The 65,784-nt window shown below is 57.7% G+C and overlaps 8 protein-coding genes across 8 annotated transcripts; 6 read left to right on the top strand and 2 right to left on the bottom strand.

Moving 5' to 3' along the window:
• Window positions 1-11,931: 11,931 nt before the first annotated feature.
• TTC9C (tetratricopeptide repeat domain 9C) lies at window positions 11,932-14,527 on the top strand. The gene is made up of 4 exons (XM_065408064.1): window positions 11,932-12,036; window positions 12,585-12,840; window positions 13,235-13,417; window positions 13,984-14,527. The coding sequence occupies exons 1-4, from the start codon at window positions 12,025-12,027 to the stop codon at window positions 14,076-14,078; spliced, it is 546 nt and encodes a 181-aa protein (XP_065264136.1). The 5' UTR covers window positions 11,932-12,024; the 3' UTR covers window positions 14,079-14,527.
• Window positions 14,528-18,443: 3,916 nt separating this feature from the next.
• Window positions 18,444-29,152, bottom strand: LOC135881932 (dapper homolog 2-like). The gene is made up of 4 exons (XM_065408690.1): window positions 28,964-29,152; window positions 22,269-22,566; window positions 21,758-22,009; window positions 18,444-20,332 (listed from the first exon to the last, which is right to left on the bottom strand). Exons 1-4 carry the CDS (start codon window positions 29,150-29,152, stop codon window positions 19,020-19,022), a joined length of 2,052 nt encoding a protein of 683 aa, XP_065264762.1. The 3' UTR covers window positions 18,444-19,019.
• A 1,678-nt stretch (window positions 29,153-30,830) lies between these two features.
• LOC135881358 (microtubule-associated proteins 1A/1B light chain 3C-like) lies at window positions 30,831-33,137 on the top strand. The gene is made up of 4 exons (XM_065407999.1): window positions 30,831-30,891; window positions 31,301-31,356; window positions 31,596-31,702; window positions 32,177-33,137. Exons 1-4 carry the CDS (start codon window positions 30,831-30,833, stop codon window positions 32,337-32,339), a joined length of 387 nt encoding a protein of 128 aa, XP_065264071.1. The 3' UTR covers window positions 32,340-33,137.
• Window positions 33,138-34,676: 1,539 nt separating this feature from the next.
• Window positions 34,677-38,586, bottom strand: ZBTB3 (zinc finger and BTB domain containing 3). Its single transcript, XM_065407951.1, has 2 exons — window positions 38,559-38,586; window positions 34,677-37,527 (listed from the first exon to the last, which is right to left on the bottom strand). The coding sequence occupies exon 2, from the start codon at window positions 37,473-37,475 to the stop codon at window positions 36,078-36,080; it is 1,398 nt and encodes a 465-aa protein (XP_065264023.1). The 5' UTR covers window positions 37,476-37,527; window positions 38,559-38,586; the 3' UTR covers window positions 34,677-36,077.
• Window positions 38,587-39,504: 918 nt separating this feature from the next.
• LOC135881567 (ral guanine nucleotide dissociation stimulator-like) lies at window positions 39,505-43,324 on the top strand. The gene is made up of 4 exons (XM_065408228.1): window positions 39,505-39,594; window positions 42,577-42,909; window positions 43,160-43,258; window positions 43,319-43,324. Exons 1-4 carry the CDS (start codon window positions 39,514-39,516, stop codon window positions 43,322-43,324), a joined length of 519 nt encoding a protein of 172 aa, XP_065264300.1. The 5' UTR covers window positions 39,505-39,513.
• A 1,064-nt stretch (window positions 43,325-44,388) lies between these two features.
• On the top strand, window positions 44,389-49,421 carry LOC135881365 (5'-3' exonuclease PLD3-like). The gene is made up of 10 exons (XM_065408006.1): window positions 44,389-44,483; window positions 45,022-45,212; window positions 45,468-45,651; window positions 45,755-45,869; window positions 46,050-46,177; window positions 46,543-46,743; window positions 47,035-47,174; window positions 47,668-47,833; window positions 48,511-48,610; window positions 48,891-49,421. The coding sequence occupies exons 1-10, from the start codon at window positions 44,415-44,417 to the stop codon at window positions 49,082-49,084; spliced, it is 1,488 nt and encodes a 495-aa protein (XP_065264078.1). The 5' UTR covers window positions 44,389-44,414; the 3' UTR covers window positions 49,085-49,421.
• A 1,765-nt stretch (window positions 49,422-51,186) lies between these two features.
• POLR2G (RNA polymerase II subunit G) lies at window positions 51,187-55,037 on the top strand. Its single transcript, XM_065407936.1, has 8 exons — window positions 51,187-51,312; window positions 51,907-52,016; window positions 52,385-52,544; window positions 53,515-53,565; window positions 53,664-53,729; window positions 54,003-54,074; window positions 54,483-54,516; window positions 54,817-55,037. The coding sequence occupies exons 1-8, from the start codon at window positions 51,301-51,303 to the stop codon at window positions 54,828-54,830; spliced, it is 519 nt and encodes a 172-aa protein (XP_065264008.1). The 5' UTR covers window positions 51,187-51,300; the 3' UTR covers window positions 54,831-55,037.
• A 2,314-nt stretch (window positions 55,038-57,351) lies between these two features.
• On the top strand, window positions 57,352-64,795 carry EEF1G (eukaryotic translation elongation factor 1 gamma). The gene is made up of 10 exons (XM_065407140.1): window positions 57,352-57,425; window positions 58,593-58,751; window positions 59,467-59,530; window positions 60,014-60,156; window positions 61,453-61,596; window positions 61,898-62,027; window positions 62,516-62,702; window positions 63,647-63,819; window positions 63,927-64,051; window positions 64,470-64,795. The coding sequence occupies exons 1-10, from the start codon at window positions 57,411-57,413 to the stop codon at window positions 64,626-64,628; spliced, it is 1,299 nt and encodes a 432-aa protein (XP_065263212.1). The 5' UTR covers window positions 57,352-57,410; the 3' UTR covers window positions 64,629-64,795.
• Window positions 64,796-65,784: the final 989 nt, after the last annotated feature.

Here is a 65,784-nt window from a genome sequence, read left to right as displayed (position 1 = left end):
CGATTTATCCGGGATCGTTATATCGCGTCTCGTTAAGACGCGATATATCGATCCCCGAACGCGCTCACCGTTGACTCCGGAACTCCACCAGAGCGAGCGGCGGTAGCGCAGTCGACGGGGGAGCTGCAGCCGTCGATCCCGCGCCGTGTGGACCCCAAGTAATTCGATCCAAGATACTTCAACTTCAGCTATGCTATTCACATAGCTGAAGTTGCGTATCTTAGATCGATTCCCCCCCGCAGTGTAGACCAGCCCTTAGATACAACCGAATTTGGTCCAACCCCTCAGACAGAGACAAACACCTACAAGATCTCTATCAAGCATATTAACATATTACTTCATTTAACAAGGAGAACTGTCATAGAAAATTCTATTTTAGTGCAACACAGCTGAGTTCATGTCATGGCAGATCCTTCACTTCTGAAATGTTCTGATTGTTGAGTTCTGATTATGATCTTGTCTGGGGTAGCACCTGGAGGCCTAGCTGCTGAACAGACTTACACTTTAGATTGCGAGCTCTTTGGGGTAGGGACTGTCTCTTTGTTCTGTGTTTGCAGTGCCTAGTACAATGGGATCCTGGTCCACAGAAGCCCTGAGCGTGGTGGCGGGGAGATTGGGGGAGCCTGGTATGGGAGAAGGTGGACACAAAGTCCCTGACATGGGGGGAAAGGTTGGAATGGGAGGAATAGGGGCACACAGAGAACCCCTTACATGAGAGGGAAAATGGGGGACCCTGCTATGGGAGGAGGGGGGTATGGAGAGCATGCAGAACCCTTGGCAGGGGGGAAAATGGATGAGTTGCACAGGGTTCTTGCAATTGAGGGATATACAAAGGTGTCACAAAGGGAGCTTGTGAGGGAATGGAGGGGTGCAAGAAGCCCCTGGTGTGTACAATGAACTTGGCCTACGCAACTACAGATGGGGTGACCCCCGGTACATAATAGGGTAACATAGAGACTGTCCCTGCCTCCCGGAGTTTACAATCTAAACGAACCCTTGGCTGCTGAACTGTAATGTTGAATTAATAACATTAGTCCAGTGTTTCTCAAACTTCATTGCACTGCGACCCCCCCCTTCTGACAACAAAACTACTACATGCCTCGATGCCCTGTGTTACTCTAGAATCAGGGACAGCATTAGGGGGTGGCAAGCAGGGCAATTGCCTAGGGCCGCATGAAGCTAAGTTTCTCGGGCTTCAGCTTCAGCCCCAGGCAGCAGGGCTTGGGCTTGGGCTTTCTGCCCTGAGCCCCAGCAAGTCTAACGCCGGCCCTGGTGACCCCAATTAAAACAAACTCACGACCTATTTTGGGGTCGTGACCCACAGTTTGAGAACTGCTGCACTAGTCTTTTCAGGAAGCTTGTAAATTCCTCAAACACACCCTTTGGGCTTCTTCACCTCCCAGCATACGTAGCAATGGCCACACTGGGTCTGTTTAGTTCACTGTGCTGTCTCCAGCAGAGCTCAGTAGCTTTAGAGAAAGGTGTAAAAATCCCACGGATGACTGTGTAGTAAAAAGCACAGGAGAGTGATATCTTTCTAGTACCTCTCACTTTGACCTGGCCTATACTTAAAACTTATATTGGGTAGAGCTATGTCTGTCAGGATGTGAACAGCCCCCAGCCAAGCTGACACAGCTATGCTGACAAACCCCCTGGTATAGGTGCAGCTATGTTGAGAACAGAGGGCTTCTGCTGGCATAGCTAACATCATTGGGGTGAGGGTCCTACTACACCAATGGAAAAACTCCTTCTGTCAGTCTAGGCTGCATCCACACTGGCATAGCTATCCCAACATAAGCTCTGTAGTGTTGACTAGCCTTCTGTCACGGAGTAAGGGGGGACTCAGGGCCCTGCACCCCAGGCTTCCTGCGATTCACCATGACTCTCAGCCAGCCAGTAAAGCAGAAGGTTTATTTAGACGACGGGAATACAGTCCGAGACAGGTCTTGCAGGCACAGACAACAGGATACCCCTCAGTTAGGTCCATCTTGGGGTCCTCGGGCACCCCAGGCCCCCTCCAGAGGTCAGAGCCCTCCCTGCCTCCAGCCACCTCACCAGCCAGCTTCCCAGCCTCCCCTTCAGCGACCCCTCCCACAGCCTTTGTTCAGTTTCCCGGGCAAAGGTGTCACCTCGCCCCAGCCCCCTCCTGGGTTCTCATGTTACAGGCTCAGGTATTTCCCTTCAGTCATTCTCCCATCCCCCAACGCAGACCATCCCAGCCACACTCCCCTGTCAGCATTCACAGACCGCAGTAAGAACAGTCCCAGTTCGTCACATCTCCCCCCTTCGAGACCGAACTGAGCGGGGTCACTTTAGCCAGTGACCCGGGGAAGTTCGAACCTACCCCTGTTCCCATGGATGCCCCCGCATCCCTCCCATTCCTTGGTGAGAATTACACCAGGCCCCTCCAGTTTCACGCCCCCCCTTAGGTCGGGGGTGCTCGAGGGCATTTGCAGTTCGCATGTGGGAAGGTTTATGCGGCCTGTGCCCTTTTCCCACCCCAATACCCCTGGGGTTCCAACTGGGCTGGGGTCTTCTCCCAGCGCTCCAGTCTGGAGGTCTGTGCTTCGGGCTCTCTTGGTTCAGAGCCCCCCTTTTAACCTTGGCAACCCTCTGGAAAGGCTCATCTATGCTGGGCAAGGGTCCTAAAGCCGTTTTCCCCTTGCCCCGGGCCTTCCTCCCCCTCTGACAGGGGTCACAGGATCGGCAGTACTGCCTGACAGTAACAAAGACCCCAGGCCAGTAAAAGCTCCGTAGCAGCCTTTGCTGGGTACGCCAGGTTTCCTGGTGCCCTGAGAGGGGAATGTCATGGGCCCGGTACAGCAGCTGGCGGCGATACTTCTGGGGTACCACCAGCTGCCTCCTGATCCCCCCTGACTCCATTTTCCCTGGGGGAGCCCATTCTCAGTACAGGAACCCCTTCTCCCACAGGAACCTTTTCCGGCCACCTCTCCCCATGGTCTGTACCGCACCGAGGTCGGCCAGGTCCCTTATCTTCCGCAAGGAGGGATCTTTTTGCACCTCGGCCTGGAACTCAGCAGCTGGGACAGGGATGGCCACCTGTTCTCTCTCGCCGGCTGGGTCTGAAGCCGCAGCCTCCCTGAGCCGTGTCCCTGGGCGTTCCCTCCCCACCAGGTTAGGGTCCTGCGCCTCGGGCAAGGCACCCTCCCGAAGGCCAGGGCGCAGTGCCCCTCGCCAGCTCTGACTGCGGGTCACAACCAGTGCACTTGGTGGGCTGCTTGACCAGTCCTCCAGGTCCCCCCCCATCAACACCTCAGTGGGCAAATACGGGTGTACCCCCACATCCTTGGGGCCCTCCTTGGCCCCCCACTTCAGGTGTACCCTCGCCACGGGCACTTTGACTGGTGTCCTGCCCACCCCCGTCAGGGTCAGGTAGGTGTTGGGCACCACCTGATCTGCGGCCATCACCTCGGGCCGGGCCAACGTCACCTCTGCGCCCGTATCCCAGTATCCATCGACCTTCCTCCCATCCACCTCCAGGGGAACGAGGTACTCTTTCCGGAGGGACCGCCCCGCGCCCACCGTATAAACCAAAAACCCTGAGTCTGGAGCATCCCGCCCCGCAGAGGAGCTGGCCTGGAGCTCTCCTCCCTCCTTAGCAGGTGGTACTCTGCCAGCCCCCCTTCCCTGGGAGTGCTGCCTCTCGCCCGGCTGGGTCTCTACCCAGTCAACCCTCTGTGGGTTTGGTCTGCTCAGTCTGTCCCTGAGCCTGGGGCACTGGGCCCGTATGTGACCTCTTTGGTCACAGTGATAGCAGACCATGTCCCAGGGGTCCCCTCGAGTGGGTTGGATGGACCTGACGCTGGATCTTCCCCTTTGGTGGGGTTTCTCCGTATTTTCCCGCTGGGATGGCCCATGGTGACTCTCGCTCTGCGTTGTGGTGGGACTGTTCCTTTGGGACTCCTCCCTGCCAGCCCCTGACCGGCTCTTCACAAACTCATCGGCCAGCCGGCCTGCATGTCGCGGGTTCTCTGGCTTTTTGTCCACCAACCACAGCCTCAGGTCAGATGGGCACCGCTCATACAGTTGCTCCAGTACCAGCAGTTTAACCAGGTCCTCCTTTGTCTGGGCCCCAGCAGCCCACTTGCTGGCGTATCCTTCCATGCGGACGGCTAGTTGCAGATATGAGATCTCCGGGGTTTTATCCTGACTCCGGAACCTTTCCCGGTACATCTCAGAAGTCAGCCCAAACTCACGTAGCAGGGCCTTTTTGAATAGTTCATAGTCCCCTTTTTCCGCCTCTTCCAGTTGGCGGTACAAGGCCAAGGCTTTGGGGTCCAGTAAGGGGGTGAGAACCCGGAGTTTGTCTGCAGGATCAACCTGGTGCAGCTCGCAGGCCGTCTCAAAGGCGTCCAGGAAGTCATCCATGTCCTCCCCCTCCTTACGTGGGGCCAGGATGCACTTATCAAAGCTTCGTGCAGTCCTGGGTCCCCCCTCACTCACCGCAGCCAGGGGCTCGCGGCCCTTCAGCCTCGCCAGTTCCAGTTCATGATGCCTCAGCCTCTCTCTCTCTTCATGCTGCCTTTGTCTCTCATTCTCCTCCCGTTCATGCTGCCTCAGTTTCTCTTTCTCCTCCTGTTCATGCTGCCTCAGTTTCTCTTTCTCCTCCCGTTCATGCTGTCTCTGTCTCTCTTCATGCTGTCTCTGGTGTTCACGATCCTCCAGCTCTCTCAGTTTTAGCTCTATCTCCCATTCCAGCCCATTCCGCTCCACGGATGCTGCGCGTGGCCGGGAGGATCCCCTGCTGGCCGGCGAGCGTTGCCGGGAGGATCCCCTGCTGGCCGGGGGGGTCCCTGCGCCCTCGGTATTTGCTGGGCTCCTCCCCACCCTTCCCCTAGGCGTAGGCAGGAGGGGTCTCGGGAAGCCCTCAGCAGCCGGCTGACCACTCCCAGATGGGACAGACACTGGGGCCTGCGCTGCATCTGCCAGGCTGCTTCCCTCAGAGACAGGGATCAGTTTATTCGCGCGATCTCCCTTCTCCAGCTGGGCAATGAGCTGTTCTTTGGTGAGCTTCCCAATGCGCACCCCCATCTGCTTGCACAGCTCCACCAGGTCGCTCTTAAGCCGCTTGGCATACATCTTCCTGCTGGCCACTCACAGGCCTGTGTGCCCACCGCTCCCCACAGTTTCCAGGGAGACCCCTAGTGTGCCAGCCCTTCTCGAGGTCACCACCTCTCTGCCAGGGTCGAGCTGCAGACTCCTCCGCCCCTGGGACCACTCGCTGCGATCCCCCGGGGGACCCTGTTACTGCAAAAGTCCTTCTCGCTGGTCACACACTCCCAGGGGTGATAACCGTCTCTCTCTGACTCCTCAGCACGCCTGGTCCCCGTCAATCCCCCTTCGTTTTACTGCTCCCCAGTCACTTACTGCAGGAAGCGCCGTCCACGGGGTGCAGTAGATCCCGCCGCTGCCACCAGTTGTCACGGAGTAAGGGGGGACTCAGGGCCCTGCACCCCCGGCTTCCTGCGATTCACCATGACTCTCAGCCAGCCAGTAAAGCAGAAGGTTTATTTAGACGACGGGAATACAGTCCGAGACAGGTCTTGCAGGCACAGACAACAGGATACCCCTCAGTTAGGTCCATCTTGGGGTCCTCGGGCACCCCAGGCCCCCTCCAGAGGTCAGAGCCCTCCCTGCCTCCAGCCACCTCACCAGCCAGCTTCCCAGCCTCCCCTTCAGCGACCCCTCCCACAGCCTTTGTTCAGTTTCCCGGGCAAAGGTGTCACCTCGCCCCAGCCCCCTCCTGGGTTCTCATGTTACAGGCTCAGGTATTTCCCTTCAGTCATTCTCCCATCCCCCAACGCAGACCATCCCAGCCACACTCCCCTGTCAGCATTCACAGACCGCAGTAAGAACAGTCCCAGTTCGTCACACCTTCATGTCTGCTCTCTGTCCCGAAATAAGAGACTTTGGGCATGGCTACACTTGCATGTTAGAGCGCATTAAAGCAGCCCCGTGCGCTCTAACTCACGATGCATCCACACTGGCAAGGCATGTAGAGCGCTCTGACTCCGCAGCTAGAGCGCTCCTGGTAATTCACTTTGGTGAGTGGAATAACGTTTGATGTGCTCCTGCTGGAGCGCCGCAGCGCCAGTGTGGATGCCCTGGTCTGTTAATGCGCTCTGATCAGCCTCCAGAAGTGTCCCACAATGCCTGTTCTAGCCACTCTGTTAATCACTTTGAACTCTACTGCCCTGCCCTCAGGTGACCAACCGTCAAACCTGCCCTTTAAATTCTCTGGGAATTTTGAAAATCCCCTTCCTGTTTGCACAGCCAGACGTGGAGTGCCCTCAGCGAATCTTTCCAGGTGACCATGCCTCCACGCGCCAGGCGATCCCCAGTATGGAGCAATGGTTAGGTGCTGGACCTCATCAGTGTTTGGGGGGAGGAAGCTGTCCAGTCCCACCTGCACTCCAGCCGTAGGAATTACTATACCTTCAGGCAGATATCAAGGGACATGATGGAAAGGGGCCATGACCGGGACGCACTGCAGTGCAGGGTTAAAGTGAAGGAGCTGTGGAATGCCTACTGCAAAGCCCGCGAGGCAAACCACCACTCCTCCAGTGCTGCCCCCCGACCTGCCGTTTCTACAAAGAGCAGGACACGATACTGGGGGTGACCCCACCTCCATTCTGAGTACTACCATGGACACTTCAAAGCCCAGTTCAACAAGGGAAGAGGAGGAGGAGGAAAGCAGCAGCGAGGGTGCTGAGGAGGAGGAAGACACCTAGGGATGCCAGCATCCCTAGATACATGCAGCCAGGAGTTGTTCTCAAGCCAGCAGGAAGGTAGCCAGTCGCGGCGGCCAGTGCTTGGGGAAGGACAAACACCAGAGGAGGTGCCCGGTAAGCGGCTTTTATTTTGGGAAGGAAGTTATTCAGTGCGGGCTCTTGGGGTTAGGAGGGTTAAGGCTGCATGCATGCCTAGATGCGGAATAGGGCATTGATGTGCTCTCTCACATCGCGGTAATCGGCCTCAGTGATCTCTTCAAAGGTCTCATCCAGAACTTGGGCAATGTGCTTGTGCAGGTTACTTGGGAGAGCCACTGTGGTCCTTGTCCAGTCAGGCTAACATGTCCGCACCACTGTGCCGTGAGGGGAGGGGGGGACCATTGCTGCACACAGGTAAGCTGCATATGGGCCAGGGCGGAAGCCGCATTGTAGTAGAAGACCCTCCCTTGCTTCCCAGGTCACCCTCAGCAGCGATATATCTTCCAGGATGAACTCCTGTGGAAAATGTGGGGACAGTGTTCAATATAGGGGCCCCCTGCAGCTGTTGGCTCTCCCCAAGGCACAGAAACCCAGAGGACAGTACGGCCGTGAAACAATCAGTCCTCCTTGACCCTGTGCTTACTCACCATTTTGGGGCTCCCATGGGTTATGTCTGCTTGCTTTGCAATGGGCAAATGATGCTATTGTGTAGACTGTGCTTGCCCTTAAGTATGGGGGAATCATTGCTCTGTCTGGTGTGAACAATGCTGCCTCTGTTAAGTGTTGCATTTTGCTTTTACAGATGCAACCTTGAGATCTCAGCCGTCCATGTTATCACCGGCCGAAAGACTCCAAAGAATTAGGAAGAGGCCACGTAGAAGCAAAGAAGACATGCTGCATGAAGTAATGCAGCAGTCCCTTAACGAGAATCTAAAAGCGCAGGAGTGGAGGGAGAGTGCAAGGAGGATCCACCAGCAGAATGAGGAGCACCAGCACAAAAGCGCGGAGCTCCGGCAGCAAAACACGGATCGGCTGATAAGCATCATGGCGCGCCAAGCAGACTCAATCCAGGCGCTCGTAGCCATGCAGGCGGAGCACTACCGCGCCCCCCCCCCCCCCGCAGCCCTTGTCCCAAAACTCTTTCCCTTGTGCCCTCATGTCACCTCCAACCCCCTTTCCCCAACATCCAGGTTCTTATCGCCACCAGCTGCCTCTAACGCCTGTAGCTTCACCACCCAGCCCTGAAAACTACGACCCTTACCCTCTGCACTCAACCCCCATCACCATGCAGTATAGCCATCCTGAAGTGCAGCACTCATTGCACAGCATTCCAGACAGAAAGGCTGAGTATGATAACAGGGCATATGCAAATCTGTGATTGTACCATTCCCCACCCCACCCCCTTGCCCTTTCTGTTTCCCAAGCAGTTGTGTTTCTTTTCAATAAATGCATTTTATTTTCAATAAATGGATTTTTTGGCTTGAAAACATTCTTTATTATTGCATAAAGTAAAATATACCTTAGCCCAGGAAAGCAACAGGCACTGCAAGTCAGCATAGCGAACACAGATGCCTACTAACATTGGAACCACTGCACTTCACTCCCTTGCAGGGCACCAAACATTACATCAAATTGCTCCCTCAAGGCATCCCTAATCCTAGCAGCCCTGCGCTGGGCCCCTCTAATAATCCTGCTCTCTGGCTGTTCAAATTCAGCCTCCAGGTGTTGACCCTCCGAGTTCCATGCCTGAGTGAATCTTTCACCCTTCCCTTCACAAATGTTATGGAGGGTACAGCACACGGATATAACCGCGGGGATGCTGTTATCAGCCAGGTCCAGCTTCCCATACAGAGAGCGCCAGCGGCCTTTAAATGGCCAAAAGCACACGCCGCAGTCATTCTGCATCGGCTCAGCCTGTTGTTGAACCGCTCCTTGCTGCTGTCAAGGCTCCTTGTGTAGGGTTTCATGAGCCACAGCATTAACGGGTAAGCGGGGTCTCCTAGGATCACAATGGGCATTTCAACTTCCCCTACAATGATCTTCTGGTCTGGGAAAAAAGTCCCAGCTTGCAGCTTCCTGAACAGGCCAGTGTTCCGAATGATGCGTGCGTCATGTACCTTTCCAGGCCAGCCTGTGTTAATGTCAATGAAATGCCCACAGTGATCCACAAGCACCTGGAGAACCATAGAAAAATACCCCTTCCGATTAATGTACTCGGAGGCTAGGTGGGCTGGTGCCAGAATTGGAATATGCATCCCATCTATCGCCCCTCCACAGTTAGGGAAACCCATTTGTGCAAAGCCAGCAACAATGTCATGCACGTTACCCAGAGTCAAAGCTCTTCTGAGCAGGATGCGATTAATGGCCCTGCAAACTTGCATCAACATGATTCCAACGGTCGACTTTCCCACTGCAAACTGGTTAGCGACCGATCGATAGCTGTCTAGAGTTGCCAGCTTCCAGATTGCAATAGCCACCCGCTTCTCCACAGTCAGGGCAGCTCTCAATCTTGTGTCCTTGTGCCGCAGGATGAGGGCGGGCTCCTCACACAGTTCCATGAAAGTGGCTTTTCTCATCCGAAAGTTCTGCAGCCACTGCTCGTCATCCCAGACTTGCAGGACGATGTGATCCCACCACTCAGTGCTTGTTTCCCGAGCCCAAAAGCGGCGTTCCAGGGTGGTAAGCCTGTCGGTGAATGCCACAAGCAATCTCGTGTTGTATGCATTACTCGAGTCTATATCATCGTCGGAGTCCTCACTGTCAGTTTGGATCTTCAGGAGTAGCTCGACTGCCAAACGTGAAGTGCTGGCGAGACTAGTCAGCATATTCCTCAGCAGTTCGGGCTCCATTCCCGCAGACCGAAAGGGAAGACAGAGCGTGCAGTACAAACAGGGCTGGCTCCAGATTTTTTGTTGCCCCAAGCAAAAAAAAAAAAAAAAAGGGGGCCAGAGTGCCGCCGCTGAAGCAAAAAAAAAAAGGGATTGCCGGCCCTTGAAAAGCGCCACCCCTTGAAAAGTGCCGGCCCAAGCACATGCTTGGAACGCTGGTGCCTAAAGCCGGCACTGAGTACAAAAAACGTTGAAAGATGGTGCCAAATGTGGATGGAAGCACAGGGATTGCTGGGATGCGAACCGATGCATCACGGGGCATTGGGACAGGACCCAGAATGCCCCGCCCTCTTCCCACAAGTCACAGCACCAGAATGGGAAGAGGTGCTCTGTGGGATAGCTGCCCATAATGCACTGCTCCCAATGCCGCTGCAAGTGCCGCAAATGTGACCACGCTTGCAGCTGTCAGTGTGGACAGACTGCAGCGCTTTCCCTACTGCGCTCTCTGAAGACTGGTTTAACTCAAAGCGCTCTACATCTGCAAGTGTAGCCATGCCCTTTATCTCCTTTTTGGATGTTGATCCTAATAAAACCACCTATGCTCTTATTCATACAAGTATATCTTTCTTACAATAATACTTAGCACTTTTCATCAGTATTCCTCAAAGCACATTTCAAAGGAGATCAGTATCACTATCCCCATTTTACAGCTACGGGAACTGAGGCACAGAGAAGGAAAGTGGCTTACCCAAGGTAACCCACACCGGCCAGTGGGAGAGCCAGGAATAAAACCCAGGTTGCTCAAGTCCCAGGCAAGTGCTCTATCCACTAGGCCACATCACTAATATAATGTAGCATGGAGTTCCTTAGGTTAACTATACATTGCATTTAAAAAAAAAATCTCCCTTTGTATCATTTATAAATGTGTTGCCTTTTAATTTCATGAGGCAACTCCCTGTCTTTGGATCACACACAAAGGTAAAATAATCTTATCTGTGCCATTAATTACTGTATATACCTCTAGCAGTTCACTTCGGGCTTGTCTTCACCCTTTAGTGAAGACGCTAGTACGCTGATGGGAGAAGTGGGCATAGTTAATCCACCTCCCTGAGAGGCAGTAGCTATGTCGAAGGGGGAAGCTTTCCCGTTGATGTAGAGCTGTCTACACCAGGGGTTAGGATGGTATGGATTATTCACATACCCCTGAGCGACATAATTATACTGATATAGGTCTGTAGTGTAGACCTGGCCTTCTTATTCGTCTCCTCTCTAAACGTCCCTACAGAAATTTCTCCACATCCCTAATAATTACTGTTTTATTTCCATTCTCTGGACATTTTCTGTTTCTGCTCTCTTTAGGGATGGGGATGATCAGAAATGAGCACACTATTCCAGAGAAGTTCCTGCCAGTCATTACAATACAGTGTTATTCTCTATTTATGTAGATTTACAAAGATCTCTGTATGGACAATCCCTTAGGTGGAGTCAGTATACCATAGAAGAGAAGACAGCTGTTCCTGCCTCCACACATCAACTAACAGAAGTTTTGCCCCCAAAACGGAGAATGCCAGAGATTCCATGAAGCCTACTAGGGACTTTGCTACTGCTATTGATTTTACCTGGAAGGTGCTCAGATACCAGGGTGATGGGCAGCTGTATAAAACAGACAGATGGCTGGATAGAGAGACAGATATGTATGGGGATGGAGCATAGATCATTTAATCCAAAACTTCTCCAACCCACAGCCTTCCCCAAACACCTGGGGGTGGAAACGGTCTTTGTTGCATCCTCAGAAGGTCACTCCGTGCCGGTGGAGGGGGACCAGGGGCAGGGAAGAGCACTCTAAGTTGAGGCGCCCTGCCAGCAGCCCCCCCGCCAGTCCGTAGTCAAGGGGCCCCAGTCCGAGCGCCTCCCCCTACAACTCGGCCAGAGATCCCAGAACACCCTCCTTGGAGGTTGGCAGTAGGGGGTACACCCAGAGTCACAGCCCTTCTGCACGCTCCCCGCTGGGATGAGGTGCCTGCTGGTGGCACAGGAGTCCCGCAGCCCTTGCACCAGTGGAGTCGCTCCTGGCATTTGCGGCGGCGGCTCCTGCAGGCAAAGGCTGCGGTCTGCCCGACTCCCCACCGCGGGATGTGAGCGCCCCCGAGCGGCTGAGGCCTGACAGCGTCACAGCGCAGGAGCGGGAGAGACTGGGGGGGCCTCGCCCCAGCACGCCCAAGGCAGCCCCCGGCCATGGCACCAGCCAGCCCCGCCCAGCTCTTGGGGCAGAGGAGGCTGCTGCCAGGGGCCTGGCTCCCCGGCCCTGCGCGGCGCCCAGTCACATGGTGTCTGATCTCCCTGCCCAGCGCGGCCGGTCGCGCTTCCTGGGCCGGGCAGGAAGCAGCATGGAGCTCGGCCGCGGCTGCTGAGCGAGGCGGCATCGGATCGGCCTCTGCGCCCGGGGCCCCGGAGCGGCTGCCCAGATGGCTGCGCAGGTACCAGCCGCAGCGCGGCCCTTGCCCCGAGACAGGACGCGGAGCCCCGCAGCCCTTCCATAGCTCCGTGCCCCATGTGGTGCTGCGCCCCCCAAACGGCGCAGCTCCATGCACCCCCCTCGAGCACCGAGCCCCTTCTCCAACAGCCCCCTTCTATTACACTGAGCCCTACACCATGCACCCTCCCTATAGCTCTGAGCCCCATAGCCCCATGCATCCCCCTAGCTGGCAGCAAACCCTGTGCCCTCCCTATAGAGCAGAGTCCTGCACTGGGGAGGAGAGAAGAGGAGAGGGCCCCTCCCCATAGAGCTGAGCCCTACTTATTACCTGTGATCATTAAACACCCCAGGGTGCTGGACACTTGGCCCTGCTTTCCTGGGGGACCCTGGCCCACACACACCTCCTCTGTGCGGTGTACGGTTCTAGCTGCTCCCCCTCCCCAGAGCCAGGTACATGGAGAGGACGTGGTATTTGGGCAGGTGAGTCAGTTTGGGAAGACCCGATGTCTCCTGGGAAGAGTCTGTTTGCAGCTGCACCTCTCTGTGCAGGGCTCTTCAGGGGAGGCCATGGACCAGCGGCTCCAGCAGGCCCAGAGGTTCAAAGAGGACGGGAACCGGTGCTACAAGGAGGGGTGCTTCAGGGATGCCGTGAGCCGCTACCACCGGGCACTGCTGCAGTTGCGAGGGCTGGACCCCAGTGTACCCTCTCCCCTGCAGGCCTTCGGGCGCGAGCAGCCGCCAGTGACACCTGAACAGGAGAGGGCACTGCACGGCACCCAGACCGACTGCTACAACAACCTGGCTGGTGAGGGGTGGGGGGTGGCTGCTTTCTTGTGACATCACCACTGTGTCCCCCAGGGGTGTCCCAGCTCCCCAGTGACATCGCAGTGCACCCTCCCCCTTTGTGACACCCTGCTGTGCACCCTCCCCCACCATGCCCTGCTTGTGGGCTCCTTCATCCTCTGGTTGGCACTGCCACCACCCCACCCCCCGCCCTCCATGGGCTATTCGGCCCCCTGGGTGCCACATCCACCGCCATCTCCCTCCACCCCATGAGCCACTTGAGCCCTGGATCTGCCACCACCATTTCCATCTGTGCGTGCCAGTCTTGTGATAGTGATGCCACTGTGCTGTTACAGCAGTGACCCTCCCTGCCCCCTTGCCCCATCTCACTGGTGCTGTTCCTCCCACCCCCCCAGCCTGCTTGCTCCACATGGAGCCAGTGAACTACGAGCGGGTGAAGGAGTACAGTCTCAAGGTGTTGGAGAGGCAGCCTGAGAACCCCAAGGCCCTGTACCGCGCTGGCGTGGCCGCCTACCACCTGCGGGACTATGACCAGGCCCGGCACTATCTCATGGCGGCCTCATGCAGCCAGCCCCGAGGTGAGAGCTGGGGCAGGGTCGCTCATGGAGTGGGGGGACTGGGAGGGTCACCCTTGATTGGGAAGAATCAGGGCCCTTTCTCCACACAGCAGGGGAGCTGTCCTGCTGCACCCCATCCCGAGGGTGACCCCAAGCCGAAGGGCAGTGGGGGCAGGGGCAGCAGGACAGCTGCCCAGCTACAACAGCACTGGTGGCAGACACCTCTCGGGGGTAGGCAGCAGGAACATTTCTTGGGGGCAGGGGACAGCTGTCGTCTGCAGTAGCATTGGCAGCAGGTAAACGTCTGGGCGTGAGGAGAGCGTAGTGGTGATATATCTGTGGGTGGGCAGGGAGGACACCTCTGGGGCAGGGAGCAGCTCTTCAGCTGCACGGGCATTAGCAGCAGGTGCCTGGCTTTGTGCTGGCGGAGCATGCTGGGGTAGGGAGTACTGGGAGTTCGATCAGGGCACAGGAGGAGGCTGGCTTAACACTTCAACTTGTGGGAACAGGGCGTAAGGGGAGGGGATGAGTTTGGGCATTCAGCTCACGCCTTGGCCTGTCCTGTCTCTCTCCTCTGCTCCATGGAGACGCCAACGTCAAGCGGTACCTGCAGCTGACTGAGTCCCAGCTCAGCACCTACCACCAGAAGGAGAAGCAGCTCTACATGGGGATGTTCAGCTAGCGAAATCAAGGCTCCCCCCACCAGATACCACCAGGGCCACATGGATGCACCCCCCTTTCCTGGACAGAACTCCAGGGCCACGTGGATGCACCCCCCTTTCCTGGACAGACTGCCAGGCCACAGGGACACCCCCACTGACATAACACCAGGGTAACGGGGATATGTCTGGCTTTCCATTGATGGCATAGGACCCATGAGATCACTTGGGACCTGGATTGCTAGAGAGGAAACCCCAGGCTGGTGGCTAGGACCTGCTTGGACTGCTCCCCTTTCTCTTGTCTGAGGAGCAGTGTCCTCTCTGTTGCTCCCAAGGGCCTGGGCATTCCCAGAGTCACAACTGCACAGGCTCAACCACCCCATGGTTGTGGGGCCACAGACAGGGAACGTGGGCTGGATCATTAGCTCTGTCACCCTGCTGGCCCTCTTCATAAAGTGACCTGTCTCCCTGCACTGTGTGTGTGTCTGTCCCTTCCCTGCCTGGGCTCTCCTTCAGAGGGAGCACTTGGGGAGCAGGGGGCTGTTTCAGGGAAGTTAACCCCCTGCTCTGCTGCTATTGGTCTCATTTCCATAGTGATCGTAGCTGGGTCATTTCTATCCTAAGGCGTCTGAGCTGAGCCTGGCATCCAGAGCCACATGACCTCACCCCACCTGGGACCCTGGCCCCCTCTGGCCCTTACAAACAAGTAATTTCCACTTTCCTCACCCTGTCTGCAACCAGCTGCCTGCAGCACTGGGGCTCATGCAGTGACTGCATGCTTTACGCTGGGCCTCACCTGCACACTGCAGAGGGGCCTGGATTAGACTGGGACTGTGCAGGGAGGTGGCTTATCCCATTGACAGGGCACACGCTGCACTGGTGCCTGCACTATGCCCCCCACTGCAGAGGTGCATCATACCCCTTCCCACGCTATGCTCCCCTGAGGCCCCAACGACAGCTGTTCAGATAGAAATGAGGGGTGGGGACAGCCAGGGCCGGCTCCAGGCACCAGCATTCCAAGCAGGTGCTTGGGGCGGCAATCTGCAAGGGGCGGCAGTCCGTGTGTTTTTGCCGCCCCAAGCAGCGCGCCGAATTGCCGCCGCAGACGTCGGGGGCAGTCCGTGTGCCGTTAGGGCGGCAGGCACGTTTCCGTGGCGGCGGCAACAATTTGGCGGCAGCTTCTATGTTCAGCTGCCTGCGGCAGCAATTCGGCGGCTTCTGTCTTCCGGCTGAAGACAGAAGCTGTCGCCGAATTGCCGCCGGTGCATTGTGCTGCCCTAACGGCACACTGACTGCCCCCACGCTGCTTGGGGTGGCAAAAACAGTAGAGCCGGCCCTGGGGGCAGCTGCATTTCAGGTTCTGACATTTTGGCTGCTCATATCAGAGCTGGGCCTGGAGCCCACACTGTCTGGCTCATTCCAAGCAGCCAGGTGGGAGATCTGCTCTGGGGGGCTCATAGGGTGACCAGACAGCAAGTGTGAAAAATCGGGATGGGGGTGGGGGGGTAATAGGAGCCTATATAAGAAAAAGACCCAAAAATCGGGACTGTCCCTATAAAATCGGGACATCTGGTCACCCTAGGGGCTCCCAAGGGCTCTGTTTTGTCAGGTCCTGCAACAAGCCTGACTCCTCCTCCCCTACCCCTCCCATCCTAGCAAACATCCTTCATTCCTGCCATCCACACGCCCTGGCTCCTCCCTGCTGCTTAAGCAAACAGCTCCCCCCAGGCTGCCGACAGCTGGGAAATGGAACTGTTGATTCTTCTCAGCTCCCCCCTTGCTCTTGTCCCTCCTCTCCCTGCAATGTGCAAACACCAAGTCACCAGCAAACTGCTGGTGCTGCCCCAGCTTCTCAGCCCCAGGGCCCAGGCTAAAGAGTACTAAGGTGAGGCCAGTGCATGGCGTTGCTCCATCCCAGAGGGTGAACCCCAACCACCTCTGTCCTGAGAGCTGGGCTTAGCCTCCTGCACTAGCGTGCCTGGTGCAGCAGCCCCTCCGCCTGGCCTGCTGGAGTCAGCCCCAGAGGGCGGAGGGGCAGGAGGGAAGAGCCAGGGATCCACTCCAGGTAGGAAGTGCAGGTTTCTCAGGTGACAAGCTGATCCAACCCAGCCAGGAGCAGGGACCTGCTCCACCACCCCTCGTATTGGCATCTGCCCCAGGGAGATAAGAGCACAGGGGTGTGAGGCTGTGACTGGGGTCATGGCCAGGTAACGTGAAGCCAGGGCCCCGGGCTCCCAGGGGCTAGATAAGGCTGTAGGATTGCCTGACAACGATCGCTAGGGCCTACAGGAAGATTGTTTTGTTTTGTTTTAAACAAGGCCAGGATCGGGGGCTGGGGCAGGAGTAGGAACAAGGGCTGGGGCGGGAGAGGGGACAAGAGCAGGGGCTGGGGTGGGAACGGGGGCAGAATGGGTCCAAGGTCCCTGGCAGCCAAGCTACGGGGGTACGGCCCCTCTTGATCAGGGTTTGGGGCCAAGGGGGCCTGTCTGCACAGAGGGCGACACCAGTGAAGACTGGTTCACTTGAACAGCTGCAGAGCTCCATGTGGACACTCCAGTTTCAGTGCAGCTGAAGCAGATTAGGAGCTGCCAAGAGCACTCCACCCAGGGTCTTGCTGCACTTTAATTCAACCAGTTTGTATGTAGCCAAGGCCTCTGCATTGTAGGTCAGCCATTGCACAGCCCAGTCCCTACATTCACTGTGCTCAGTCTGCCCTGGCCAAATCCAAGCCTGGGACATTCCTAGTTCCCTTCCTGAGCAGGTAAGCGACTCTCCTGCCCTTGCTGGCTGTGCCACTGTGAAGCAGGTGCCATGGCTCATGCCAGGGCCAAGTTCTCTCCCTTCTCTGTGTGGTGTCGTGCAGAACAGGGCAAGGCTCATGCAGGAGAAATAAACAACTGACTGGAGAAGTGGATGCCTCTTTCCAGCACCCTGCAGCCCCATGAAATGGGGGCAAAGGTATTGCAGCTGTAGCAGAGCCCGGCAGGTCATTACACAATCTCAGAAAGGCCACGCTCCTCTCCTCTATACGCCCAACAAGCTGCCTAGCTGTGGCCTTGGGGAGACTGATCCCAGAATCCTGCATCCAGTTTTGTGATGCACATTTTAAGCAGGGCCTTGGCCAGCATGCAGGGAAGAGCCACAGACTATTTGAGGGCGAGAAAAGTGCCTAACCCAGAGAAACTGACGGCGCTCGCTCTGTTTAGTAAAGAGACAGGTGACTTGATTAAGGGCCACATTTTTTCCTAGGGAGGGTGATTTACCATTGGAACAACTCCCAAGTAGGGGGTAGATTCCCCCATCTCCTGAGGTTTCCAGACTCTCAGGCAGCCTGTCTGGAAGATGCTTTAGTCAAGAGGTATTGGATTCAATGCAGTGAACTGCTCTAGTTGGTGCCTCATGCCTGATGATCCAGTTGCCTGCTGTGGCCTTAAACAGTCTGTGACTCTACCTCATGCAGTAATGGGGCCAACCCTTTACTATCCCCCTTGCTTATTCCCTTTTCTCCAAGAGCAACAGCCAACCCCTCCCCAAGCAGGGGATGTGCAGGTGAGAGGTTCAGGGAGGGCAGCACTACTGTTGGTGGGTCTTTCTCCTCTCCCTCCTAGGCTCAGAATTAATGCACAAGCCAACAGGGCACCAGCAGGAGTGATGAAGCAAGGGCCAGGAAGGCCAAGCTACGGGGTGCAAGGAGCCCGTGAGAAAGCAGTGGAAGGTCTCTCTTGTGCAGGCCAGCCCCTGGGCCCACACACCTGGTAAACTCCATGTGATGCACAGGCTGAGGCTACTGAATTTCACCTAGAGAAGCACCTTACAGCTGGGGTTTCCTCCCAGCTCCAGGGACAAGTGCTGGGCTCTGAGGGGGAGTTATTAGCATGGAGGCAGCTGGCATGGGGTTAATACAAGCAGCATCTGACAAGCAGCAGCAGCATGAAATAGAGCAGGGAGTCCAGTTCACAGCCCCCCACTGCCATTCCACAGGTGCTGCCTGGACTTATTCTAAATGCTGCCCTTAGGGTAAGTCCTCCCAACAACAGCAAGGATCTTATCCTCTCTCCCCGGTAAGCTGGGGGCATTAAGGTAGGGAGTGCACAGGGATTTTGCCAACAGCCAACTGGGTTGCACCCCCAGCTAAGGCTAAGACCACAGCAGCTAACGAAATGCAGGGCTTGGCTGTAACAGCCAGGGAAGGGTTGCATGTGAGCACCCATGCTCATAAAACAGCCTATGCATGGAGAGAGAGAGAGAGCACCTGCTGCCTTCTTGGCTAGCATTTAACACTGGAGTGGGGCGCTGCCCTTCCCAAGCCAGCAGACACCCCCCCGGTTCTAAAACACCCTCCAAATCCTTCACATTCATTTTTTATTTTTTTTTTTCACTTAGAATTGACACCAGCAATGAGGCTCCTTGGTGCAGCCAGAGCCAGGCAGCTCCACCTACACAGAGCGCCTGCCTGCTGCAGCTGGGCAGACAACAGCACCCAGACACACCTAGGTTATGGGAGACGCAGGGGCCTATGGTACCTGTTGAACATTTGATTTCAAGCCCACACTAGGGGCCCAGATACAGTCCCTAGAGCCCAGTGGGACCCCTGCCCCGTCCCACCCTTAGAAGTTGGGGGGCTATTTCAAGCTTCCTGCCTCTCAGGGAGAAGGCTGTTCTGGCCTGTCCATACTGTAGGGAGAGGGTGCCCCTGTGCCAGCCTTGTCACTGCAACTCTGCCAGCATTGGGCAGGGGCTGCTTCTAAATCCCCTCCCCAACTTGTCGGCAATCAGGGTGGGTGAAGCACCAGGCCCTGCCAATTCCAGTCGGCTGTCTACCACAGAGAAGAGACATGAAGAGGGGACGGTGAAGACTCTGTGGGGAGGAGGCAGTCCCAGTAAATAGGGTCCCCCCCCAAAGGATGGGGCTAGCTGGGGGTTTTGCCACATGGCTTTTGGGAGCAGGCTGCAGCTAGAGGAGGTCACTTGGAGACTCCACTGGCCTTGGGAGCCAGAGGCCTGAAGGAACGGCTCACCATCCTCTTCAGCTCCTTGAAGGAGCGGGTCCTGTGTAGTTTGAAGCTGGCCATGGCCAGGTTGCTGGAATCCAGTGTGGCAGAGGCATGGAGTGGGCGGGCCCCAGGTTGGCCCAATTGCCGCAGTCGCCAATCCCCATTCAGGCTGACAGCATCCACCTCACTGAGGCTGGAGGCACTGCTGCCCTCAGCCCGCTGTGGCTGCAGCTCCAGCTGGCTGCAATCAGGGAAGCAGGAGTCTGTGGAGAAGGCCAGCTGGCGGCTTGGTGGGGGGAAGGGCTCGGCTTTCGGCCTCCCCAGGGCCTGGCTGGAGATCTCCAGGACGGATGCCCATTTGTGTCTGCCCGGGGGCTCCAGGCAGCGCTGGGAGCTGCAGCGATACACAGGCCTCGGCGTGCGGACGTTCACCTCTGAGCTGCAGCGGCTCCCGCCCTCTGCCCGGAGAGCCGGCCTGCGCCGGAGGCTGATCCTGCGAAGCAGCTCCCGCGGGCTGAGCCAGCTGCGCTCCGCACCCTCGCCTGCCTTCACCAACTCCCGCGAGGCATGCTTGCCCTTGTACAGCCGCTCCCGCTCAGTGCCAAGGGCCTTCCTGGAGGAGGCCTTGACCCTGACCACATGGGGATGACAGGACGAGGCCTCAGCCCAGCCGGCTCCCTCTGGCTGCTCCCGGCACAGCGAGAGCTGCTCCAGGAGCAACCCCATTGAACGCTCGCTGGACCCCACAGAGGAGGCGGTGGAGCCCCGGCCCCCTGGGCCGTCCAGGGCCTGGGAGCTGTCGGGCCCCTCTGGAGAGCGGAGGTGGGAGCAGGTAGAAATGCGCCTGCGGATTTTCCAGCCGGGGAGCGGCCCAGCTCCCAGCGGGGAGCCACAGACCGATGACATGGACTGGCTCTTCTGGTGCCCTGCCAGGTAGCCAGGCTCTGTGCGGCTAGCCGCCGACCGACACCTGTACCTCAGCACCAGCTTGGCGATGTAACGGTCCAGCTGGACCTGGCGCTGCTCCTCTGAGGGGTCTGTCCCACTCTGGGGAGAGCCCTCCTGCACAGTGGGGATGGTTGCCCGCTCGCTGAGGTCCTCCTGGGATGGGCCTCGGGACAGGCCGCTGGTAAAGAGTGGGCTCTGCAAGGCCACGGCATGCAGCGGGCTGGGGTAGTGGTAGATCTCGCTGGTGCTGCGGGACACCAGGTCGCACTTGTACTGCAGGAGCTGAGGGAAGGCTGGAGAGAGCTCACCCAGGCTCAGCAGGAACTCCAGGTCCCCTGTGGAGAGAGTAGAGAGCAGGCACCCTGGATCAGAGACAGGCTCTGGCCTGGCAGGGAACACCAGGTGCCTGGGCCAATATTCCCTGCATGACATGGGGCTTGGCTGTACCAAACTGGACCCAGTATCTGAGCTGGACACAGCTTGGCTTAGTGGTGACCTAGGGGTGACCACGGGCACTGGCAGGGATCCCGGGGCAACAATGCGGGTTGAGAGGAGAGCTAGGAGAACAAGTCGAGGGCTGAAAACCTGCCTCGAGACCAGGGCCTTGTCCCCACTAGGAGGGGTCAGCTGGTACAGATATACAGGCATAGCTACCCCAGCAGTCCCTCCTAGTGGAGGTGCAGCTTAGACCAGTTTCCCCAGCAAAATCAGTTCCCCCAGCAAGAGGCCTTTTTAGCTGGTATAACTGTGTCTACACTATGGCTTTTGCCAGCACAGCTCTGTCAGGGAGAAGGGTGAAAAAAAATCATCCTTCACTCAACATAGCTGTGCCAGCAAAAGCCCAAGCATAGCTGCAGTTTTGCCACCCAAAAAGGCCTTTTGCCAGTAGAGCTGTGTGCGCTCGGTGGGGCTGGAATAAACTACGCTGGCACAAGAGCCGTTTTGCTGGTGTAGTACACAGGGACAGCCTATGGGGATAGCTACACCGGCAACGACAGACCTGGCCTTGGACCAGATGGAAAGCACATTGTTAAAAGGGAGAGTGATTAGCCATTGAACAGACCCAGGGAGATGGTTGATTCCCCATCACGAGGTAGAGTGGGACATGGGGTGGGGGCTGTAAATTAAGCCCAGGATTCTAAGGCCTTGTTCACTGTAGCCACACTGGTGTAGTGAAAGCATAGAGCATCCCTTCCACAGTGGGGATGTGGTTACACTGACCTGGTTTAGCTGTTCCTGGAATAAACTCTCCTGGGGTACGGCACCTTTATGCTGGTATAACTGCAGCCGCACTGGGGCGAACTACACTTGTTAGGGGGTGGGGTTTTACACCGCTGAGGCCTTCTAGTGCAGACCAGGCCTTGTAGGCATGCTCTAGCTCAGCCATGAGTGGCAAGCTACATACAGGAGTCCCTGGGCCAGGCTGTCCAGCACTTTCCTGGTCTTGAGATCTGTGACAACTCAGCGCAATGCTCCTGGAGTATCTGTGAGGCAGTGGGGAGCAGGCAGGCCCCACCCCTGCCTGGGATGCAGAAAATCAGAGAACGGGCGGTATGGGACAGTCCTGCACTGACCCTGCCATGGGTCTGAGGGCATCAATGGCACCTGGCAGGGTGTCCAGAGCCCCTGTGGGAATGGGGAAGTTAGAATCAGTCAGCTCCCCCCGCCAGGTTCAGGGTCATGCTCCCACCTTGTTACTCCCAGGATCCTACTGGCTGGCAGCAGGGCTCCGCACCCTGAGCTGGCCGTTTCCTTCTTACCTGTTGAGACTGGTCTCCTGGCAGCAGCATGGGGGCTGCTGGGAGCATTGGGTGCCATTACCCGCTGCAGCCGGAGGTCGAGAAGCCGGACGGTGGCCTCGTCAGTGGAGCGTGGCCGTGAACAGCCACTGTCCCGTAGGCCTGGGAGGTGGGAGAGGGAACCGACGCTGCAGTGCGAGCCTCCCGGGCACTCGCTGTGCATGGACGTGGAGGAGTCGGACAGGGAGCCCATCTCGCTGGTCTCGTAGAACCCTGGGGCAAGAGGAGAGGTTCATTGCAGGGGACCGGTTGTCCTTATCTCTCCCCCCGCCAGCCCTGAACAGGATGGGTCTCTCCTCCGGCCGAGTCCCCCACTAACAAGTCCCAGGGACTCTGGGTTGTGGAGGATGATCCTGACAGGATACATGGCCCAGCTCGAAGCCTCTGCTCGCATCACACTCTACCCAGGTTGAGCAGGCCCTGGTGCCTTGTCGCTCCTGGTTGCCAGGGCCCAAATCCCGGCTGGACATACCTGAGCTGGGCCTGGAGTCGGCCTCTGAGATCTCTGGTGCAGTGAAGCTAAGCTCTGTCTGTGCCCTGGGCCTCTTGGGGAGCAGCAGCTGCTCGCTGGAGCCGGCGGTTCTCAAGGCCAGGCTCGTCGCTGGCGTTCTGCTGTCCCTGTTCCCGGCTTGGCGTCCCACGTCGATGCTCTCGGAGGAACAGTAGGAGACACATGGCTTCTCAGGGATGCCCAGCAGGTCCTCAGACTTGCTCCGGTCCAGCTTAGCTGGGGGCAGCGGTTCCTTAGCCCCCAGACTGCCCCATCCCTGCTGTGGAAGAAGCATGAACAGGGTTAGTCAGAGAGATGCCAGCAGCCACCAAACCCACCAGCCACTCGGGGCCCTGGCATCCAGGGCCAGCCCCAGCCCTGTGTCTCTGCAAGGAGCTTGGCAGAGCACATCCCCAACTACGACTGGGCCTCCTCCATGGCACTGGGCATTGCACAGGCCCCCAACTCTACCCCAGACTTCCTCCTCCCGGCCTGCTGGGCACTGAATAGACCCCGCTACCTGAGCAAGATCAGGGCCCCCATCACACAGAGAACCCTCCCCCATTGAGGGGGCTCCCTTCAATCACTGTTCTGGGCACCACAGAGACTCCCGGAACCCTTCCGAGATCAGCCCCGCCCCCATCACTGCAGAGGACCCTTCCTCCCCCCTGAAGAGCAGGCCCCTTTCTCCCCTTTGTGCTGGCACTGCACTCCAGTAAGCTCTGGTCCACACAGGGAGTTGCACAGGTTGAACTAAGGCGTTGAGGTACCGATCAGTGCTGCAGGCATGGCCTCCCATTGATTCAAACCTGGCTCAGCATGGTGTCACTGCTGAAGGCACATTTACAGGAGCAGGCTGAAGGGACAGAACCAGTTTCCTGCGTCTGCACACACGTGCGGTGCCGGTTTAGCCCTATCGGGTTTTAAACCAATTCTAAGCTGCAGCTTGTGTGGCATGTCAAGGCTCCAGTGCCCCAATGAGCCAGAAGCCTGGCCCTGCCCCAAAGAGCAGCTGCCCAAGTGAGAAGGGAGCCCACTGCTGAGTGAGCTCTGCAAAGCTACTGTTGGTGCTTCCCAGGCTCAGAGCACCCTGCCCATTAGCCCCCACAGCTCCCAGAGGTGTCAGGCAGCATCAGCCTCCCTTACGGTGACAGGCAGAGACAGAACCTGCCCCAGGTGGCACAGACCAAGCAGCAGTGCTGAGAAGGGAACCCAGGAGTCCTGCACACAGCCACGTGCTCAACCCACTAGGCAAGGCTTCCTCCACCTATGCAGCTGTTCCCTCCTGCAGCAGCTTTAGACACATCCCTAGCTGGGAAACAGCCCGGAGGCACCTCCAATGGATGGGAGGCTAAGGGAGGGCAAGCTGCTCCCAATCTCCCCCCAGGTGTGGGGGTGGCGTACAGCTTGGCCACTGCACCCCCAGCACAGCGTGTCTTAGCTCTCTCCCCGCTGGACAGGACTTGGCAGGCAGGGGCCTCCCTGCCCACCCCAGGAACTGGGAAGCAGCAGCAGCCACAGCCAGGTGAGGAGTTCAGGAGGCCAAGGGATGATGCACCTTGACCCCAGGCTGGTGATTAGAAGTACTGATAAGATCACAACCTTCCCCAGCTCCCTGCACTTTACCTCAACCTCCCATCCATCCCCCTTCCTCCATGGGCGGGGGAGGAGGCTGGCCCTGTCATTCTTACCCCAGAGATGTTTGCAGATCTGTATCCTGGCTGACGTGGAGCTGGGGGGCCCTGTGGCTTCCCCCCAAGAGGAGGGGCTGGCTCAGGTTTTATTGGACTCTGGGGTTCAAGAGGGTAAAAAAAACAGTGAGGCAATATTGTGGTGGTGGGCAAATCACAGTGGAAAACAGGTGCTGCTCCCTCCAACCCACCCCAGCCTATGGCCCCAGATACACCCAGGCCTTGCCCTATGGCCCCCAGCACCAGCTAGGGTGACCTGTTCCATTAGGGAGCATGCTCCATAGCATCATCCCTACTGTCCCACATGCCTGGCCTCTCCTGCAGGGGCAGCGGATGGGACTTCCCCCAAGTCCCACTAACAGCCAGGCTAGGGAAGCCTGTGAGGAAGAGGGGGGAGGGCCCCAGAGCCAAGCTGGCGGCAGGAGTGAAACATGAGCCCAGAGGCCCCTTTCTGCCTTTCAGCTCAGCTCCATCCCTCCCAGGCCGGGCAGCTGTTGCCTTTGTGTGAGCCCTCCCCCGCCTCCATCTTACCTACTGAAGCAGAGAGACACATGCTCCACACAGGCAGAGCGGAGGGGGCATGTACAAGATTTCAAGGTTCGGGGGGAGGGGTGTGCAGGCAGGGGCTTGCTGGGGTGCCCAGGGTGTGCATGGAGGGTCCACACGTGCACCATTCACCTTGGAGAACAGCCAGACCACACTGATATTTCTACCACCTGCCCCTGACTCAATGCCTCCACCCAACCCATTTGGTTATTCAAAGCCTCTGCTGGCCTTAAGCCAGGCTGGTCCTGAAAGCCAGGTCTGGCCTCACTGCTGTCCCTGGGAGGGGGCAGGTCGCTGACTCCCAGCTATTCAGATATCCTCTTCCCCCCAGTACAGGCACAGCTGTGTGCATTACTATGCATGAGCAGGCATGCATCAGCCAGGCTGCCCTGGGGCAGCTCTCCCCTATTTCCCCTCCCCCTGCATGCCAGGTGTGCAGGGCAGGGATGGAGGGAGGAGCCTGCTGCCTGTCCCAGGGTTAGTTTACTCTGGAGCTGGCTAGTTGACGTTTCCCCCGTTTCTAATTAGGAGAAGACTCCGGTTCCGACAGAGAAGCTGGCACTGCCCACGCCAGCGCAGAGCTGAGCTGGGAGGATAGCCAGGCAGGAAGCAAGTGAGCACTGTAAACAACAGGTGGTTTGTTTCCTCTAATACACACAGGGCCTGGCCAGCCAACGCCCACCTCCCTGCAAGCCAAATCCACAGAGACCAACCTGCCAAGGCCAGGTCAGCAGCCTAGGCCTGAATCCCCCTCCCTGCAGCTCAGCTCCCAGCCTCAGGACAAACAGAGTCAGAAGAGATGCCAAGAATTCCCCTGAAGCCCCATAAGGCTCCAACTCCCCCGTCCTGGGGCTTTGACTGTACAAACGAGGGCACATCCATTCCAGACAAAGCAGGCTGAGAAACGCAAACAGCCCAGCCCCAGTACGGCAGAGCACACACCACCCCTTAGTTAGGTCCTGTGGCACAGGGCAGATGAGGGAGGCACAAAACACTGCCTCCTATATGATAAGAGACAAGATGGGTGAGGTAATATCTTCTATTGAACCAACTTCCACTGGGGAGAGATACAAGCTTTCAAGCTACACTGAGCTCTTCCTCAGGTCTGGGAAATGTATTCAGGTCTGGTCTGCATTACAGTTAGGTTGAGGCAAGGCAGCTTATGTCAACCTAACTATAGAAGTGTCTATACTTAAATTTCACTCCTGCCAATGTAACTGCCCCGCTATGCTGAATTAAAAACTCCACCTCCACGAGCGGCGTAGAATCACGGTCGATGTAGTCAGTCGCGCAGTGTCAGTGTAGACATTGTGCTGCTCATGTCGACTGTTACTGGCTTTCAGGAGCTGCCCCACGCTGACAGTATAATCGATACAAGCGCTCCTGGGGAGAACATGCACCACAGACACAAAGCGCAAAGCATAGACCAGGGGTCGGCAACCTTTGAGAAGTGGCGTGCCAAGTCTTCAGTAATTTAAGGTTTCCCGTGCCAAAATAAATTTTACATTTACAGGGGCTCCTGACAGAACCCCAGACTGGCAGTGGGCTGAACGGGGCCGGTGGCAGGGACCCCGGCTGGCAGGGGCCGGCGGACGGAACCCCAAACTGGCAGTGGGCTGAACAGCTCAGCGCGCTGCCGGTCTCGGGTTCCGTCTGCGACCCGCACTGCCGGTCTGGGGTTTTGTCCGCAGGCCCCTGCCAGCTGGGGTCCCGGCCGCCGGCCCCACTCAGCTGCTGCCGGCCCAGGGTTCTGTCCATCCAGGCCAGCAGCGGGCTGAAGGGGCCGGCAGCCGGAACCCCAGACCGGCAGCAGGCTGAGCGGCTCAGCCTGCTGCCAGTCTGGGGTTCTGTCCGCCAGCTCCTGGCAGCCGGGGTCCTGGCCCCGCTCAGCCTACTGCTGGCTGGGGTTCCGTTCACCCAGGCCGGCAACTGGCTGAGCGGGGCCGGCGGCCGGAACCCGAGACAGGCTGAGTGGCTCAGCCAGCTGACGGTCTGGAGTTCCGGCCACCGGCTCCTGCCAGCTGGGGTCCTGGCCATCAGCCCCGCTCAGCCCACTGCCAGCTTGAGTTTCCGTTCACCCAGGCCGGCAGCGGGATGAGCGGGGCCGGCAGCCAGGACCCCAGACCGGCAGCGCAGGCGGCAGACGGAACCCCAGGCCGGCAGAGCGCTGAGCCGCTCAGCCCGCTGCCGGCCCAGGGTTCCGTCCATTCAGGCCAGCAGCGAGTTGAGCTGGGCTGGGACCCCGGCTGGCAAGGGGCCGGCGGCCAGAACCCTACACCAGCAGCTGGCTTTGTGGGGCCGGCAGACGGAACCCAAGACCGGCGGCGGGCTGAGCGGCTCAGCCAGCTGACGGTCTGGAGTTCCGGCCACCGGCTCCTGCTAGCGGGGTCCTGGTCGTCAGCCCCGCTCAGCCCACTGCCAGCCTAGGATTCCGTTCACCCAGGCAGGCAGGGGGCTGAGCGGGGCCGGTGGCCGGGACCCCGGCTGGCAGCAGCGTGCCAGTAAAAATCGGCTCATGTGCCGCCTTTGGCACACGTGCCGTAGGTTGCCGACCCCTGGCATAGACACACACAAGCGAAGTAATTACTTGTGGTAGCTCTGTAATTCTGTAGTGTAGACATGGCCTCAGAGTGTCACCGTTAAATACAAGAATGAACAGATTGTTTAGCATAAGTCATTAACAGGCCACTTCACCTTGAATGGTGCCTTGAAATATGTAACTACTTACGCTAAACAATCTGTTCCACCTTGTACTTAGTGACACTCTGAGTATGTTTCCCAGACCTGAAGAAGAGCTTGTCTCTCTCACCAAGAGAAGCTGGTCCAATAAAAGATATTACCTCCCCCACCTTGTCTCTCTAATATCCTAGGACCAATATGACTACAACACTGCATACATCCTATATGACGAGACAGTCTAAGAGGGATCATGGATTCTCTTTTCCTTCCTCTCCTAAGCTGTTGAGCAGCATTGCAATGTGCTGTTCGATAAGCTGCCCCAGCCCACACCAGACGTGGCTGCATTCAAGCAGTGGCTAAAGAGAATTTATAAGAAACAACTCACAAAACAGGCTGTCCAGCATCAGGCTATGAACCTACCAACTCCTCCACATGCCAGAGAGCTGCTACACAAACTTTATCCACAAAAAGGAGGAAGTGGAATTGGGAGGGGTGAAAATACAAACCAGAATTAGAAGACAGGTAGAGACTTCAGTCTAAGGAAAGTTGGAAGAGACTGGGGCTGTTTAGTTCAGATAAGGAACATCAGAGAGTTACACAAAATAGTAACTGGCATAGAGAAGGCAGACTGGGGACTCCATTCACCCTCAAAGTTGATGCAGGAACAAAGAGACATTGAGTGAAATTAAAGAGGCAATACATTTAACACCAAAGAAAGGAAACAAGCACTGAATTAGTCTGTGGAACTCACTGCCACAAGATATGACTGGGGACAAGAGCCTAGCAGGATTCACAAAAGGGCTGGACACATCTGTGGATAATGGGAACATGTCCAGGTATGTCAGACAGGAGAAGAGGCTATAAGGGATGCAGACTCCTCAGCCTCAGGGCACAACCCAGCCCCTAAGGGAGCAGGGGGTTCCTCATGGGCAGGACATAGTCCTCCACACTGGAGTTTCTTGTGCCTTCCCTTAAGCCATCTGAGCCACTCCCAGAGGCAGGGCATAGGGCTGGAGAGGCACAGCTTGGGTCCGGGCTGGCAGCCCCCAGGGCTGTTCCACAGACTGAAAGTTGTTGCATTTGGGGAGCTTTCCTGGCTTGCTTGCTGCAAAAAGAATTTTTTTCTCCAACTGGGGCACACACTATCCAAGGGCAGAGTCCTGGGATGCCAGCCTGCTCAAAGCCCTTGAGCCCTCCAGCTCCCCCACTTGTATCCTGGCCCCCCAGAACTCCCCTGGACCCTAACCCTGCAACCAACCTCCCCATGGTCACAGCAACCATTGCCCCTTCCCTTCCAGCATACACCTTTGCCCTCTCACTCATGCCCCAGCCTACATATCGCACCCCCAGTCCTGCACCATCACACCTCCAATCACACCATAGTTACACCAACCATAGCTTCCCCCCCGCACTCCTACTCCAGCTCCCATGTTCCTCCCCCACACCCCACTCCTAACCCAGAGCCATCCCCATCCCCTCAGCTTTCCATATCCCAGTACCCCACACACCCTCCCTGTGCCCCCATCCCATACACCTAGCTCAAGTTCCCCTACTTGTACCGCAGCTACCCATGCTCCACTCCCTTGGCCCCCTGTACTCTCCCCCCCCTCTCATAATCAGCCCCTCCCGCTAAATCACAGAGTTTAAGGCCAGATCATGTAATCTCCTGTATATCACAGGCCACCAGCACCACCCCACCCCGCATACTAAACCCAACAATCCCTTCCCTGGCCCATGCATTCCCCCACCCTCCGCTCTCACCTGTCGCTGCCCCCCTGGGACAGCCCCCGCCGGCTCCCCGATGCCCAGGGCGCTCTCCACGGTTCCCTTCTGCGTCTCTCTCAGCAGCCCCAGCTCCAGGATCCCGGCCAGGCTGGCCTGAAGCCGCTCCCCGATCCGCACTCGGTCGCTCCCGGACCAGAGGGAGGGCGGCACAGCTCTGCGGGCCATGAGGACCGCCGGGGCAAGCGGCACCGATCAGCGGGGTGGGGGTGGGGGCTCGCACCGGGGAATGGGCTGGGGAGGTACATACACCGGGGATAGGAAAAAAATAGAACTGGGGGCAGTGTATGCACCAGGGGCAGGATCGACTGGGCAAGGAAGGAGGTGCAGCAACCAGGACTCACCGGGTACAGCAGCTGCAGAGGGAAGTGTGCACCGCAAGCAGGAGCAGGATGCCGGGAGGGGGGTAAATTGCACGCACGGGACAGGATGGGTGGGAGAGTAAATTACATCCACCGGCAGCAGGGATGCTGGTAAGGCGCATGCACCGTGAGCAGGCTGGGGGACGATAAGTTGCATGCACCATGGGGGAGCTGGACGCACAGAGACAACCCCCAGAAGCCGCCACCGGCTCCTCTTGCCAGGGACTTTCAGCACACACACAGCAGCTCAAACAAAGGGGCTGGTTTTGAAAGAGTCACGTGGGGGCGGGGCCAAAGGCCCCGGGCTCCTGATTGGGTCCGACCCGGGCAAAACATTTCGTAGAACGAAGTTAGGATCAGAGGGGGAGTAGACGGTAAATCCTGTATCCCCTCGGGGGCCCCCCCCGTGCACCAGGGGGCCAAAAACCCATTAGACCCTCCCTCAAATGCACTATGGGGCAAATACCCCCAGACACACCCCGAGGGGTGAAATAACCCCACTGCACCCCCCAGAATACAGCGTAGGGGGCACAGGCCCCCATTACCCCATGGGAGGGTGAAATGTCATCCAAATCCTGCGAGGGGCCAATGTCCCCAAATCCTTCCCCCAGTGAGGGGCAGATTCTCCCCCAAATATAGCCGCAGCTCCCTTGGGGACAGGTCACTTCCCCATGCCCCGGACCAGCGACACCTCCCATAGCAGCCCCGGGCCCGGCCCCGACCTTGGCCGGGGGGTGGGCCTTGGGAGTGACTGTGAGTCCGTGCCTCGGCTTGTTCGTCCATTCTCGCTCCCCCTCTTCCACCCCGGGGCCCAGCCATGTGGGCTCCTGCTTGCGGATCTTAACGGAGCCAGGCAAAGGGATTCAATAACCATGCGGCCGAATTCCCCTCTAGCCGCTGGACGTGCATGGGGTGTCGGAGGTGGGGGCACCACAGGGGGCAGGGGCAACTAATACACCTCCCTCTCTATCGCCCATCCATGGGTGGCGGGGACAATTAACAGATCCCCCTCTATCCCCATCATAGGGGACAATTAACTGACCCCTCTACCATAGAGAGCAGGGGTAATTAACAGACTCCTCTCTACCCCCCCCCCCATCCATGTGGGGCATGAGCAATTAACAAGACCCCTCGGCCCCTCTGTTCCCCCATCATAGAGGACTGGGGCAATTAACAGATAACCGCTTCCATCCCCATCATGGGGGGGGGGTACGGTTAACAGACTCCCTCTTCTCTGAGCAGAAGCAAAATCAGCCCATAGAGAATAAAAACCATCCCGCCGCCTCAGTGGCCCCACCAGGAGCCCCCAGTCCCGTCAGGGCCCGTGCGCTCCCCAGTAGCAGCAGGGCCCTGGCCTTAGGGATTCCCCCGCGGGCGGGGCGAGTTGCAGGGGGATCCTGCTGCAGCTGGGGCAGCGCTGCGGCGCAAGCGGCGCTATTTAAAGGGCTCCGGGGGCAGGCGAGTCCCGCTCAGCGCCCTGCAGGATGCTGCCAGTTACCAGCAACCGGGAGCCCCGCGCTCCCTTCAAGCAGCGGAAATGCTTCGGTAAGAGAGGAGCCCTGGGCGGGTCCCTGCAGGGAGAGACTGGTGAATTCGAGGGTAGGGCGTCCCCTGCAGGGAAGCCCCTGGGCGGACCTTGGGGTACCCTGCCCTCTTCACCTCTGTGGGCTCGGAGCGGAGAGCCCCCCGCCCCAGGAGCTAAACAAGGGGGCTGGAGCTCCCCCTGCAGCTGGGGTGCGGAGAGACCTGCTCCGGGCGGGCTGGCTGCCTGCCCCTGCCCCCCCCCCCCCGGCGGGGGGCCGGCCCGGCCCGGATGGCCCCTCCGAGTATCCAGATCTCAATGGGTGCTGCCCGCGCGGGGTCTCTCCCCATTTCCGGGGGGCTCTGCTGGGGGAAGCTCTGGCTCGGCCCCCGTGACTGTGACCCTCCTTCCCGGATCCGCTTCTCATTCCAGCTACCAGGAAACGCGAAGTGGCCGCGGTCCGCTCCAAGTTCCCCAGCAAACTCCCGGTGAGTGGGCAGGGCGGCCGCTTGGCGGGAGGAGGTGGGGCGTGGGGGGCGCTTAGCGTGTAGCCCGGGGCCAAGGACACCAGCCACTGCGTGGGAAATAGTCCCTCACCTCTTCTCTTTTCCCCCCCCCCACCACTCCGCAGGTGCAGGGAAAGGGTTGGGGGGCTGTGCCCATCTCAGCAGCGTGGCCTCGGGGAGGGGTGCTGCCTTCCTCCCTTTCCGACGTGTCTGTTTTCCAGGTGATCCTGGAGCGGTACCCCAAGGAGAAGGTGCTGCCAGCATTGGATAGAACCAAGTTCCTGGTCCCTCAGGAGCTGACCATGGGGCAGTTTGTGACCATTATCCGGTAAGAGAAGCGAGAAGGTGTGTGTGTGATTGGAGGTAGGGGTCTGGCTTGGTATTGCACCCTTGGTGTCTGTGCCCCAGGTGCTGCTGGGTCCTGCTTCTCTCTCTGACCTGAGACACCATAGGGGGGTGCTGTGACCTGGGCAGTCATCATCCCCCTTAGGATGCCCCTGGCTGTGTTTCAGGGGTGCCATACAGCTTTGGGAGAGGTGCTACCAAAGGCTAATGCAGAGACTGCAGCTCTCTGAACAGCCCTTTCTTGTTCCAGGGTGCCCTGGGTAAGGGACCCCTGTTCCTTGGCTGCTGTTGTGGGTTAAGTGCAGGGGTGGCTGTGAGCAAGTGCAGGCAATGCCCAGGTAGTGCAGTTCCCCCCCTGGGCAAGGCAGGCAGTGGGTGCTCTCAGGGGAGACCAGTCAGTGCTTTCCCTTCTTACCCTCAGATGGGACTCAGCTCTCCTGCCTTCTTGCTTCTCCAGGAACAAGATGGCCCTCAGCTCCACACAGTCTTTCTACTTGCTGGTGGATGGTAGCCGGAGCCTGGTCAGCATGTCACTCACCATGGCTGAGGTGTACACACTAAACCGAGATGAGGACGGGTTCCTCTACATGACCTACGCCTCCCAGGAGATGTTTGGCTAAGGCCACTGGTTGCCTCGGACTCCTGCTCTTCTGAGAGGAGCCATTCTTGCCCATTCTAATGTTGCTGCTTGGTAAATGGTGTCATCCCACCCCCTCCGGTTAGAGTAGGAATGATATTCCTACCTGGCCAGTGGGGCATCTACCCTGGTGTGCTGAGATGCCAAGGAACCTGCCCATTTCCTCCCTTCCCCAAGTGGGTGCCTGGATAGACTTGCTCCAAAGGGAAAGATCTGACTCCAGAGTGAGGGCCCCTTTAGCTCAGAGCAAGCGCTTTTACCCTGTCATGCGGTGCCCATGGGATGGTCCTTTCTGTGTTGTGGGGATAGTCACACCTGCCAGCCTCTTGCACTGGTGCCAGTGTGATTTTCCCCCCCCACCACCACCACCGTGAGACCAATAGGACCCCCATTGCTTAAGGGCTGGTGTTGTAGGACACTGCTCGGTGCTGGCTCTGAGTTCCTGCTGCACCATCTGGGGCTGGTAAAGCCCAGCCTGTTCCCTCTGACCTTGGGATAGAACTCACATGGTGGTAGCTTTTGGAATAAGAGGAAGTAAACTTGTCTTCCAGCAACTTTCCTAGCCCCAATGCTGACCACCAGAGACCCTTGTCCTCCCTGAACAGGGGTGAACCTCCTCGAGGGCAGCCCTAGCTGTGGGGTAGACTGGTTCTCTTGTAAGGGAGGTTGAGTGGTGCAGGAAGGAAGGTAATCCTGCACATGGAATAACCACGGTCTGTCCTTTAGACTGCACGTGTTCCCTTTAGAAGCATACCCTGTAACCACTAGTTAACTTTAAACATGTTTCTGTAAATGCTTGTCTGTGTGAAATGGGACTGGCAATCCAATCCAGCATGGCTAAACCACTGCAGTTGCTGAGAGTAATGACTGCACTGAGAGCCCCCCTGCCAGGTGCAAGCAGCTCATGATGCCACCAGTCAGTAGAGGGGCCTGAGGGGAGTGCACCAGTTACAGGTGTATTTAGAGCACATGGTCCCTTGGGCCTGTTATCTTGGTGCAAATAACATGTCCTGGATGGGAGGTTCTGTGCTGTGGTGACCCTGTCCTGGACCCACAACTGCTTAGCAGGCCCCAGTCTGAGGGTTGTTTAGCTGGTGCGGTGTGCTTTCCTCTCCAGTGCTGCTGGGTTAGTAAAAGCTCCTGGAGGCCCTGCTGGAAGCCTGTCTTCATTTCAGACAGATTATAGGCTGCTTTCTACTGGCGGCTGTCACTGATTTGGAAGTGGGCAAAGGAAAGCTGGGTTAGAAAGGCCTGTGTTATCTAAGGACCCAAGGCTTCTAATGGTGTAGAGCAGGAGGGGGCTGAGATAGCAGCTAGTGTCTTTCCTGCTCCCTACAACATGTGTGCATGTACCAGGACCTCTCCTTCCATTGCTGCTGGGAAGATTGATTTATTGCAGGGAGGGGAAGCATCTGTTCTCATGTTCTGGGAACATGCCTGAGGAGGCTGGAGCATCCACTAAATAGGCAGTTCCTGTTCTGTACCCTGCTCTGGAGTCCCAGTCTGTTGATTCCAGAGACTCCTGCACCAGACAGATGTAAAGAGGGACTTGGAACTGTGTGTGAGAATTTTTCCTCTTCAGAGTTGAGAGGGGAGTAGAAAAATTTCTTCCTGATTCTCACTTTCCTACAAATTAATTTACATCTGGGTGGGAGTTCTGCCCCTAGTACAAAGCACCTTGAAGGCCCCCTTTCCATGGCACAAGAGTGATCTTCCTGTGCTGCTTCTGGAGTCTGGCTAAGGCAGGTAGGTGCACAGCAGTTTGAAGCTGGAAATCCCATCAGAAGGGGGGGCTTTAAGGGCCTCCCCTCTGGAGTTGGCCAGAAGCCTGGGTTTGTCTCTCCCCCCCCCCCCACCTCATTCTTCTCATGCTATTCTTAGCAGGGTTGAGTAAACTATGGAATCTCACCTCAACCAGCCCTTGTGAGTGGGGCTTGGTGCTGTTCATCTCTAAAGCCCTGTTCCAGACCAACAGTGGCTAAATGACCATATCACCCCACCAAGGGGATTGCCTCAGGCCAACTGCCTGTGTAATAATGGTAGGAGCCACAAAGACTGAACTCCCTCCTCCACTGTAGGAGTGAATCATGCAGGTTGCGCTGCTGCAGCCTGTCCTGCGGATAAAGGGACTTCTTTGTCGGCCTGAGCCAGAGAGGCCAGAGCTGCAGCGGAGCTGACCCCTCTAATGACACCAAAACGTGCTGGAGAGAAGACCACAGCACAGACAGCGGAAGCACTTGGTGCTAGTTTTACTATTGAACTTTTGTCCTGGGCAGTGACCCCAACTCCCGGCTTTGTACAGAAATGAGTCCTAGAAGCACTTTCACTCTGGGCTTTATATTTAGAGGATCAAATGATGAGTCAGATAAAAGATGGCTGCTCTGGGCTGTTGGGTTTGGTAGGTGGAGGAGAAGGGCTGATATGAGGACAGTTTAGCAGCACAGCAGCTTGTGGAGTCTGTCCCTCCCCCTAGAGTGAGCAGGAACCCTGCTGCATTCACTGCTGGGGCAGTGTGTGGGGACAAAGATGTATTGACTGGGAGAGGCAACTTGAGCTTAAAGAGCTAGGGCCATGGGGTGGTCTTGAGCAGTCGGGGGCCCAAATGCTGCCATGACACTAAAAACAATGGGAATCAGAAACTCTTAGCCTGGAACCTTAGGAGGGTTTTCACAAGCAGGTTTCTTGGCTTTAGGTGTTTTCTACCAATCTGCCCTTGCGCCCAAAAGCTCCACAGTTAGCAGCACAGACAAAACTGGTACAAACCATTCCATGCAAATAACCCACCTTTCACCTTTTTGTCCCTTCCTGGGTGGTTTGCAGAAGGGCTAGTTGGCCCTAAAGCCTCATAGCTGCTGGGAACTTATCCTCTGGGATGTTGGGCTACTCCCTGCTCATTCCTGGGGGGCTGGAAGGGCCACCCCCATTGGTGGGAAACCATTTTTTTTTTAAAACTCACTTTATATCCTCTTGAAAAGAGAACCATGGTTTACTTAAAAATACAACCCTAAAAGTGGAGCCTCTGTCTAAGGGGGATTAAGATGAATGAGAGTAACCTTCAAGGAGAGTGTGTCTGTCTGGGCATAAGTATTTATCCCAAGTTAAAAACAACCAAGAGAAGGGGCAGCGCTGGGAGTGGATGGTGGGGGAAGTGAAGGTTGTGTGTCTGCTCAAACTCACTCTGAAGCAATCACTCTAAACCCCTCACTGTGCAGAGCTCCTGCTCAGGGTAATAACCCTGACAGTCAGATACTGTCCTGGGTCTGAACTCCCAGCTGCTGTGACCCACTCTGAGCATAAATATATGTGGAAGTGTTTCCTGGTTAGAATTTAAATTATTCTGATCAATGCAGCTATTTCCAAACTATTTACAAAGCTGGCAGCAGTCCAAGGGGGCAAGGCCAGTGTAGTGTGCCCAGCACAGGTCTACCCTGTATAAGAAATGACCGACTCCTTCCGGCAGGCAGGGAGGTGGTACATGTGGCTTGGGCAGGAAGACGACTGATCAAGGGCATGAACCAGAGCAGCTGCTGGTTTGGAGTGAGGCCCCTGTTTCTATGGTCGCTGTGGCTCCTGATTAGAGTTCAAAATTCCCTGCTAGCATCTGGGGGGGCCTCACCACACCCCCAACCCATCTCTACAGGAGAGAATCCAAAGGCTTTCCCTGTACTGCTGAGGAGCGTCCGGCTTGTCCTATATCCCTGGGTGGGGTAGATGTGGTTCACTACGAGGGGTTCTCCACATCCTGTTTACAGCGCTTGGCTGCCAGGTCTTCATTGTGGGCCTTGCGGATGTGCCTGTACAGGTCCCCAGACTGGGTGTAGCTGCGCATGCAGTAGCGGCACTCATAGGGGCGCTCGCGCGTGTGCACAGTGGCATGGCGCCGCAGTGTGTAGGAGCAGGAGAAGGTCTTGCCGCACGTCTTGCAGGTGGGGACGTCCTCAGTGAAGATACCGAAGTTGGGGTGTGCCTCGTACTCTGGCAGGTACATCTGCTCATGCAGCGGCGGTGTCACCATGTTGGAGTAGCCCTGTCCACCCGGCACTGGGATCATGTGGTAGGGGAGATGCTCCTGTGGAAGGAAGCCGCCCTCTGAGGACACCTCCTCTATGCCACCGGGCTCCTCAAAGCCATCGGGGTGGCGATTGCAGCCCCCAGCTGGTCCCACCTCCACTGTGGGCCTCTGGAAGATGCTCTCCATCCTCATTTCCATGCTCCGCCTCTCCAGCTGCTCCACTGTGTCCGGCTCCTCATCAGAGATCACAATGGCTTCCACCTTCACTTTGATGGGACCCCTGTCCAGCTCCTTGGGGTAGAAGCCATCTAAGTTGCCCACCCGTGGCTCCACGGCTAAGCTCTCAGGGATGGTTTCCAGGCTGGATGGTGCCTCTGCCACATTGCCTGGGGGAAAGTAGCTGTGGGAGATGGTTTCGGTGGAGCTGCTGGGGCTGGACAGGGAAACGTCTGCAGTGACTGGGGGGAGAGGCCTACCCAAGACGGGGCCACGGGGGGAGTCGCCCTCCATGCCTGGCTGGGTAGTATCTGCCATGTCTGCAGTTGGTGCTGGAGGCTGCTGGAAGCCTGCTTTCTCCAAGGGGTTATTCTTCCACTCCTCCTTCTTGTTCTTTCCTGCCTCACACAGATGCAGAGGTGGTGGCAGGACCTCAGGGCTCTGCAGCTGGCACTTGGAGGTGCTGGGCAGGAACTCAGAGCTGGCTGGGGAGTCCTCCTCCTTCTTAGTGCTGTCAGCCTCTGCCAGTGCCCGTGCCTGCAGCTTCTTCTTGCAGACCTTGACAATGTCATTCATGTGCAGGTAGCTTGCAGCAGCCAGCACATCCTCCACTGGAGTGTCGTTGAAGGCCAGCATGCCCTGGTACATGAACTCCAGCAGCAGCCCGAAGGCTGGTGCTGTGACAATCTCATTGTTGATGCAGACCAGATCCCGCTTGTCCAGCCGCTCCTTGTAGAACATGTGGAAGAAGGTGCTGCAGGAGGCCAGCACGGCCCGGTGTGCTAGGAACTGGGTGTTGCCCACCATGATGGTGCAGTCGCAGAGGAAGCCCTGGTGTCGCTGCTCTCGCAGGCTCTGCAGCAAGTGCTTACTGTGGTCAGGGAACTCCATGCTGAAGGGAGGTCAGGAGGATGGAGCAGCAGTTGGCATAACCCTGAGCCCCCTGGGAGTGGGGGGGAGAGAGAGAATCAGAGTTACCTTGCAGATGAAGGGGGTGAGGAAACATCCCTTCCCCACCAGACGGCCCCATAAGGGGCTCCCGTCCCTCATGCTTCATATCTGTCCCCTTGCTGCCTCAGCCTGAGCTCTGTTCCTTCTTGGGCTCTACTGGGGCCTCACTTGCCCTGCATCTTTCATTATCTGCCCCTTACCCGCCCCCATCCCTTTCCCCTTCAGCCTGTTCCATTGTGGGCCCTCACACCTCATGTTGAGCCTCTCTATCCCCCTCCCACTGCAAAGTACCCTATCAAGAATCTCCTGTTCCTGTGGTCTACAGGAGCCAGAAGCCCCTGCTCCCATCACCCCCCCTACGCAGGGCCCCTGCCCCAGGGTCGGGCTGGAAGTTGGTGCCCCCCAATATTCCCCAGCATTGGCTGTTGGCTAGAGCAGGCATCCCTCATTCTAGCATGGGTGGTGTGTGTTAACATGGCCCTGTGTCACCTTCCCCTACGTGACCCTGAGATGGGAGAGGAGCCTGCAGGGGTGTTAACCTGGGAGGGGAGAGGGCTGGCGTGGGGCTCTCTGCTCTAGGGATGGGGCCTGGATAGGAAAGCCTGGGCAGGGAGGAGGTGGTTGCCCCCCACATTACAGCACAAACTAGGCGAGGGGTACTTGGGGGTCCCAGGGGAGGGAGGTCAGGCCAGGGCTGCTCGGAGGGGGGGGGGGCAGGCGGGGGGCTGATTGGGGGGTGGGAGGAGCCGGGCTCAGGAGGATCCTGGTTTAGGGGGCTAGGGCCAGAGAGCGCCTGTCTCAGTTGGGGGGAGCTGGGCCGGGGGGTCCCGGTGTGGGGGGAGGGGCCGGTTCTGGTCCCGTGTGAGGGGAACAGGGCCGGGGGTCCCCGGTGTGGGTGGAGGGGCCGATTCTGGTCCCGCGTGAGGGGAGCGGGGCCGGGGGGTCCCGGTGCGGGGGGAGGCGAGGGCGGCTAGTCCCGGCTCAGGGGGTTCTTTGCCCCCTAGTCCCCACATCCCCACTCACCACAAAGCCGCGGCCTGAAAGGATCCGCCTACTCCCGCCCCCTGCTGTCTGCCTGTGCCACTTCTCCAACCTCTGCTGCTTGATTGGCTCGGAATCACTGTCAGTCTCCGGTTTCCCCCGAAGATTGGATACCGGCCGCTGTCATTCAATCTCCATTCCCGTCGATTAGTTTGAAGCGCCCGTCCATCAACTCGACTCATCAGTTGATTGGTTTACCATAAAATGTCACGCTCACGGTCTGCTCGCTGACTGGCCGCAGAAATATATTCCTCAGCCCTTCAGCCATCTCAACAGACCCGGCTCCTCCTACTGATTGGTCAACGCCTGATGTCACTCCACCAGTCCCATCTGGTGATTGGTGGAATAACCTGGCCCTCCATTTCCTGTGGGGGCGGGACTTCGGTCTCCATAGTAGCCGATGAGGGGTGTGCGTGAGGGAGAGGCGGGGTGAGCGACGCGGGAGCTATACTGTGTTCTCTCGAGGTTGCGCGGCAGAGCAGGAATAGTTTGTTTTCTTGTTATTTGTTCGCTGCGATCCCTCAGCCGTGTCCCCCTCCCCAGTCCCCGCCCTGCGCTCCTCACCCTGGCGGGGCGGGGTCTCCTCCCCCCTCGGGGTGTCCGTGAAGTCCCCTCGGGCACCAGGCAGCGGGAGGCAGCAGATACCCTACGGAGTATCCCGGCCGCTCCGTAGGGGTTCTTGCCCCCCTCCCCCGGGCTGCGGCGGCCGAGGGGCGCCTCCCGCTATGGCCCGGCCGTGGCCCGGCTCCCTGTGGCTCGGCTCGGGGTCGTGGCGCCTGTCCCCGGAGGGCAGGGAGTCGGCCGCCAGGGGGAGCCGCGCCGCCGGCACAGGCCGGCGCGTTGCCAGCTGTCATTTCAAACCAGCCCCGGGGTTTGAATGTCAACGGGCGCGGGAGCCGGGCCCGCCTCTTCCTTCCCCGCCACTCGCCCGCCCGGCATGAGGAGACGGGGGTCGCTGCGCGCGGAGACTCCCGTGAGGCGCTCCACGCGCCTGGCGCAGAGTAGCGCGGAGCAGCCGGTGAGAGCAGGGAGCGCCCCCGCGGGGGGGCTTCGAGGGGGCGGGGAGCCCCGCGGGTCGGGCTGGGCGGCCCCGGCTCTGAGCGCGGCCGTTGCCGCCCAGGCCCTCAGCGGCTTTTAGGGGCGGGGGGGGGCAGGCTCCGGCCGGCGGGGCGCCCCCCGACCCAGCCAGCACCACGGCCCCGCGGGGCGCCTCCCCAACCCGGCCGGCGCGTTCGGCTGAGGACTCTGGGCCCCCCTGGAGCAACCTGGCACTCGGAGCTCGGCCTGCGGGGCCAGCAATGCCGGGGCTCCTCCCCCCACCCCAGCTGGTGCCGCTCGGTGGGTGACGCGCGCGGTCCGAGAGTTTGTCATAGCGCCAGGACCCCCGAGCGCTGGGCAAGGGCAGAACAGGAAGAGGGGCCCGGGCAAGAAAGAGTCAAGTTGTGGAAAAGCTGCGCTGCTCTAGGCTGTGCCTGCTCGACAGCACAGCAGCACCGGTGCATGCAGCTCCCCTGCTGTGAGTGACATCCCCGCTTGCTCCAGCGCTGCGTGGGGTTCCACCGAATGGCTGGGTCTGTCGCTGTAATAAATCCTCCCTTCCAGCAGCCTAGTGAGGTCTATCCCAAGGCTTAGGTCAGCTTAACTGTCTCCTGCGTGTGACTTTTTCACAACCCCGAGGCAGGCAGCTAGATCAAGCCAAGTTTTAGGTGTAGACCAGGCCTTAGTCTCATGCTAGTAGGCGGTTTATTGTTTAATCCAAAAGAAAATTGATGACAATCTGTAACTGCGTGCACAGGGAGGAGAGTTCTAACAGCAGCTGTCAAAGGCAGAATGCAATCCAATGGTTGGGAGCTGAAGACTCTGACTAGAAGAAAGGCACTTTTAACAGGGGGTGTAATTAACCATTAGAACAATTTACCCAGCCTCGTGGTGGATTGCTCATCACCTGCAGTCTTTAAATTATGACTGGATGATTTTTCTAGTTCTGCTTTCGCTCAACCAGACATTATGGGGTACAGTTGAGTGGGAAGTGATTTTGAGAATTTTCAAGAGTAAAAACCCTCTTGCACATCAGGCCAAAGTCATGAATTGAATTTTTTTTTGCTTTGTGTTAATCAAACTGCTTCCTTTTGAGAATTGTGACTTTTCTTCCTCCATCTTTTTTTCAGTGTAAATGAAGTTACTTTTCAAAACAAAAAACAGAACTTTGTTTTGAGAGTGGGATACTTCAGCAACTTCCCAATTTGTTTTTCCTCCTTGACATTTTTTCCCCCTCAGGGCAGGAAATTCATTAAACCCAAAACCTTTTCTGGAACAGTCGGAATTCTGACATTTTTTGGCCAAAGTGTTTTGTTAATAAATCTCCAGCCAGTGCTAGTTCTGGACTTGAGGCAGGAACTACTGTACAAGGTTCTCTGGCCTGTGCTATGCAGGAGGTCAGTTTACATGATCAGAATGGTCCTTTCTGGCTCTAAAATCTGTGACACTGTATTGCCTAGACTCCAGCCAATATCAGGACTCTGCAGAGACAGGTGCTTTGTCAACACACAGCAAGAGCCACTCCCTGCCCTGGAGAGCTCACCCTGTACTCTACTCGACAAAGGCTGGGAGGGGAAACAGAGAGATTTGCCCAAGGTCATGTTTTTGGCAGACCCAGGACTATACCCTAATCCAGTGACCTAGCCACTAAAACACGCTGCCTCCCTATGCCTTGGAGCTCCCCTTGCCATAGTGTTGGAGTGAAAAAAATGTCAGCAATTCACTGAAGGTTTTAAACAGCCTGAATAAAAACCCTCTCTCTGCTCAGAGAGTCAGGTTTCACTTCCTTGTCACTTGTGGTGTCACAAACCCACCAACTCTTCAGTTGCCTGTAGAGCCACTGCAGGTGGGCGAGGACTGAAGTTTTAAGATAAAAAAAAAAAAAAAGGGCAAGGAAAAGTGACCAAAGTTCATTTTACAAAGAAAACACCCCTCTGTGCCAAGAACAAGCTTTCAGCCCCAAGGGGCAATTTCTTACCTGGGATTTGGAGTTACCTTGGGGGAAGTCTCTCACCCAGCACCATTACGGGACTATACTGGAGAGAGGTTTGGGCACCTGGTGTCCTCTCCCTCCTGATGGTTTATTACCCTGAGGCACAGAGTCTCGCTGTTCTAAATCCAGTATTGCCAACCCCAAAACCACTAACCAATCAAGAGGCGGGCCAGGTAGCAGGGTTACACAGTCTGGCTTCAGGCCCTGCCACTGTCTCAGTTTTTCTTCCATCTCACATCAAACCACCCACCACAGCTGGTGTTTTCACAGTATTGCTCTTCTGGGGGTGGTTTAGTACTATAAAACCTCCCCCTTCTTTCAGTTTATCTGGGCTTTCGCTTGCTTATAGCAGTTCAGCCCTCCTAATAAGCTTCTATTCCCTGCAATTTAGACTTATTCCTCAACAAATACATATGCCTACCCAACCACTCTGTGGCTGCCCCTTATGTTCCCCAGCAGGCCTGGTTTCTAGTTACATGCCATTGTCAGGGTCCCCTGGTGTCATTCCCTTCGCCTGGGGAAGTGGGCTAAGTTTAGCACAAGTGAGGCTGAGCCCCTCCTCCCCCTTAAAGGACCAGTTCACCTCTGACCAGCCCCAAGAAATAATGAAATTTAAAAACAAGAATAAATGTATGTTCCTTTTCATTTGAGCTCTTAGGGTCATGCCCAGGACACACCTAGGGACTGTTAGGAGCATACCTGGGTCATGTTTTCAAGCTTTTCTCTGCAATCATGAGGGCTAGAAACTTATTCTTTTTTAAGGGCAAGCTGCAATTCTTACAGGAGCTGAGGCTTTAGGTAAAGTGCCAAATGTAATGAGGATTAACAGCGCTGTAAACTACAATCCCTTGTTAATTTGTAATTCTGATGAAATTGAGCCTGCAGATGTGGGCAGCTCCCAGCGTCAGTGTCCAGCTCCTATTCTACCTGGGAGAGGAATATTAACCAAGGCCCCACACTCCTCTACAGGTCCTGAGCGAGGTGCCCAGTGCTGAGGGAGGGAGCTTTCCCCTCGTTCTGCAGCCCCGGGCCAGCATCAAGGCCCACAAACTGCATCTCACTCCGGCCCGGGATCCATCGCCCACTCCAGCCAGTGATCCTACCCCCGTGCCAGCCATGGAGCCCTCGGCTGGGTCAGCCCTGGAGCCCTTGCCAATATTAACCAGGGAGCCTCCACTGCCCCAGCTCAAGGATGAACCCACCAGGACCGCGATGAAGAGAGGCCTCTCCCGGAAGCCAGCAGCAAGGCTGGAGGCTTCCAGGAGCAATAGATGGGTGGCACTGGACCAAGATGCTCACTTGGTGAGTCGCTCTGTCTTGTCTATGTTGGTTTGCATGTCTGGGTCTGGAGTGATCCCCTCCCCCATTCTCCCTCACCCCTAGCTGTTACTGGTGGGTTAGCCCCTCCCAGTGCTCCACAGGGATAGGAGGTTTGGTGCTGTACAGACCTATGCAGATGGGCCGCTGTCTCCATTAGCCCCATGTAGCGTCTCTCAGGGACTGTGCAGCCTCTGGCAGAGCTGATATCTGGCTATTTTTGTTTCCCTTCCAGTCACCCTATGTGAGGCTGAAGAGGCTGCAGATCTCAGAGGAGGATGAAGAAAAGGAGGAGCTTTTCCCCACCCGAAGTGAGAGCTCAGGGGAGAAAGAGGTAATGTGGTCCCTCCCTTCTCTAGCCCCTATGCCTCAGCCATCCTGGATTTCCCCCTAGAGGTGAGAGGGGTGTTCTGTGTCCACAGTTCCTTCTGCTGAGGCTGCCCACAATGGGACCAGTCAGGAACAGTTGTGCTGGGGACATCTGCCTGATGGACTGGGGTCAGCAAACAGCTATCAGATTAGAATGGGTTTCAGTCACTACTGATCTGGGGCTGGATCGGAGCCAGCACCCCCTAGAGAGAAAAGGCCCCGTGTCCTATTCCCCAGCCTCCTGAGCCAACCAGTCCTCCCTGATGCTGAGGCTGGATCGGAGATGATGCCTTCAAGCAGCAAAAGGCCCCATCTCCCACACCCGACCTGACTGATCCAGCCAATCCCTATGCACTGGGACTGGATCAGAGCTGGGGCGCTTATCAGTGAAAGCCCCATATCCCATTCCCTGCCCCCCTGAGCCCTGTAGCTCCATGGACAGTCTGGCCCTCCCATGAGTAATAGGGGTCTTGGGTTGTGGCTCTTGCTGATGCCACCCAGCCCACTCTAGGTGGGGCGTGGAGCAGCCTCACTGTGGCTGGCTAGCAGACCCTCACATTAGGCACAGGTAGTGGCTGATCCCAGGTCTCAGGCTCTGCAGCCCCCCCTGCCCCAACTTGTACCCCTCTATTGCTCAGTGCTGTTTTAGGCCATTCTTATCCTTGCACCAGAGGGACAATGCTTGGGGACTGGGGGCTGCCTCTCTCTCAACCAGGCTAAGGACCACCCTTTGGCTTGGCTGTCTCCCACTGCAGAAGCTGAACCTGGACTGGCAAGAGTTCAGAGATGAGAGAGCCCAACTGCAGGTGCTGGAGACTGCGCTGCCTAGCTCAGAGACAGCCACTGTCACGGAGATCACGGCCCCCAGGCTGCAGGGCAAAGCGGCCAGCAACACCCTCAGGCTGCAGGGCACAGCCGTCTGGCTGCAAAGCGGGGCAGCCAGCAGTCTCCCTAGGCTACAGGGTGGGGCCCCCAGGTTGCAGGACAGAGCGCAGATCAGCACCCCCAGGTGGCAGAGTGCAGCTCCCAGACTGCGGAGTGTGGCACCTGGGACTCCAGTTCTGACAGAGACAGATACTCCCAGGGTGCGGCACGTTGCCCATGGAACACCGAGCTTGGCGATGTGGACAGAAACTGCAGCACTCAGGTCACCAGCCCCCAGACCCAAGAACCCAGGGAAGCCGAGCAAGGTAAAGGAGAGATCCACACCTCTGCACTGGAGTGTCCAGGCAGTCTATGTGCTGAGCTCCCTGCTTCATGTCTAGTTGTAGCACCAGACTCCCTTCCTTGCCCCTCCACGCTGGGTGCCTAACATAGTCTCCCTTTAAACAGCTGACCCATTTCCTGACAGCCATGGCAGCTCCCCTCAGAGCCATACCCTAATGCCACAGGCAGGGAAGTAAGAGCTCAGAGTTGCCTTCTCACACTGGCTGGGGGGCAGTCTCGGCCTGTAGGAGGGCATCATTGGCTCAACCGCTGCTGAATGGAACATTCCCTGCCATGGAGAGCACTGTGCTCAGCAACCTTTCTCTGCTGCATCGGGTTCTGGACACTACTACTTGGAAGAGAGCAGAGCTGGTCCAACCAGCCCCCGTCCTGTCCCTGGAAGGGTTGGATGGACACAGATATGGGTCCTTGTCCATGGGGCTCCTGGAGAAGTGTCCCTTTGTTATGTTGGTTCCTGCCCAGGCAGGGCTCCCCACTAAGCGCTATTCTCTCTCTTGTTAGCATTTCCTTTTCTCCTCCACCTGCTGCATCCTTCTTCCCTTCCTACTCATCTTGGGCTTCTCTGGTTGGTTCCTGTGGGAGCACAGCAGCCCTGTCTCTGTCCTGGGGTTGATGGAGCAGTGGCAGCTGGGCTGGAGCCATGTCGCCAGCCTGTGGAGAGAGCCAGAGGAGGAGTGCAGCCCACAGTGCAGGTAAGGGATCCTGCAGGGGGCAGGCTGTTACACGGGAGGTGGTGGGCAGAAGCACATAGTGACAGCACAGACTCTGCAGGCGGTAGCAGATGGCTGTGCTTGCCCTCGGACTCAGCAGATGCTTGGAGTGGAAGGGAGCTGGATTTTGCTCTGGTCTCTGCTTGTCCTGGCAAGTGCTGATGCCCTCGCTATCCCTGTTGAGGTGTCCGTCTCCTAACCCTGCCCATCTCTCCTCTCTCTCTGTGACTGCTGCAGTTTGGTGCTGGTGGAAAGCATCCCTGTGGGCCTGGATTACAACCACTCCAGCCCCAGCCACCTCCCCATTTTCCAGGCCTGGATGGACCTGTTGGATGCTGCCAACCACTCTGTGGACATCGCAGCTTTCTACTTCACTCTCCAGGACTCAGACACGCAGGAGGAAGAACCCTCATCCTGGCAGGTGGGGCTCGGCACAGGCGGAGGAAGCCCTTATCCGTTCCTGTTCTGGGGTGAGAGGGAAGGAAGGGGTTGCTAAGCCATAACACTCATGCTGCTCCCTGCAGGGCAGGCAGGTGTTGGAGAAGCTGCGGGACCTGCCTTCTCGGGGGGTGAAGCTCAACATTGCTGTGAATAGCCCCCAGAAGTCTGACCGGGACACCGAGGAGCTGGCCAACAATGGTAACATAGGGGTCGGGACCGCCCCCGAGCCTGGGTGGGGATAGGGGCATGAGGGGAAGTGTCAGCCCTAGGAAAGGGGCAGACAAGACCCCACCCAGCTGGGCTGGGATAGCCAGGCTGAGAGAAGCGGGAAAGGATGTCTCTGTGTGATGGCCACTGTTCTGCTGGTGCCCCCTGCAGGTGCAGACGTAAAGTATGTGGAGTTGGAGCGCCTGACTGGAGGAATTGTGCACACCAAGTTCTGGGTGGTGGATGGCAAGCACGTCTACATTGGCAGCGCCAACATGGACTGGCGCTCGCTGACACAGGTACCACAGCGGGTAGAGGGCAGACAGAGGGGAGGTTACTCACAGGGACTGGCACTCGGGGGAGGGTGTGGAAAGAGGGGAGGTGTGCTCACAGGGACTGGCGCTCACTGACACAGGTACTGCAGGGGGCACGCAGGGGGACTGAGTGCTCACAGGGACTGGAGCTCACTCCTGGGTCCCTGTGGGGCAGGGTTAGGACTGGAGCTAGGGCTCATGTTGGAGTTGGGCATTGGGCAGTGTGGCTGGTTGCCCACTGGGGCTGCACTCACTCTCCTGGGGTTTAGAGTTCAGCCTGGGGCTCCTGTTGGAGCTGGGGCAAGGTCATGTTTGCTGCGTGGCTGTTCCCAAACACCCCTGCCTTGCAGGTAAAGGAGCTGGGTGCTGTGCTCTACAACTGCAGCTGTGTGGCTGGTGACCTGCACCGGATCTTCGCCATGTACCGTGCATTGGGAGGGCAGGGGGCCTCACTCCCGACGGTGTGGCCGGCTTATGTCTCCGCGAAGTCCAGCCTCAGCCGCCCCCTGAAGCTGCAGCTCAATGGCAGCAGTGCAGAACTGTACCTCTCCGTAAGTGTCCAAGTAGGCTCTGTCGGGTCAGGCAGCTCATCGTGGCTGCTTCCTGGACTCTGGGGCTGGCCTGGATGGCTCTCCAGTGCATGGGGGGCAGCCACCTAGGACTCTCTGCCAGGGGCCTCTCCCTTTCTCAGGAGGCCCTGTTACTCACTCCCCAGAGTCTGTGCTGTGGCACACACTGACCCTGTGGGGTTCTGGGCCCCAGAAGGCCCCGTCATTCGTTCCTGGATTCTGTGCTGACACACGTCCTGCCTGTTTCTGTACCTGTGTTTGTTTGTATTGCAGAGCTCCCCTCCCGCCCTCTGCTCCACTGGCCGAACCCCAGACCTCACAGCCATTGTCAGCACCATCCAGGATGCCCAGGCCTTTGTCTACATCTCGGTGATGGACTATGTGCCCCAGTGCACCTTCTGCCAGCCTAAGAGGTGGGGGACACAGGATGTGCAGGCTGAAGGTGGGGTTCAGGCAGTCAGCTCCCCTGACATTGTCTCTTCTAGACACAGCTGGGAGTCCTGTGCTATCCTCCCCCATGAGGCTGGCAGCAGGGACAACCTGGGCTCTGCAGACAGTGAGGGTGGGGAGGAGAGATGGAGGGCCAGACACAGGCTGGCAGTAGTGAATGTCAGATAAATGGCTGGGGGTGGGCAAGGTGGGGTGCTGTTATTGGGGAGCTGGGCAGATGGGGGGGCTGGGCCATGACCTGGGGACTGGGCTGGTTGGGGAGAGGGGAGGGCAGTTGGGTGGCACTGACCCAGAGGGTGGGCAGTTGGGAGACCATGGCCTGAGGGCTGGGACCCAGGGGCTGAGCAGTTGTGAGGCTGTGGCCCAGGGTCTTGGCATTTGGGGGGCTATGGCTGGGGGGCTGTTGTATGTGAGGTGTCCTGTCCCCTGACCTGGTCTCCTTGGGCTGCCCTCCAGGTTCTGGCCGGTCATTGATGATGCCCTGCGTGCTGCGGCCTGCAACAGGCACGTGAAGGTGAGGTTGCTCATTAGCTGCTGGCAGCACTCGGACCAGTCCATGTTTCTGTTCCTGGAGTCGCTCAGTGTCCTCAGCCGGGAGCCTCTGGGCTGCCCGATCGAAGTGGTGAGTCCTGGAGTGGTGCAGGAATAGGGACCTGAAGTGCCTGGGGCTGGGGCTGGCTGGGGGACCTTTCCACTCCATGACTCAGCCCAGGGGCCAGCTGGTAGGAAGTTCTCTCTATGTCAGTGCCCTGCATTGGCAAGGGGTCACAGATTACCTGTGTAATCTTTTTTCAACCTTTGTGTTGAAAAGTTCCCAATTAATATTAAGTTGTTAAAGCTAAAGTGCAATAAAACCATCTTAGTTTTCAGTTTTGAGCCTCTAGTCAATTACAGAAAATGTATTTAGTAGAGGACCACTAGGTGACACTTTGAATGCTACAACCAAACTTTATTAAAAAGAAAAATCCTTAGATAAGCAAACAGGCACGCCATTATCACTTACACAGTACTACAATCTTAGGCCAGGTCTACACTATAAACTTACACTGGAATAATTACGTTGCTCATCCAGGGTTGTGTCCTTGCTAACTCTTACTTTCTCATAACATGGTATCTCCAGCTTATCTCTAACTTTCTCACACTAGCAATGTCAGTTTCCCATACTCCTCTACACTTAGGTTTTGGGCCTAAGTTAGCTTAACTTCTACTTATTTCTTAACCTAAACCATCCTTTGTAGGTTATACCAGGACATGCTAGACCTGTAGGCTCAAAGGTGACTTTGTGTTTGTCTCTTTCAGAAACTCTTTGTTGTCTCCACATCGGTTGAGGAGATACTCATTCCCTTCTCCCGTGTCAACCACAACAAGTACATGGTGACCGACCGCCTGGCCTACATTGGTGTGTGCCTCCCCAGCTATGGGGTGGGGGATCAGCCCAAGGGTCTGGAATCATGGGCTAAGCAGGCCAGAGAAGCCATCACTGGGACCAGTTACAGCATTTCAAAGTCCAGTGATGGGTGGGAGTTTTGGGAGCCAAGACTCCTGGGTTCTTCACCAGAACTGGGAGGGGAGTGGGGTTCAGTGGCTTAGAGCAGAGAAGGGGTGTTAGCCAGGATTGGGCCCCTGAATGAGTCAGTGTTGATTCCCTGCAGACTTGATGTTTGCTCCTCTCTTGGCAGGCACCTCAAACTGGTCTGAGGATTACTTCACCAACACTGCAGGGGTGGGACTGATCGTCAACCAGAGTGAGGCTGCTCCTGGGGTTACCCAGCTCACCCTGCGGGAGCAGCTGGAAGCTGTGTTCCATCGAGACTGGAGCTCTCCCTACTCACAGCCACTCAGCCCCAAGCCCAGCTGTGCCACCAAGAACTGAGGGCAGTTCCCCGCCCGAATGCTGGGCCAGGCCCAGGACCTCTCCTCAGCTGGATGTACATATGCAGCCTCCCTTGGAAATCCAGCGCTGTGGCAGCTTGCACCAGACTGCTTCTGCTCCCCCCCTGCTCCGGGAGGGATCCCACTAGCCAAAGAAGGACCAGTGCAGGCAGCAGCAATGAAACACCCGAGGGGGCCCTGGATGCCAGCATGTGACTTGTCAGCACTAGTGCCGTGGTGCTTGCCTCCTGGCTACACTCTGAAGCTGGGGGTGTGGGGCCCTGGCAGGTGGACATTAGCTAAATCTCAGGCATAGGCACCAACTTGGTGGGTGCTCTGGGGCTCAAGCACCGACAGAAAAAAAAAAAGGGGGGTGCTCAGCACCCACCAGCCACAGCTATTGGATGGGGCCCGTGGCTGGCCGCCGAACAGCTGTTCGGTAACTAACGGGAGGCACTCCGGGGAGGGTAAAGAGGACAAGCAGCAGGCAAGAGGGTCTCGGGGGGGGGAGGGGGAAGGGTGGATCGGGGGAGAAGCAAGCAGCGAGAAAAACAACTCAGTGCCTATGGTCTCAGGGTCTAAAACCCTCTCCCAGAAGGGATGGGCACCTTCACAGGGAGAGGAGCTAGCCTTAAATTTTATTTGGGAACTGAAATTCTCCAGTTTCATGACGGGTATTTTTTTTAGGTGGGTCCCGCTTACAGGTGCTGGATTGGAACCTGCTTCCTGCACTCAGGGCTGGGGGAGGAAAATAGGTCTTGGGGAAGTGACAGGAAGAAATAGGAACAAAAGTAGTTCATAGGCTGCAAGCCAGTGCAAAGTGGCACTGCCCAGGGCTGAATGGAGGGGCTGGTTGCAGCAGTGCCTCATGGCTAGATGTGGCTTGCTGTATTGCAGGGGCCTGGGCCCTTGTCCTGTGGCCCTGCCAGCTGTGATGCCATTTTAGCGGTTGAACCGATGCAGATTTAGAGAATACAGTTTGGTGTGTGGAGAGTGATACAGCCAGCACCGAGAGCTGGGTGCTACAGCTGTGGCCATAGGGGCTAGAGGAACAAAGAGCCACAGCCACCTAAAGGCACTTAAATGCAAAATGTTTGGGTTTAATCTGTCCCTTGACCACAGGGTCTTGGTCTCAAAGTGCCAAGGGCTGTAGATCTCCAAAGGTCTCCCATCTCTTTGTGAGCTGATAGAGTCTCCTCTGGGGCAGGGTGATTATGGCTCAGAGACAGTCTCCCATGGGGTGGGGTAGGGCTCAGAGAGGGTCTCCCCCTCTTTCCAGGACTGCTGATCCATTTATTGTATTGCTTACCATAGAGGATATTGCACTAGTTTAGAGAAGTGGCTTAGGGGGCTGAGCGTGTGTGTTTAATGTGGGTCAGGGTCCATACGTGTATGTGTGGATCTGAGCACTTGGTGCTCTCAGACCACGATGCGAGGTGTGTGCGGGGAATGGGAAGTGGTGGTGGGGGGTTCTGTATAGATAGAGTGGGGTGTGCTGGGGGACGGGTGGGCAACGGAAAGCTGTGACATACTGTGAGGGGCAGCCCCCTGAACTCGACTCCCAGGAGCCACGATCAGGGATTTGTTGCAGGGGTATCATGGCCCCCTTGGTGGGTGAATTTCAGGGAGTTGAAGGGGGTGGCTCCCTGTGAGTGGGGATTCAGGGGGTGAGGTCTTGTGGGTCAATCGTGGTTGGCGATAGATTTTGGGGATGGGGGGGTCTCAGACTGGGATTTGGGGGAGGAATTACAGAGCTCCCACGACCTTGGGGGGGGGGCAGCCTGGGCGGTGCTGGGGGCGGGAGCTGCTGACTCAGGCACGTGGGAGGGGTGTGTCGCTTTCCAGAGTTTATTTTTGTACCTGACTGCCCAATAAAACGGGATTTGGTATAACTCGCCTCCTGTCAATCACTGCGCCCCGCCCTTCGCGATGTCAATCACGGTTTCCCTCCTACTCTCTCTGACCGGCCAGGCCCCGAGCTCCCCCTGGCGTCCTCTGGCCAGCGCGGCAGCCGCTCGCTCGGCGGCTGCCATCATACTTAGGCGCCGCTGTGACTGCAGGAGCGCATGCGCACAGAACCCTACAGGTTTCTGTTTCTTTGAGGGGCGGGGCTCCCGTGGAGCAGTGAGGGAGGAGCTCGGGGAGAGTGGCGGAAGGAGAGCGAGGAGGGGATTGTGGTGGGTTCCTGCCGGTCCTCGCTCCTGACCCGCTTGGAAGATGTTTTATCACGTGAGTGACGGGCCCCACTCCGGGACACCCCCGCCGGGGTCAGCTTCCCCCCCGAGGATCAGCTGCCCCCCCCCCCCCCCCGCCGGGGCCTGGACATCCTTCCCCCCCGCCCCCCGGGGTCTGGACAGTCCTCCGCCCGGGGGTCAGCTGCTTCCCCTGCCAGGCCGGGTCTGGACAGCCTCCCCCCCCCCCCCGGTCAGCTGTCCCCCAGCCCTCTTTCCAGGAGTCAATTGCTCCTCGACCCCCCTCCCAGAAGCAACCCCCCAGGTGCATTAGCCGCCTTCTCCTGCCCCCACTCCCCATTGGGGACCCAGCATGCATTGCTCCCTCGGCCCCAGGAGGCATTCTCCCCTCACCCATCCAGGGCCCCAGGATGCACCATTCCCTGTGCCTTGGGGAACCTCCCCCCAAATCCAGGGGTCTCAGCAGCCACTGTTCCCTCTGCCCCAGGGGGCACTAGGGCCCTGCCCCATCGTGCACTGCTCAGTCTGCCGTGAGATGGGGGAGGGAGGGTTTGGCTGATGGTTGCATCCCTTCCCCTCTCGGTGACAGGTCTCTCCTTTGCCCCCTCACCCCCTTTTCCTGCTTCCATAGATCTCCCTGGAGCACGAGATCCTGCTGCATCCACGGTACTTTGGGCCCAATCTCCTCAACACTGTCAAGCAGAAGCTATTCACAGAGGTGGAGGGGACCTGCACGGGCAAGTGAGTAGGGCAGGAGAGTATGGAGGATAGACCATTGTGGGATTGGAGGGTGCAGCCAGTGGAGGGTAGGGATGGAAGTAACGAGGCTGGGGGTGATGGCAATGTGTGTGTGGAGGGAGTGGGAAGCAGTGGGGTTGTGGGAACGGAGGGAGGAGGTGGGAGATCCAGGTCAGGTGCAGATGCATGGAAGGAAGAAGTGGGAGTTGGAAAAGGAGGGGGGTTGCTGTTTTGGAGGGACCCTAAGACTAGCCCCTGGGGTGAGTGTGGGAAGCTTCCTCCATAACAGGACCTTGGAGTCCCGCTCCTTCTCTGGCCCGTTCCCTCTGCCTTGGCACTCTCTAACAGAGCTGGTTCCCACTCTCCCCCAGATACGGCTTTGTCATTGCAGTCACCACCATTGACAACATTGGGGCAGGCGTCATCCAGCCGGGCCGTGGCTTCGTGCTCTACCCCGTCAAGTACAAGGCCATTGTCTTCCGGCCCTTCAAGGGTGAGGTGGTGGATGCCGTAGTGACGCAGGTCAACAAGGTAACACGGTGTTGCGGGGTGTGTGTGTGTGGATTCAGGGAGTGTAAGGTCAGAAGGGACCATTAGATCATCTTGTATAACACAGGCCAGAGAATCTCACCTGGACACCCCTGCATTGAATTTACTCACTTGAGTCCTTCAGTGACTAAATTGTTGTGAGCCCCAGGCAGAGAACAGGAGAGCCTGAGCAGCCACCAATGCCAGAAGGCCCTGCAGTGGCAGGGAATTGATTTGGCAAGATATGCCCAGATGATCCTAGCAAGCGACCCACATACCATGCTACAAGGGAAGGCAAAAAGCTCTGAAGGTCCCTGCCAATCTGACTGGTGGGGGAAAATTCCTTATTGCCCCAAGTCTGGTGATCTGAGCATGGTGCCCCAGCCAGGCATTTAGAAAGAGGATTCTCTGGACCTCAAAGCACTGGCCCACCATGCCCATTGAGCCATCTCCAGCAGTGGCTGATCTCTGATGCTTCAGAGGAAGGTGCAGTGGGGGACCCACCCGGGAGTGGGTGGGAGGGGGGCCATCCTACCCCAACCCAACCCAGATTGTGCACTGGGAGGAAAATGTTCCTTCCTGACCCCTGCAAGTGACTGGCTGAAGATCTGAAGCATGAGATTATAGTCATTGTCATAATGCTGAGTTACAAGTGTTGTGGCCAATGCAAACAATCCTGTTCTCCTTGAGGCTCATGAAGGAAAGAGATGGACAGGGGGATTCGTGGAGCTAAGCCAGGGGGTGGGTCCCTGGTTTGAGACCGTGGGGTGTCCCCTGTGCTAAGGATCTAGGAGCCCCAGAGCAGATCAGGAAGGGATGTGCAAGGGCTGTTCTGCCTCTGACTGTGGTGTCTGGGTGCCAGGGTGTGAGCAGTGGGTGTCTCGGGGCTGGAGGTGGGTGTGGCTATTGGTGGGAGACCGGGATAACTCCCATGTCTATGTGCTAATGGAATCACTGCTTTCACTTCCTACAGGTTGGGCTCTTCACCGAGATCGGGCCCATGTCCTGCTTCATATCTCGACATGTAAGCGGGGTGCTGGGGAGGGGGAGCTTGGGGAACAGGTTAGGGGTGGGGTGATATTTGGGGAGCTCCTCCCTCACTGACTCCTGTTCTCTTCTTAGTCCATTCCCTCTGAGATGGAGTTTGACCCAAACTCCAACCCTCCCTGCTACAAGACAGTGGACGAGGTGAGTCCTGGGTGGATGGTGCTTTGCAAGGAGCTTGGGGTGTAATGTGGGTAGTGGAGGTGTCTGGAGAGGGAGGGAGACCCAGCTGGGGGCAAGGGAGACCTGTGGAGCAGGCTTGTGGATGGTGGGGGAGAATTTTGCTTTCCCCATATCAGACATACTTTACTTACTGGAGTTAAGTGCAACTCTGTGTTTAGCCTTTTCTGCCTCTGTCTGTCTGAGAAGGGGAGGAAGCTCGTAAATGGGTCTCACTCTAGTGCTGCATGTCTCTAGGACATTGTGATCCAGCAGGATGATGAGATCCGGTTGAAAATCGTGGGGACCAGAGTGGATAAGAATGACATTGTGAGTCTTTGATGCCTCCTTTGTGAGTCTTTGATGCCTCCTTCAAATACGGGTGTGTGTGTGTGTGTGTGTGTGTGTGTGTGTGTGTGTGTGTGTGTGTGTGTGTGTGTGTGTGTGTGTACACACACAGATCCCCAGCTCTCAGCAAAGAACAGGGCAGGAGCTCCTGGGTACTCCACCCCAGCCTCTCCCAGCAAGGGGCACTGTAGGGAGCAGGGCATGAGGGCTGGCTGTGGGGGAGCTCCTAGCCTGGGAGCTGTAAGGAGTGGGGCAGGAGGGCTGGCTTGTTCCTTCCCCATCTCTCCCACAAGGGGGTGCTAGAATGCTGGGGGTGAGCAGTGGTGCGCAGGCAGGGGCAACTCACACAGTCTCTTTGCTGCCGCACTAATCTCTCTGTTTGGTTTGCAGTTTGCCATCGGCTCCCTTATGGATGATTATCTGGGTGAGTGTTCTCTGTAGGCTGGGGGGAGTAACCAGATGGGCTGGGCTGGCTGAGTTCACATTGGGCTTGGGTGGATCTTTTACTCCAGAATGTTTCTGCAGCATTGGCTGTTGCACTAGAAGTAAGTGCTCTCAGTCTCTGCCATAGGAGTGCTTGACACGTCCCCTGGGGACAGTGTGGACGTCTCCCCTCGGGGGGTGGGGGAGATTAGGGTGAGGGGAAGGGGCTGAGTTGCACCTCCGGGGGGTCAGGGCTCTGGTTGCTCTTGGTTTCAACCTCCTCTCTGTGTTTCTCACTCAGGTCTTGTGAGCTGAAATACAAATCCATCCCTCTCGCTGCATGTCTGGGCTCCAGTTGGGAAGCAATTGAGCTGCATCCAGGCCAGACCTGCTCCCTGCACCTACTGCTGTATTTATAGTGTACGGATCCACTCCCCTCCACTCAGCAGCTGGGAGTTGGGGGGTGGCTGATGGACCAGAGCTTCCTCCTTCACCTCCAATAAAAGTTCCTTTAATAAAGCAGCATTTTGTGTCTCAACCCGCAAAGCAGGGCCAGCTGCCTTGGGTGGGGCTCATGGCTCCCTTTCCTGAGCACGAAGGGGGCTGCCCTGCTCTTCAGCACTCCAGCTACTTGGCACCTCAGCCTTACATGTGGGTAACAAGGGAGGCACAATGGTGCAGCTGTTTAGACTATGCCATGTGACCTGTTGCACAGCTGCCAGTCTGCCTTTCCCAGAGAGCATTACTGTCTGTACTCTGGCTGTGCCCCTGGTGTGCCCGGGGCTCTATGCACACAGCCAGTCCCTGCCCCACCCGAGTTGACACTCTCTAAAGGGCAAGGTGGAGACACAGATACAGGCAGACCACCAAACAGCACTGGGGAGGGGGTCTGGGCTGGGATGTTATAAGGCAGGGAAGCAGGGCTTCTCCTGAATCAGTGCAAGGATCCTGGGTTGTGCACCCCTGGCCTTGGCTCGCCCATGAATCCCACATGCTGCTCACACCAACCTGCCCCAAAGACCACTCGGGTTGCTCTTTGCTGCTTGCTTTGGCTGCAGGGCTTGGGAGTCTGTGTGAAAAGGACAGAGGGAGATGGACAGGGTGGGGCAAGCTCTGCTCCCGAGCACTGCTGGCCAGGACCTTTGTCACCCATCCAGCAATCCCCTCTCCAGCCCCTGCCATCTGGCACCCTGGTCCTAGCCGGGGCTGTGCTGGGGAACTGGTGCAGGAGCTCTGACGTCTGGTTATGGTGTCTGCCCTGGAAGGGAGCAAGCTAGGGTAGGAGCTGTGTACTATAGACATGCGGGGGCAGCCCTGGTGCTGGGTAAGAGCCCCCATGGTCTAGAGCACAGTGCCAGAGCAAGCAGCGTATCACAGAGCCAGCAGCCCTGGGCTCAACTGGGTCTCCCAGCCCTGCCTCTCGCCCTGGGCAGCCAGGTACTGCCAGCTGCCCCCTCTCCTCTGGAGCTGGCCACCATGTGGCCCTTTATCACCAATGTCAGGTTTATAATGGTGCCATGGAGCCAGGCCCATGCTCAGAAAGGGCCCCGGCCTGCTCTGCTTGCACTGTGCCCTGAGACCCTGCCAGTCCACTGGCTCCCCCCCCTTCCCGCCCACCACTTGCTCCTCTCAGCCAGCCACTGGCCGGCCAAGGGCTCCTCTCACCCCCTGGCCCCACCTGCCGGCTTCTCTCTGCCCCCTGGCCCGACCCCAGTGCACCTCCAGCTCTGGGAGGCAGTCTCTGCTTCCCACCACCTGTAGGGCCCCGCCTGTCTCCCTGGAGCTGAGCTGCCTGGGATTGGTGCAGAAGTCTGGCCAGTCTTGGCCAGTTGGGGTGGGGGGAACTTGGCTGGGCCCCTCCAGGCAAGTGGGTCCTGAGGGAGCCTGGCCAGGGCAGACCCTGGCCTCGCTGATCTCGCCAGTCCAGGGCCAGAGCGATTCCCCGTCCCGGGACCAGCCCTGGCTGCACCAGCAACTCAGCTCAGCAGACACAGTCACCTCCCAGCAGGGCCGGTGAGTATGGCCGGGAAGCAGGGCGTGGGGGAGTGGGTCTCTTGGGGGTCTGAGGGGTGGTGTTGCTGGGGTGGGGAAGATCTCTATGTGTTGGGGCACTAGGGAGTGGGGGTTCTGTGTGGGGTGCTGGGCAGTTGTGGTGGGGCTGTGGGCAGGAGGGTGCTGGTTAGGGGTAGTGTTGTGCAGGGTGCTGTGCATTTGTGGCAGGGTCTAAGGGGGCACTGGGCATAGAGGGTTTGGGGAGGCTCTGGCCATAGGGAATGGTGGGGGGTGTTCCAGTGTGTGTGTGTGGGGCGGCATATGTGGTGCAGAATGGGCCATTGTGCATCTGGCAACTGCTGGTTTGTAAGTAGTGCCCTCGCCCTGGGCTGAGCGGACCATGTCATGCCTCTGGTAGGCCCCTCCCTCACTCTGGGGACCAACCACCCCCCGCCGTGCCATGCCCCATTGCCCCCATGGGGGCCCACAAATACGTTTGGTGCCAGGCCCACGAAAGGTTAATCTGGCCCTGTTTATCACCCCAGGGCCCTGAGAATCCAGCGGCAAGTGTGGGGGGGGTCATCATCGGCGAGGGCTTGTGGGGCGCGTTGGTTAACTAGGGACGCGAAGCACCCGGAGGGAGGGGCTGGGGAGCGCCCACGTGGTTGGAGTTTTAAAGCCATTACTGTTCCCTCCCATTCCGCAACTCCCTCTGCACGTGACCCAGAAGTGCCTCTCCTGTTGCCTCTCTAAAGTCCCGCCCCCCTTGTGACGCCGTATAAAGGCGCCGGGCTTTGGTATGTCGTGCTGTGACTGGGTGTGCGGCGTCTCGCCTTGCGGTTCTTTTCTCTTTGCTTTACGGTGGTCCCGCCCCGGGCTCCTCCCTTTTCTCTGCTAGCTAAGATGGCGGCGGCCGGGGTGAGTGTGTCGCCTCCGCGGGTCCCCCGCTCCCCTCTAGGCAATCCGTTTCCATCCGCTCCTGGGGGGCTGGTCGGGGTCTGGGGGAATGGCAGGGCTCGGGCGGAGGTGGGCTCGTCTGCCTGAGGGTGGTATTGCGGGGGGCCTGGCCGAGGAGGGGGGGTCCCTGCGGGGGCTGACCCGGGACAGGCCCCAAGGCGGGGTTAGGGGGCTTACCTACTGCAGGAGGGCTGGGGCTAGGGTGGGGGAATGGGGAGTGTGCGGTTAGGGGAGACGGCAGCGGTGGGGTTGTATTTGGAGGCTCCTGCAGGTGGGGGGCAATTTGGAGGGGGTGTTGACTTCGTGTCTGCCTTTGGTGTGAGGTACTGGGGGGAGGGGTCTCTGCCTTAGAGCCCCTATCTCTTTGGGAGGAGGTGGCTGCTGTAGGATTAAGGTATTGGCGGGGAGGGGGAGTGTGGTACTGATGGGGGTAGGGGAGAGGAGTCTTTCTGGGTGTATAGCGGTACCCGGAGGAGACTTCTGCACTGGATTCTACTGTCCTTGCATGTCCCTTTGATGGAGAGGTGCAATGGCCAAGGGGAGGGGTGTTGGCTTAGGTGTCTAGTCAGTGGGGTGGGGGCAATAGATGGGGTTTGGCCCAGGGTGATGAGTTTGTATAGAGAGACAGGGCTTTCTGGTGCATGGCAAAGCTGGCAGTGAAGATGAGTGGATGGGGGTGTGGCCCAGAGTATTTGGGTTTCTGATGGGGTAGTGGTCTTTGTGCATGTATGGGGGACCCTGAAGCAAAGGGGGCATTTGATCTGGGACGCTGAGGATTTCTGTGGGTGAGGGGAAATCTGGGAGGTGGATGGAAGGAGGAGAGTGCCTGTGTGAGAAGGTGATGTCTCTGAACTGGTGACAGGGCCTGGGGTGGATGAAGGGAACCACTGTCTGGTGAATGGGGGGAGGGGGTACCCGGGGTGACCATGGGAGATGAAGGGGCAAGGGAGAGGGGGCTTTCTGGGTGAATTCTAGGGTTGGTAAAATCAGCGTGGTGGGGGTTTGGTTTAAGGAGGAGGATCTTCCTGGGGGACAGAGGAGACTGAGAAGGAGGGTGGACCAGAAAACAGATCTTGGTGATCTGCTCCTGCATTTTTTGGTACCTTGTTCATTTTCTGTGTTCTTCAGACTCTCTACACCTACCCTGAGAACTGGCGGGCATTTAAAGCCCTCATTGCTGCCCAGTACAGTGGGGCTAAGATCAAGGTCCTCTCCACCCCACCCCAGTTCCACTTTGGGCAAACCAACAAGACACCTGAGTTCCTGAAGAAATTCCCCATTGGGAAGGTAACAGTGCTGCATGTGCCTCCTTATACTGAGCGAGGAGCATTGCTAGGGGTAGTGCCAGGTTTCCAGGAATGAGTCATTCAGATTAGAGAAACAGGTGTCCTCTGGGGTCACTCTGTCCCTCCCTCTAGCCTCCATGTGCTGGGTATATGATGGTTGGGGAGGCCTGGTCTGGCAGAGGGCAGACCAGCTGCAAACAATGCTGCATTGCATCTCCTGGTATAGAAGGAAATGTTGGTAGCTAGAGTGTGGTGGAGCTGCTTATGTCACTTTACCCCCCAGGTGACAGCTGTGCACTGACTGCTCATGGTACTTGGTAAATGAGCTGTGGAGGGACAAGCCCTGAGTAGCCCTCTTCTCCACCGCCCCGCCCGGCATGCTTTCCCTGCTGCAAGCCACTCTATCCCCCAGGGATGGGTGTCTAATGGGGAAGGAAACAGCAGAGGGTCTTCCTTGGTGCCTGCTGGAGGGCATGAATGCCTCCCTCCTTGCCACCCTGTGACTCCATCTGACAGCTGCTGCTGTGGGGTGCTGGGTGTCAGCAGGGCCGAGATGCCCTTGAGGTGACTAGTATGTCGGCCCTTGCGGGAGGCGAAACTGGCTGTGCTCTGAGGGCTGGTGGAGTTAGCTAGTGTAGCTGAGGGGGCGGCGTGCTGCACAGGCAGGTAAAAGCCTCGGTTGCTCAGTAAGGGGTGCAATGGTGCTTGCTTTCTAGGTTCCTGCGTTTGAAGGGGCTGATGGATTCTGCGTGTTTGAGAGTAACGCCATCTCACACTACGGTAATGGCCAGGGGGCTGCCCCCAGCACCTGGGGGGAAACTTCATGGAAAGAGCATACCCTGTGCAGCTTGTACCTTGCAGTAAAGTTAGGGTGTCCCTGACGCCATCCAGCTGCTCCTGCCTCTGCTGCTGTCTGTGCTGGGCTCAGTGGAGTAAGCAGTGTGTTGGCCAGCTCCTTACAGTGTCCAGCGCACCCACGGTCGGGTCAGTGCCTGTGGACTTGCTAGACCTGTGGTGTCCTCAGGCTGGGCTGGGCTTGGCTCTTCCCACAGCTGGCTCTGCCAGGGCAGTTCTGCTTCCCTTCCCCTAATGGTAGCCCCACTCCCGGGGCAGGTAGTGCCACTGCTGCTGGGGGAGGGGGGGGGGCGGGAAAGATGGGATGTGTTTTGATTTGGGGGGAGTGTATGTCTTGGGTGGACATGTCTTGGCTGGGTGGGGTTGGTGTCTCTCCCCATCCCAGTGACCAGCTGGCTCTGGTTCCAGTCAGTAATGATGAGCTGCGGGGATCCACCAAGGAGATAGCTGCTCAGATCATCCAGTGGGTGAGCTTTGCTGACAGTGACATCGTCCCTCCCGCCAGCACCTGGGTCTTCCCTACGCTGGGCATCATGCACTACAACAAGCAGGTCAGTGGGGGGTTGGGCAGGTAGCTCCTGCTCTCCTCCAGTGAATGGTCACAGCCCCAGGACCTGGCCAACTCCTTGCTGCCCCTGTGTACATGTAGGAGAATTGGGAGTCCTGGAAGTTTCCACTCCTGATACTGCTGTTCACTAACATCCCCTCCTGGAGTGTCAACGGCTTAGATCTTGGCTGTGAGGCAGGGTCAGGATTTTAGGGGTGTGCACCACTGGCTGCATTACGGTAGCACTCCGTGACCTGTCACGCTAGGGTTGAGACAGATGCATGGGGCCATTGTCGGTGTCTGCCATCCCAGCATCTCTCCAAGGGCCTGGCAGTGAGACCTTGGTCTGAAATCTTTGAGGAGAGGCTGCAACTGTTGAAGTGTCCTTGCCCCCTGCCATCCGAGAATGGACACTCCTTCCAGCTTGTTGGAGGCCCAGAACCTCTGAGTCTGGGCTGCCATGGTGTAGTCGGGGTACAGTGAAGCTCCTGGCACGGCCTCCCTGATTCATGCAGATGGGCCCATGCCAAGGAGGATCTCTCTGGGCTGCCTCTCCTCTGACAAGTGTCACTGGTGCCTCTACAGCTGGGAAGGCAAATAGCCTGCTCCAAGGCTGCAGTCTGTGAGGAACTGCTGGCCCCTTCCACTGAGGGTCAGAAGGCTGCTGTGAATACAGGACTCCTGTGGTAATCCAGTGAGACCAGCTTCTCTCTTCCCTGTTCCTGCAGGGACTGAGATGGATATGGGGTGGGAAGGGCCACACCGAGCTGATGGGCCTCCAGCTCCCCTCCCTCCCTCCCTGCTGGGTTGCTGATCAGGAAACAGCCACACGGCCAGGCTAGGTCTGAGACTGCATGTCTAGGACTTTCTCCTGCTTTGGGGCCCATTCCTGTCTTGGTGCCAAGCTTGGAAAGAAGCTGCAGCATCTTCTGCCAGCTGGGGGTGGGGGAAGGAGGGTGATGCCAGTCGTTGATAGCTTGTGCATCTCCTGCACCTCGGTTTGGGAGTTAGCAGGCTCCATGGGATGGGGGGGGGGGGGGGGAATTTGCCTCATAGATAGGAAAGGACTTTTCCTGAAGTCAGTGGTTGAGCTGGGGTTAGAAACCAGGAGACCTGGCTCCTCTGCTCTAACCACTAGAGTGCACCTGGTCTGGTTTGGTTTCCTGGGAATGCTGAGGAGGGGAGGGTGTTAGGTGGTGGTGAAGCGGTTTCCTGTATTCAGTGGCACAATGTATGGCACCTGAGCATCTTTCTGTCCCCCCTGCCTCAGTGGGGCTCACCTGGTCTTTTTGATCTCCAGGCCACAGAGTATGCCAAGGAGGAGGTGAAGCGGGTCCTAGGCATCCTGGACTCTCACCTGAAGACCCAGACCTTCCTGGTGGGGGAGCGCATCACACTGGCTGACATCACTGTTGTGTGCACCCTCCTCTGGCTCTACAAGCAGGTGCGGGGAGGCTCAGTGCTCTACTGTCTGAGGCTCCATGGCAGTGGCAGGAGGGTCTGGTTCTGGGCTATAGCTTCGCTAAGAGTTCCTGCGGTCCTGGGGGCTGTAGCTGGAGTCCGGTGTGCAGGGTGGGGCTTTGAGGGGGCAAGGCTGGTCATGGGTTCCAGTGTGGCTGCGAAGACTTGGGGAGTGGCTGCTTGTCCCTGGGGTAGGGGTAGATGCCCAGGAAACCCCTCTTCTGATCTCAATGTCCTGAGCCATGGCTGGCTCCAGCTGTACTGATCTCTGACCTTCTCTCCAGGTGCTGGAGCCGTCCTTCCGCCAGCCCTACAGCAACACCAACCGCTGGTTTGTGACCTGCATCAATCAGCCGCAGTTCAAGGCCGTGCTGGGTGAGGTGAAGCTGTGTGAAAAGATGGCTCAGTTTGATGGTGAGTAGCTCCCTAGGCTGGGGTCTGGCCCTCTGCCTTCCCTCTGAGGGGTGTGTGGCTGTCCTGGTGCCCCTGGTAAAGGCAGGCCTTGTTGCTGCAGTGAGTCTAGAGAACAAGTTGGAGGGGGAGAAGGGTAGGGGGATCCTGCTTGCTAACTCTCTGGGGTGATTCTGCTGGGATCTGTGTACCCTGATCTACTGCCCTCCCCCCCCCCCCCCCCCCCGTGGGGCTTCACTCCACCCTGATGTGGTTCTGAGGCTACTCCACCCTGGATGAGGGGAGGACGCAACCACAGAAGCTCTAGCAGGGAGCTGTGGCTGCTGTGATCAGGGTCTCCCTGGTTCGGGGCTAACAACGGCTGGGTCAGGGCATCAGTGGCTGGATTTCTGCCGTTGCTAAGTCTCAAGATGGTCTGCCAGGCCTCTCCCATGGGGAGTGGGAGAGACCTGGCTGCCCCCACCCATGGGCTCCTTCCTCCCTTGATGCAGCCAAGAAGTTTGCTGAGAACCAGCCAAAGAGAGATGTCCCCAAGAAGGAGAAGCCCGCCAAGGAGGAGAAGAAGCAGGAGAAGAAAGAGGAGAGGAAATCTGAGCCTGAGGAGGAGCTGGATGAGTGTGATCAGGCCCTGGCTGCTGAGCCGAAGTCCAAGGACCCCTTTGCTCACCTGCCCAAGAGGTGCTCACCTGCTGGGCCAGCCCTGGCTGGTGGGGCTCCTGCAGGGAAAGTGTGGCGAGGGGGCTGGATCCTGGCAGTTGCATGGCACTAATCCCTTCTCCTCCCCTCTCCCCTCCTCCTCCCCCCCCCCCCCTCCTCCCCAGCAGCTGCCCTGAACTAATCGGGCTCCTCTCTGCTGCTGGTGGGCTGGGCCCTGGGAAGGACTGGTTCCCATGCTCTGCTCCCCTTCTCCTCTGGCCTCTTCTGGGCAAGCTGCCACTAGCTCTTGTTTGCGCCAGACAGTGGGGACACAGCCAGCCCCCTCCTGCTGCTCCATGGGCCTCTGGATGGGAAAGGGCAGAGTGGCCTTTCCAGAGCAAACAGAGGAGTTGGCTTTGGGAGCCCAGTCCTGCCCCTCCCTGCCTCTACCCCTTGGTCCTTAGCAGAGGGAGCAGCCTCTCTTGGGAATCAGATTTCAGGCTAGGGTCCCCTTGCTCATGGCTTCTCTGCTGCCTTCCCTGGCCACCAGGGGGCAGTGACTGCATGCTGACAGGCAGAGCCTCAGCACTGCTGAGTTGGAGTCATCCCAGTCCCACGCCCTGCTGCATGCCTGGGATAGCTTCATGCGCTGCACTGTCTGGGCCCATAATCCCTGCTGGGATGTGGAACACATGGCCAGAGGCGTGGAAGCTGGGGTCCTAGCCTAGGACCACTGGGTAGGCTGGGGCAGATGCTGCTCGCCCTCCTCAATGCCCTTCTTTACTCTTAGCCATGGGCTCTCACTCACTGACCTGGGAGGTGAGCAATGCAGGGTCCTGGCCCCACAGCCCAAACACCTGAGCAGGAAGAGGGGCCTTGGAGTCACTGCTAGGCAGGAGCTGGGACAGAGCCAGCCCATCTGGGAGGTGGCTGAGGTGAGGGCAGCTGCCCCCTGCCTGTCTCTGATGGAGCCGCTCTGCCCCCAGCCCCTTCATCATGGATGAGTTCAAGCGGAAGTACTCCAACGAGGACACGCTGACGGTGGCACTACCCTACTTCTGGGAGCACTTTGACAAGGACGGCTGGTCCATTTGGTACTCGCAGTACCGCTTCCCTGAGGAGCTGAGCCAGACCTTCATGAGCTGCAACCTCATCACAGGTCAGAGCCCAGCTCCCCGAACAGCACCTGGGGCTGGTCTGGGTCACAGAGGGTTCCTGCTTGGAGTGGGGTATGGCAGTGACGGCTCTCCCACCTCTTCCCACTAGGCATGTTCCAGCGCCTGGACAAACTGCGGAAGAACGCTTTTTCCAGTGTCATCCTCTTCGGCACCAACAACGACAGCACCATCTCCGGCATCTGGGTCTTCCGCGGCCAGGAGCTGGCCTTCCCGGTGAGCCTCTGCGCAGCCTGCGGGTGTTCAGGGAATCTGGCCATACCTACTAGGAGCGGGTACCAGTAGCTCTGTACTGCCACGCTACAGGGTTGCTGCGTCTCTGGAGCCTGCTGGCTATCTAGCCTGGGAACAGGTAAATGTTCCTGGTGCGATGCAGCTTGGGGCAGCCAGCTAATGTTCCTGGGCAAAGAGGGGCAGCCTGCTCCCTCTGGGCAGTCTGGCCATGCCCTACTGTGAAGCTGCCCAGTGACAAGAGCAGAGGGTTGTTCACACCCCTTCTATGAGGACGACTCCATCTGCGGTGCAGGGAAAAGGGAGGGACTATGCTCAGCTTGCCCTCTGGTGGCTGGGCCTGTTGGTGCAGTGCCTGGGATGTGGGGGAGGCCCCCTGCTGATCCCTCCCCTCTGTTCCCAGCTGAGCCCTGACTGGCAGGTGGATTACGAGTCCTATACCTGGAGGAAGCTGGATGCAGACAGTGAGGAGTGCAAGACGCTGGTCAAGGAGTATTTCACGTGGGAGGGCGAATTCAAACACGTCGGCAAAGCCTTCAACCAGGGAAAGATCTTCAAGTGAGGGTGCTGCCTTCCCGCCAGCTGGGACAGCACAGACTGGCCAGTGAGGGACAACCGCCTCTGGGCAGCAGCCAGTGGGAGCATGGGCTGCTGGGAACTGTTCACCAAGGGCCAAACATCAGAAGCCTGGATCAGTGACATGAAAAATAAAAACCCCACATGCTGGTATCCTGGGGTCTGTCATTCCTGGGCAGGGGCTTGTGGGGCTGGCTGGGGGTGCAGGGACAGACACTATGGGTTTCCTGCTGGGGAGGACAGGAAATCTGAGCTGTCCCTAGCAAGGGTGCAGCTGCTGTGGGGCAGATCTGGACTCTTGCTGTGGGCTCGATGGGTGTCTTGGCTGGGGTATAGGGTGGAGGGGGAGAGCTGCTGTTGCTGGGTAGGGATGGGTGCCTCTGGCAGGGAGGCTGGTGTTTTGGCTTTGTCTCCATCTGGGCTGTCTGTAACAGGAAGATGCTTCTGTCGGTGGGGTGCTGTGGCACAGTCACCCCTGCCTGGAAAACGGAAGCATCAGCACTGGGGAGCTGTACCAGGTGGCTTTGCCCTCAAGGTGCTGCACAGGCTGCTCCTGCCCTGGCAGAGCTCTTCGTTCCAGAGGGACCGGGCATGGCACTTGCATGGAGCTGGCCATGTGGGTCTCTGCCAGGGCTGGAATGGGAACCCAGGGCTGGCTGGCTCTGGCCTTTGCCTTTAACAGTGCCCAGCAAGCTGCTGTGCTTGGGCCCATTCAACCTCCCCCGTGCCACCCAGTGTGCAGCCTGCAGCTGGGAAGGGCAAACAGGTGAGAGCTCTCAGCACAGCACAAAAGGAGTCTGGGGAGGTGGCCCTGGCTGCTGGGGCAGTGCCCACTGGGAGAATCATCTCTTTAATTGTTTGGAGAGGCTGAGTTGCCAGGCCCCAAATCAATATTTAAGCTGGGAGGCAGGGCGTAGGTCACTGCAAGCCTCTGCCCTGGCCTTGCCCTCACAGCCTACTGGTGATAAGTTTATCAGTGCCAGCGGGCAGGGCTGGGCCCTGCAGCCAGGTAGGTTACAGGCTTGGGTGTACCACAGGAAACAGGTCACAGCCGTCCTCATGAGTAGCTTGTTGGTAGAGTGTGGGGGGGGGGGGAAGAGAGCCTCACCCTGGAACCCATCAAACAACTTGCTAGGCTGTTC

This window comes from Emys orbicularis, chromosome 7 (genome assembly GCF_028017835.1).
Source record: "Emys orbicularis isolate rEmyOrb1 chromosome 7, rEmyOrb1.hap1, whole genome shotgun sequence".
NCBI lineage: Eukaryota > Metazoa > Chordata > Testudines > Emydidae > Emys > Emys orbicularis.
Note: the sequence above shows the minus strand (reverse complement) of the source record. Positions and strands in the feature narration are given on the sequence as shown.

Coding starts and splice junctions, on each gene's coding strand:
- LOC135881358 (XM_065407999.1), top strand. CDS start 30,831: ATGCTGCCAGTTACCAGCAACCGGGAGCCCCGCGCTCCCTTCAAGCAG. Junction 30,892..31,300: donor CAAGCAGCGGAAATGCTTCG/GTAAGAGAGGAG, acceptor TTCTCATTCCAG/CTACCAGGAAACGCGAAGTG. Junction 31,703..32,176: donor CAGTTTGTGACCATTATCCG/GTAAGAGAAGCG, acceptor TTGCTTCTCCAG/GAACAAGATGGCCCTCAGCT.
- LOC135881365 (XM_065408006.1), top strand. CDS start 44,415: ATGTGGACAGAAACTGCAGCACTCAGGTCACCAGCCCCCAGACCCAAG. Junction 45,213..45,467: donor GAGTGCAGCCCACAGTGCAG/GTAAGGGATCCT, acceptor TGACTGCTGCAG/TTTGGTGCTGGTGGAAAGCA. Junction 47,175..47,667: donor ACCTTCTGCCAGCCTAAGAG/GTGGGGGACACA, acceptor GCTGCCCTCCAG/GTTCTGGCCGGTCATTGATG.
- LOC135881932 (XM_065408690.1), bottom strand. CDS start 29,152: ATGGCCCGCAGAGCTGTGCCGCCCTCCCTCTGGTCCGGGAGCGACCGA. Junction 22,567..28,963: donor TCCCAGGGGGGCAGCGACAG/GTGAGAGCGGAG, acceptor CTTCTTCCACAG/CAGGGATGGGGCAGTCTGGG. Junction 22,010..22,268: donor CGACTCCAGGCCCAGCTCAG/GTATGTCCAGCC, acceptor CTCTTGCCCCAG/GGTTCTACGAGACCAGCGAG.
- LOC135881567 (XM_065408228.1), top strand. CDS start 39,514: ATGAGGAGACGGGGGTCGCTGCGCGCGGAGACTCCCGTGAGGCGCTCC. Junction 39,595..42,576: donor AGAGTAGCGCGGAGCAGCCG/GTGAGAGCAGGG, acceptor ACTCCTCTACAG/GTCCTGAGCGAGGTGCCCAG. Junction 42,910..43,159: donor TGGACCAAGATGCTCACTTG/GTGAGTCGCTCT, acceptor TTTCCCTTCCAG/TCACCCTATGTGAGGCTGAA.
- ZBTB3 (XM_065407951.1), bottom strand. CDS start 37,475: ATGGAGTTCCCTGACCACAGTAAGCACTTGCTGCAGAGCCTGCGAGAG.
- POLR2G (XM_065407936.1), top strand. Junction 53,566..53,663: donor CCTGCTTCATATCTCGACAT/GTAAGCGGGGTG, acceptor TTCTCTTCTTAG/TCCATTCCCTCTGAGATGGA. Junction 53,730..54,002: donor GCTACAAGACAGTGGACGAG/GTGAGTCCTGGG, acceptor GCATGTCTCTAG/GACATTGTGATCCAGCAGGA.
- TTC9C (XM_065408064.1), top strand. Junction 12,841..13,234: donor CTGCTACAACAACCTGGCTG/GTGAGGGGTGGG, acceptor CCACCCCCCCAG/CCTGCTTGCTCCACATGGAG. Junction 13,418..13,983: donor CTCATGCAGCCAGCCCCGAG/GTGAGAGCTGGG, acceptor TGCTCCATGGAG/ACGCCAACGTCAAGCGGTAC.
- EEF1G (XM_065407140.1), top strand. Junction 63,820..63,926: donor GAGCTGCAACCTCATCACAG/GTCAGAGCCCAG, acceptor TCTTCCCACTAG/GCATGTTCCAGCGCCTGGAC. Junction 64,052..64,469: donor GCCAGGAGCTGGCCTTCCCG/GTGAGCCTCTGC, acceptor CTCTGTTCCCAG/CTGAGCCCTGACTGGCAGGT.